At 37.8% G+C, this 72,089-nt stretch overlaps 1 long non-coding RNA gene across 1 annotated transcript; it reads left to right on the top strand.

The window, feature by feature from the left end:
• Positions 1–30,021: 30,021 nt before the first annotated feature.
• On the top strand, positions 30,022–41,526 carry LOC113942849. Its single transcript, XR_003526078.1, has 3 exons — positions 30,022–30,184; positions 31,845–31,928; positions 41,427–41,526. It is a non-coding gene; the product is annotated as an uncharacterized LOC113942849 (long non-coding RNA).
• The last annotated feature ends 30,563 nt before the right edge of the window (positions 41,527–72,089 follow it).

Here is a 72,089-nt window from a genome sequence, read left to right as displayed (position 1 = left end):
TAGAGCTATTGTATTACATAATAGTATATCATGTTTTAAATTATTTACTATCTCATCCCATTTCTAAACTGCTTCTCTTCCACTGATGCTTGTCAGCACTGAAATGCCTTCATATCATGGCATGCTAAACCCTCTTCCCACTGAAGTTAAAACTTCGGAAAAAATTTGGTGGTAGCCTTTCTCTGACCACTTCCCCTGTATGAAGCCAAAGCATTAATGTAGTCTGTCTCCTTTTACATTCCCACTTTTAGCCTGAAACAATTCTTCTGTAGACAATTTAAAAGTCTTGACAAAATGGAAGTATTCCTAAAAGTACCATCAATGAATCTGAGTAAAATGTATAATCACAGCTCCGAATGCAGTGCATTGTTCTTGGCTGTCTTCCTCTGCCACTGATGTCCTTTATTCCTGTTCTCCTTTGGAAGAACTGATCCCTTTTTGCTCTGGGCTAGTCACGTCTACAATATCTATATATGGCCATTTTTTTCTGTTGTATTGGCTTCTTACCCAACCATTGGTTTCTAAACAAATTTTAAAGGGCTTTATATATTCTGACAGATTGCATCATAAATATGAAATTAATATGAAATGAAAAGTGAGGTGGATGAAAGAATCAAACTAATAAATAGAAGTCACAAATCCATTGCACAGAGAAACTGAATGGCTTATTAAAATGGCAAGGGCTTTTGAGCTGACACTTTAAAGTCTCTGTTATGGCTACATGCAGTGTTATACTGGTAAAACTATTTCAAATATGATGTTAGAAAAGTATGAACCTTAGTGTAGATTTGGTCAGTTTTGGTAGAAATATTTGTATCTGTAGAGTATAAAAACGTGTACAATTTAGATGGGTAGCTTTTCTACGTCTCAGATATGAATAGATATAGTAATGGCATATAATGCTTTAACTGTTTCAGACTAGTTAAAACATTATTTTTCTGCGACTAAAAACATTCTGGTTGAGTATAATTATTCCAAGCTTGTGCTGTTCTTTTGTATCTAAAATACTGGTAATTAACTTTAAAATTCCTGTGTTTAAAAATGTTTATGTTTAAGAGAGCTGCAATTTCTTCTTCTTTCTATCTCCTTGTTTCCATCCCCTCATTCTGCTTGAGCAACAATTTGATTAAACATTAGAACAGCAAAATATTTACTTCCTGAGAAAGGTAATTTGAGGACAATCCTGTATCAATTTTGAACATAGCTGAGAACCTTAATTTCTTAGGCTAAATCTGAGCGTGGATACTTTATAGATAATTTATAATGAATTTAACCACACAGAAATCTGCACTGTTAAATAGTTTTGGCATCATAGTGCTTGATGCTGTAAGGGACCTTTGATGCACTTGGTATGTTGTTTGAAACAATTCAGTTCTGATGAACTGAAAGGAAATTTTAACAGTTTTCTCAGCATATCACCTTGACAAGAAAATCGTTGTATTTACTGGATCAGGAATGAAGGTTCTTTGCCCAAATGGCAATTACCTTTTCATAACAAGAAAAGAGTAGGAAGGGAAAGAAGAGAGAATGAAGTGAGGAAATGCATGGTCTGATTGTCAGGAATCGGTGATGCCTGCTGCTTCCATTGAGTTCAGCAGAATCTCAACATGCTTTACATTTCAAAAAAATCAGACCATTAAAAGCCAAAGGACTTCAGGCACTTTCCAATTCTGCCTATACTAATCAAAATGACCTTTCATAGTAGAGCTGAAGGGTCAGGCTTATCGCTTTTGCAGACTTGAATAAAATTTTCCTATTTGACAGGACAATTTGCTGAAAAATGCTGTCCTAAGAATTATGTCAATTCACCTTCCTATGCACAGTATACAGGACTTGATTGGAGGTCAAAGCTGAGGACAGCAGCTTATCACCCATTACATTTATTAAAGCAAACCTCCTAGAACATCTTCATTTATTGCTTTATTCTAAAATATATTTGGGGGAAAAAATAAGAACTCACATTTTATACCTTAAATAAATGCTTCAAGAAATAAAAAAGTTCTGGTGCCTACCTGCCTGAAGGTAAAACAAGGTGTGATAACATTTCTTCTGCTTCAGATCATGTATGTGAAGAAATAGAGGCAAATAAAATAATTTTTTTATTGTGGACAAAATATAAAGTTACAATTTTGTGCAAGCTAGACTGTATACATCTGTCTCAGAGTGGACTGTCATATGGGTTAAAGAGAAAGCTCCATGAGGAGTAACAGTGTAAGATTTTAGTACAATTTACCACCTGGTTCTGGGGACAACGAGGGATGATGTTCAAAACTGATTTCTCAGAATGCATTGAAGTTCAAGTCTTGAATGCAGAATTTTGGGACATCCAGTTAAGTTGTGGATTTTGGGTTGTCACTGGAGTCTGGTAGATGGGACAGCTTTTCTGATCCTAAAAGGCAAATGAACATATAGCATGGCCACACGGAATCACTACAAGGCTGAAGTGCTATTGTGTCCACGAACTTCTGCCTAGTGGGCAGAGCAATGGCTCAGAAGATGTCACACTTTTGTAATCAGGCAGCAAGAAGCAGATTGGGAAAATTTGGCATCTGCTCCCTCACATCATGGTGACCTTACATCATGTAGGTGATCAACTGCTGCATCTACAGGAATGGAATTCATCCTCACAACACAGGTTAGAGCTCATGGGCTAACACGAAAAACTTGTTTTCAGGTGACTTGTTTACTGGGAACCCCATTTATGCAGATGGCTGGTACCATAGTCTGACTATAACATATTGGAAACACGGCCATGCAGGTGTTAATGGTGGCAGCAGGTAAGTAGTCCTCAACTTTAGAACACCTTAAAGATGAAAAGTAGAACATTTGTGCTAAAAAAATGAACAAAAAATTACCTTTTCTTAATACTACAACAGCATGTAGATGTCCTGCTCCGTCTATCATGGTGGGTGCTGAGAATAGATCTAACAGTATATTCTTTTCCATGGGTTTTATAAAACAGTTTCCATGAACTGAATGATTTTTTTTTTTTTTTTGGTTTTGCTGTAATCCTTCCAGAATAATGCACCTTGCCTTGCATTTTACCATGAAATGATTCCACATCATTATTGCCTTATTTGTATAAAAACTGATAGTGATCTTTCTGTATAGAAAAAATAAGTCCTAGAGAGAATGTTTATCACTTTGCTATACAAAAATTGAAGGGAAAAAATTACTCAATCTGTCATGAAGAACATGTAGATTTCCTAATATGAAAAAGGTTTGTACCTCTAAAGCTGGTGAGAGGTTATAAAGGTTTTCTGGATAGACCAATAGATCTCTTGTATGTTGGATCTCTAAAGCAAGCTACTTAGTATCTGCCGTACATAGCTTAATTATAGTAATTTCTACTGTGTGTAAGAATGGGAAGTCAGTTAGGTGACTTCTTGTCCAAAAAAAAAAAAAAAAAAGAGAAAAAAGAGTGTTGCAAAGCAAGAAAAAAAGTCAAACTTTCATTCAAGTTGACTCACATATTAAAACAGCCAAATAGGAAGAGGGTAGATAGAATTTTTATCATTTTCATACACTTTTCACGGCCATTTTGGAACATGGTTTGCAGTGAAGAAATGCCAAATTGATGGGCTTTTGTCTTTCAGGCATCAACTGCAGTAAAGTGTTAAAAGAATAGTGATGAAAGAAAAAATTGACTAAAGAGAAATATTATCTGCTTAAATATTATCTTACATGTTAAGGGAATTTTAAGAGGTTTTTATTATTTTAGTACTCTCAAGAAATAAACATTGTTGCTTAATCAGTGAACTGTAAGCTAAATGAAGCAATAGCCTTAAAAATTAATTGGGGAAATTTTTTTAACATATATTCCTTGGAACCAAATTTATATTTCCCGAGTGTTGGGAAAAATCAGATATAAATTTACTACAGTATCTTAAAACAACTACTTGAATACAGTCCAATAAAATCACTCAATTCTGGAGACAAAGTAGGGACATATACAACAATATCAAACTTTATATGAAAGAGAAGCATACACTAAATATTTTATTTTCAGAAAAGCCTATGAGTGTACAGATATATTACAAGGAAAAAAGGGAATATTTGTCTTTATATTCTTGGTGGTTTATTTATTCATTTATCTTGTTGTTTTTGGAAATCCAATTTGCAACACTTTGAAAATTGCCCATATTTTCTCTGAGGATCATAGTTACCTGAGGCAATTCTAAACAGAATACTGAGTTATGTTTTGTCAGACTTGATGAATATAGGTTGAATTTTATAGTGAGTAGTTTAACAGGATCAGTTTCCTGAACAATATCCTAGAAGTACAGATGACATCCCAAAGCGATAACTAGATAATCTAAGTTGAGAAAACCTCCCATCATTTAATAAATTAAATTTTGATATATTTTAACTCAACTTGCTGTAGAATTTCTGGGAACTTAGATTTGGAAGGAAAAAAAAGTGGAGATGTTGTTCCTGTAGTTATAAGGTACATGTTAAAAGGCCTAGTAAGGAGGATATGGGTCTTGTGAGAGCAACATTGTTATTGTCTCATCTAATTTTAGCTATTTATTAAAACTACCCTGTTCCCTGCAAGGAGTACTGTACCTCTTGTGGGCACTTCTCTCCATATAAAAATTCTTCAGGCAGACAAGCTGCATCTAAGGAGAAACAGTGAATTTTCATATCTTGGAATACCAGGCGTCACAGTGATGCACTTGAACTATATGCTCAACTTTCAAGGCAGTTAAAGTAAAATTATATGAATTTACTCCTCAGTGACCTTAATTCAGCGCTATGTATCTTGCTATTACTGTTCCACAAAGCTTTATTCTGGTAGAAATTGTTTTTTAAAGAGTACAATAGCTGAAAGGAAGCATTATGTCCCTAATGTCTTGAAGATATGTAACCTACTGCAACTTGATTTTGCAAACTTCTTGAAAAAAAGGTACAGAAGTATAAGAACTTTTTTTTTTTCAATCAATAAAGAAAAAAACTCTTGATTATCAAAGGTCATGGTAAACTAATTTTGGAAGAGATGGATTTTGATTTTACCTACATATAATAAATATTCAAGAAGAAATAGAATTACAATAATTCTATATATTCGATGGTAATGGAATCTATTTAGGCTGATTTTTCTGGTCAGGAATTATGACTTTCTGAAAACACTTTTGGCTTCATATTTAATATTTTTATGATCTAAGTACAAGAGGAAATAGGAATTAAAGTCTGAGTGGGAGGTGAAAAGTTGTCACAAATAGAAAGTCATTTGTGAGAAATGAATGGAGGTAGAATGAACGGAAGAGGGAGGCTCAAGTATACAAAGATTATTAAGGATTAAATAAGAAATAGCAGAAGAAGAGGATAGCAAAGCTCAGGGAGAGGAGAACTGAGAAGAGCTGCACATGAAGAAAAAGTTAGGGAGATTATAAAACATGAAAGAAAGGAAGGTGAGAAAAATAAACAGAAACCTTTATTAGGTAGGTAACGTATCTGAGGCAGGTAGGTGCCAGAAAATAAGATAACAGAATTAGCAAAACCATAAAAGGCAGAAGAAGTGGCTTTTTTGTTTTCCTGCAACAACAGTGGATTGGACTTGATGGTCTGTCATAGAATCATAGAAGCATAAAATGGTTCAGATTGGAAGGGACTTTAAAGATCATCTAGTTCTAATCCCCCTGCCATGGGCAGGGACAACTTCCACTAGACCAGGCTGCTCAGGGCCGCATCCAACCTGGCCTTGAACACTTCCAGAGATGGGGCATCCACAACTTCTCTGCATAACCAGCTTCAGTGTCCCACCGTCCTCACAGGAAAGAATTTCTTCCTAATATCTAATCTAAACCTATTCTCCTTCAGTTTGAAGACACTCCTACTTGTCCAGTTGCTACATGCCTTTATCAAAAGTCCCTCTCCAGTTCTCTTGTAGCCCCCCTTTTGGCACTGAAAGGCTGCTGTAAGGTCTTTCTGGAACCTTCTATTCTCCAGGCTGAATAACTCCAACTCTTTCAATCTGTCTTCATAGGAGATGTGTCAGCCCTCTGATCATCCTCCTGGCCCTCCTCTGGATTCACTTCAACAATTCCATGTCCTTCTTATTTTGGGGGCCCTAAAGCTGGACACAGTACCCCAGGTGGGGTGTCATGAGAGTGGAGTAGAGGGGAGAACCACCTCCCTTGAAATGATGGTCATGCTTCTTTTGATGCAGCCCAGGACATGGTTGGCTGTCCGGTCAGCATGTGCACAGTGCCATCTCATGTTGAGTTTCATCTCAACCAACATCCCAAAGTCTTTCTGCTCAAGGCTGGTCTCAATCGGTTCTCTGCTCAGCCTGTTCTTGTGTTTAGGATTGGTCTGACTCAGGTGCAGCACCTTACACTTGGTCTTGTTGAACTTCATGAGGTTCACACAGACCCACCTCTCAAGCTTGTCAAGGTCCCTCTGGATAACATTCCTTCCCTACAGAGTGTCGACTGTACCACGCAACTTGGTGTCATCAGCGAACTTGCTGAGGGTGCATGAAATCCCACTGTCCATGTCACCGACAAAGTTGGTAAACAGTGCCAGTAGGAATGCTGATGCCTGAGGAACACCACTTGCCATTGGTCTTTACCTGAACACCAAGTGATTGACCCCAACTCTGAGTGTGACCATCCAGCCAATTCCACATCCACTGAGTTATCTATCTGTTAAATTCATATCTCTTGAGTTTAGAGACAAGAATATCATGTGGGACAGTGCCAAATGCTTTGCACAAGTCCAGATAGATGACATCAGTTGTTCTTATCCACTAATGCTGTAAAATGCACTGTAGGAGGCAACTAAAAAATCTGGCACAATTTGCTCTTAGTAAAGCCATGTTCGATGTCAGCATCATGTTCTTATTTTTTATGTACCTTAGAATAATTTCTAGATTGATCTGCTCCATGATCTTACTGGGCTCCATAGTGAGACTCACTGGCCAGTAGTTACTGGAGTCTTCCCCTTTTCCCTTTTTATAAAATAGGTATTATGTTTCCCTTTTCCAGTCAGTGGAACTTCACTGGACTCCCATGACTTCTCAAATATCACTGTCAGTGGCTTAGCCACTTCATCTGCCATTTCCTTTATGCCCCGCAGATGCACCTAATCAGGTCCCATGGACTTGTGCACCTTTGGGTGCCTCAAGCGCTCTCAACCCTGATTTTCTCCTACAGCAGGCAGTTCTCCATTCTCCCAGTCCCTGATTTTGCTTTCTGTGACCCAGGTGATGTGACTGGAGCACTTGTGGGGCTAAGGCAAAAGAGACTGAGGCAAAAAAGTCATTGAGTACATCAATCTTCTCCATATCCCAGGTAACCAGGTTTGTCATTTCTTTCAGGGGGAGTGGGGACATTTTCCTGAGTCTTCGTTTCATGATCACCATACCTTTAGAATCTTTTCTTGCTGCCCTTGACATTCCTGGCCAGATTTAATGCTATCAGGCTTTAGCTTTCCCAATCTCACCCCTAGCTGATTAGATAATTTCTCTGAATTCCTCATGGGCTATGAATCCTTGTTTACACCCTCTGTGGGTTTCATTTTTGTGTTTGTCAGTTTGTTCAGGAGCTCCTTTATAAGGAGCTCCATATAAGCCTTGTGGTGGTTTTACCTGACTTCCTTATGGTTGGGATACATTGCTCTTGAGATTGGAGAAGGTGATCCTCAAATATTTACCAGCTTTCTTGGGTGCCTCATCTCACCAGGGGTTTATCACATGGCACTCTTCCAAGGACATCCTTCAACAGACCAAAGTCTGCTTTCCTGAATTCCAGAGCAGTAAGCTTGCTGTGCATCCTTCTCACTGCCTCAAGGATCTCAGACTCCATCATTTCATGGTCCCTGCAGCTCAGACTGCCCTTGGGATTTGCATTTCCCACCAGTCATTCCTTGTTGGTGAAAAAAAGTCCAACATAGCACCTTTCCTCATTGGCTCTTCTATCACTTGGAGAAGGAAGCTATAATCAACATATTTCACGAACCTCCTGGTTTGCTTATACCCTGCTGTGTTGTCTCTCTAATACATACTGGGGTGGTTGATATCTCCCATGAGGAAGAGGGTTTGTGCTCCTATCTGTCTATGGGTGATTTCATCTGTTCAGTCTTCTTGGTCGGGTAGCCTGTAATAGACCCCTACTATAATGTCATTTGTGCCAGTCCCTCCTTTTAATGCTGACACATAGGCCCTCAGTTGTCTCCTTATCCATCTTCAGGTAGAGCTCCATGCGGTCCAGCTGATCACTGATATAGAGGGCTTCACCACCTCATCTCCTCCCCTGGCTATCTTTCCTAAAGAGTCTGTACCCTTTCATCCCAGCACTCCAGTCATAGCAGCCATCCCATCACATCTCCATGATGCCAGTAAGGTGATAACCCTACAGGCATGTGCACGGCTCTAAATCCTCTTGGTTATTCCCTGTGCTGCATGTGTTTGCCCAGAGACATTTAAATTGGGTCCTTGAGCAGCTGGAATTCCTCTGTGCTGCTCTTCAGCCTACCAATATGATGCTGTCACTTCTCTTTCGCTGTACCTCCTTGAGTGAAAGTAAGAAACAGGCAAATGTCCTCTCCTCTGGATGCCGTAGGCCAAAGTAGCTAAGCTTATCTCTCTTGGCTCCTCTGGACTAAGGCCCAGAGCTCCTGCCTTCAGGAAACTGGGGCTTCCACACTTTTCTTTCTGTTTTAGCTGTTTACAGTTTATTTTCTATGTGGTGCCTTTTCACCACCATGCCTGGGACATCCTGGTGGTTTATAACCAATGACTTGAGTAGGTTAGGAAATAGGAGGCCAGGTTTCCAACACTGCCTTTTGTTTACAGAGCTATGATTTTCCCACCAACTGTGGCCTCATTTTCAAATGTCGTTATTTTTAAATATATTATAAAATAAATAACACTGAACTGTTATTGCTAGCTTTATTGTTCTGGGCAAAGTAGACCTACTAATCAGTGACAAAGGTAAAATCAGAAAGATAGCTTTTGTTTACAAGCACAGGAGAAAAACTTCTCTGAAGAGGAATTGGACTCAGAACATAAGCAAAGTAATTAATTCTAAATTAAAATAAATAACTGGTTTACCTAAGAAAGGGAGATATAAAACATAAAAAATTTGTTAGCAAATCTTTCTTAAGGGATTCTCAGTACAGATTATGTATAATTAAGAATGCTTTTTGTAGTGTAATGAGAGCTCAGAAGACAACTGATGATGATGTTTGGTTGTTTTGTCTCAGACATGCAATAATATTTTTTACTATAAGAAATTATCCAGTAAGTAATTATTCACAATTAGTTTGCTTTTGTCATGTGCAAAAAATTTTTAAACATTTTTCCTTAAATTCCTGAAGTCTGAACAAAGGGTCAAACTCACTATAAAAAAGCATACGCTTCCTAACTTTTTTTTGTTTGTTTAAAATTCCACATAAAGGATCTAATACAGAATCCACAAGAACAAATTTTTGTCTTCCTTCATTTTTTCATTTCCTGTTCTTGCTATTGCAAAAATAAAATTAAAAAAGAGGAGTAGTTGAGAATAAGAACTAAAAATGTACATTTCTCAGTTTGAATAAATAGCATGGAATATATTTATCTTGATGTGAAGTGTTTAAGCTGAAATATCAAGCCTACTATAGTTGCCTACCTGCCTTTTTGTAATCTTGGGATTATGAGACAGGGATATCTCTTGAGGGCAGTTTATACCTCCTAAAATATGTGTATTTTAGGTGTCTATTAGGTGTATGAGTTAGAATAGAATGCAGTGGAACAGAACAAAATAGAATAGAATTGAGTAGAGTAGAATAGAACAGAATAGAATAGAGTAGAGTAGAATAGAATAGAATAGAATAGAATAGAATAGAATAGAATAGAATAGAATAGAATAGTTCATTAGAAAGAATCTACACAATCATCTAGTCGAACTGTCTGGCCATTTCAAGGCTGACCAAATCAAGATTCTGGAGAGTCTTTTTCTTATCTCTGGGTACAGGGGGAAGATAATTAACAAGGAAGATCAAATTTCTACATAATGTTTATCACACACATTAGTGAGAAAATGTTACCTGTTTGCACGTTCTTTCTGGGGGTGGTAATCACTAAAACAAATACAACTAGGTCTAATAAATCAAGTTAATGGATTTTGTTACTTCTTTTTTTGGTTGGTTCTATGAAATATCACTCTCAAGTATTATGAGATTTCTTAGCATCTTGGGGGACATTATGTAAATACCAGGCTTAGGCATAGAAAGGCATCATTGTAGCTATAGAGGATTGTGACTAACTTAGTAACGAATGATTACTGGAAAATTGGAAAGCATGCTGGATTAACTCTTCCACCCCCCGCCCTCCTCCTCCAACCCAGCAAGCTCATCTGTGTGACAGTCACCTGCATTAAAGCAATCTCAAACACTGAACTTTCCCAGTATTAAAGGATCACTTTCCCATTAGGATCCGGATACGCTAAGTAGAACAGTTTCTTCATTGTGTCAAAACAGTTTCTATTAACATTAGGAGGACAAGTTTTTAAAATTCTAAGGCTTTGCAAAGTGTTTTATAGTCAGGACAGGTATTGCAGTAGCTCACAACAATGGAGCAAAGAATCCCATTTCAAAGCTGTCTCTTATGGGCTCCCTTTTTAGGATTATAGTGCAAGCGTAACTACTGACATTACAAAACCTATCTTTGGGGAATAAAAGCAGATTTTTGCATCAGGCAGTGATGAGCCTGCATCAGAATTTTCCTTATTCCAATTCCTTATTAGCTTGTGCAGTGCTACTCTCAGCGGGAAAAGATCAGCATCTTTACTATTTCAGACAGGTACTGTTAAAATTAGACAGTACTGCTTCCTCATGATAACCACTGGTCCACACCTCCTATTTTGAAGTATAAAACATACAATCCATGTTTTCATACCATATATGCTTATACACGTATAACAATTAATAAACTAGTCCCAAATCTTGATTCTCCACAGTTTAATGAAGAGGTGACTAGCACAGATAGGAAAAATATGTTAAATTATTGTTGAGATATTTTCTGGTCACTCCTACCCAAGAAAATTGAACTCAAGACTGAAGAGATTCCGAAAAGCAGTATTATATATACAAGGGAACAGTGACTAATTTTACCCAGGACAATGGGAAAGATTGGGTTATTCAGTCTTAGCAGCTCTCGATCAGCTGGAAGGCAGGAGGGCTCTGCAGAGGGACCTGGATAGGTTGGAGAGTTGGGCTGATTCCAACAAGATGAGGTTCAACAAGGCCAAGTGCCAGGTCCTGCACTTTGGCCACAACAACGCCCTGCAGCACTACAGGCTGGGCACAGAGTGGCTGGAGAGCAGCCAGGCAGAAAGGGACCTGGGAGTTTGGATTGACAGGAAGCTGAACATGAGCCAGCAGTGTGCCCAGGTGACCAAGAAGGCCAATGGCATCCTGACCTGGATCAGGAACAGTGTGGCCAACAGGTCCAGGGAAGTGATTCCTCCCCTGTACTCAGCGCTGGTGAGGACACACCTGGAATACTGTGTCCAGTTCTGGGCCTCTCAGTTCAGGAAGGATATTGAGGTCCTGGAGCAGGTCCAGAGGAGGGCAACAAGGCTGGGGAAGGGACTCAAGCACAAGTCCTATGAGGAGAGGCTGAGGGAGCTGGGGCTGTTCAGCCTGGAGAAGAGGAGGCTCAGAGGAGACCTCATCACTCTCTACAACTGCCTGAAAGGAGGTTGTAGCCAGGTGGGGGTTGGTCTCTTTTCCCAGACAACTATCAGCAAGACAAGAGGGTATGGTCTCAAGTTGTGCCAGGGGAGGTTTAGGTTAGATATTAGAAAGAATTTCTTTACAGAGAAGGTGATCAGACATTGGAATGGGCTGCCCAGGGAAGTGGTGGATTCTCCACCCCTGGAGATTTTTAAAAAGAGACTGGATGTGGCACTTAGTGCCATGGTCTAGTAACCGCAGCAGTAGTGGATCAAGGGTTGGACTTGATGATCTCGGAGGTCTTTTCCAACCCAGCTGGTTCTATGATTCTATGATTCTATGAAAAAGAAAACCAAGTGTGGAAACAGACATGAGATGCATATGTTTATGTAGAAATACTAAGGAAGGAGAAGAATTACTTAAGGTCTCATAGTAACATGCAAACAAATTGTAATAAACTGACATCAAATTTGTAGAAACTGGAAGTTAGAAAAAGCATTCTCCAGTTAGGAATTAACCTGGAAGAGAGGAGGGGAAGTGAATGAAGGAGCAGTAAAGGAGGATATGGATTGAGACAAGGCAATCAACTGCAAACTTTTTTTCTTACCTTGAAATATAGTGTTAATTTTGAAATATCTTTGACCCGAAAAAACCAAACAGAATCAGACATAGACTGTAGGTGACATTGAACCAAAGAATAAACTATTGGTTGGTGATTTTAAAAGAACTAAGCAAGATTATGTTAGTTTCTGGCCTCAATAAATATATATTCAACGAGTGAGAGCAGTTCACATTAACAAGGAGACTGATTTATGTATGTATCAGCCCAGGAACCTAAATGAATTTTTTTATTGCATTGTTGCATACGGATTCCTACTGACGCTCTGCACATCTGGGAGATACACAGTTAAGAGGAAGATGGAGAAACATCTCATTCATTAGCCAGGAATTCATGAATTAAAACACGGTGTCAGCAGAAGAGGGCATTCATTCTTTTAAATTGATAATTGGTAATCATATTTTCTTTGAGATGCTTTAAAAAGGAAACTTGGCAAATAGTAGCACAGAAGATATTATCAAATGAGTAGGACTTACACTGTTCACTGTTCCATAAGAACTGAACTGGCGCAAACACTGAAACATCTTCCTGACGTAAGAGCAAGGCTGCAAAAACAGTCTTCCCATCTCTGTTCTCCGCCTTTTCATCTCTACTCTCTTCCCTTGCTAATCAGTTCATTGAGCAAACTGTGTCGTGAGAGTAATGACATAGTGCCTGAGCTGCTCAGTACTTTTCTCCAAATTAAACAAACTAAAGGCTTGTTTAAAAAGAAAAACATGCTTGTTTTTCTTTTTAATTCCAAGTTAGTTAAGTGCATTATACAAGGTGATTCTCTCAGGATTTCCCACGACTCTTTGTTTTTATAGCAGAATCATTTTAAAAACAAAACACATATTCCATTACTGCTGACTCCTTAATGGAGAAGGAGGTGTTTTGCGTTCAATACTTGAAAAAACTCCAAACCAAATCACACTCAAAAATCCAATGAAAAATACCTCTGTGTGTCAGATCAGATGGGTAGTGATATGAAAATAAAGATTTCATTATGACCTTGGTAATTTTGAGAATACTCGTGCATATTATTAAAATAGAGACGAAAATTTGATGAACAGTCAACAAATCACATTTAATGACTGTTTTAACATTTGTCTCCTACACATCTAAGCTAATTAAATCCTACAAATAAAAGAGCAGATAATATCGGTTTAGGACTCTACTGTGAGATTAAGGGGTCTATTGTGTGTTGTCTAACCTTCAGATATTAAACTAGAGAAAACCTTTCAAAGAAATGCTGGTGATAAGCCTTCAAGTGAGTCAGACAATGCTGGAATAAAGATCAACATGCCCCAAAGGATCACGACAGTATATGGTGGCTGGAGGCCTAAAAGCTAATGAAACATAAACTCTCAGTGGAAGGCCTGTCAATGAAAGTAAAAGGTTTAAATAAAAAGTCAAGGTAGGAACAGTATGTATTCTGCAATAATAGTGAGGGAAAGAAAGATTGGAAGAATGAGGTTGTGAAATCCAGCCTGATCTTCTGACTTGTAAACATGTGTCTCCTGGAACCAGCTTTTAAAATCAAATAACTTTATTTCTGGTTTCCAGTGGATTATGGAAAGTCACCAAAAATAACTTTAATACTTTGCAATGTATTTCACAGACTGATAAGAAGTCATTTTTAACCACCACATGCATCACAGTATACTCCATTCTGAATTCAGAAGATCACAGCTGAGACTCAGGACTTTTGGCTTATACACCACATGCTACATTTAGGTGAGTGTTACCTGTGATCCACCTTGTCCCTGGTTCTCGCTCATTGACTCACCAAACTCCCTACAACAAAACAAACCAACAAACCAGACTTAAACAGTGGTATTTCTAATATATATTTTCATAGGGAGAAGGGCTTGAAAGACCTGAGGATATATTCTCCATTTTCCATCTAGAATGCTCATAGTCATTTTTTTTGCCATTTTACAGTATAATCACATGGCAAAAATGGAAAAAAAAAAAGGCAAAAACCCCCAGGAAGAACTAACCTCAATCGCATATTCCAAAGGCTCAGAAGAAAAAGGACCCTAATCTGGGCATTGTAGCATTACTGAATGTTCTCAGAAAATCCCCCAAGGTGAATGATATAACTAGCCCACACATTCAGAACTGCTGGCATATCCAAAATGTGTTCATGCCAAGATTTTCACAAGCATGCAAATACCACCACAGATACTCTGTGCTTAACAGAATTTTGAAAAATCAGCCTAAACAGCTAAATTTTTGCATTATTTTTTACTTGTGAATTCTATGTGAAATATACACTAAAATTCTATTAAATATAAGCAAGAATTACTGACTTGACTCATATATATCACCTCTTTAAAATGTGTATAAAAACAATCACTCTGTAATACATAAACTTTTCCATGCTCTGCTTTCTCCTGCTTTCTCCAGCAAACCAGACCAATTTTTTTTTTTTTTTTTTTTTTTTTTTTAAGGAAGGAAGATGATTCTCACCCTTAAGATTCTTAAATAAATATCTGGCAACTAGCAACCGATAAAATAAAAAGTTATTGTATAGCAGCAAAGCTAATTCAAAGATCTCTGTTGGGAAAAATATACCTTTCATCACTTCTATCCCCTGCAATTGATTCTGTTTCTCAGTTTGGTCAAAAATATATGGCTAGGAGGGTCAAAGCTTGCAATGAGATATTCCACTGCTTCTAAGCTAAATGGGACACAGCTTCAAAGGAAATAAAGCACTGTAATTAAACATTTGTCTCCTTGGTTCCTTTCTTCTATCACAGATACTATTTTTGTATTGGTGAAGAAAAAAAAAATTAAATAATGGCTTTTAACCCTGAGAAGTACAGATTTAGAGATCCTTCTCATCCACATCTTCAATACAAGTACCATTCCAACTGTACTTCACAGGACTCTCATGTTCTAATAGATCATTCCCATTTGGGTCAGGGATAAAAGATTGGAGCTGGAGATAAAAAGAGAAACTAACCAGCTCTAGTCTTAGCATTTACAGCACATACAGACTAAGACAAGGAAAACGGAATGTAATTTTTAGTTCTACTCTAATTTCATAGCCCTTTTTTTTGTGAAAGTATTTACTCTAAACCATATTTTCACAGTTTGGAAGACTGTGAAAAGGAAGATAATATAACTGCACTGTTTTTTATCCTTAACTGGTAATATATGTCCACTAGTTAAGAATTTTATTGTAAAAGTCAAATGTCAAAAGCATCAGTCAGTAGGAGACATTGTTACATAGATTTTGCTTTCTTTTTTTCCTACCCTTTGCTTGTTAAAAAGAACAACACTATAAGAATTCTAGGTGTTTCTTTAAAAGGTGATACAGAAGTTTCCAAGAATGACAGTAGTTTTGCAGAACAACAGAGAACAGAAAGAAGAATATTTGGAAGTTAAGTCTGTCTCTGTGGAGTAGGTGTGAGAGAAAACATGTTTGTGAAACATGAGGAGGAAAAACAGTAATCTCAAATTCTTTCCAATATCCTACAAACTTCACTTTTGAATGTGTCAGTGTAAATGGCATATCAGATAAAAGGGTATTTTGTTGGCAAAGTATCTTTTTGTTAAAAGACTAAGAAGCTAATATTTGTTTTACTCATTTATCTAAATTCTTAAGTGATATATCATTTCTAAAAAAATATTAGATTATTGTTCAAGTATTGTTCATTTTACAAATTATAGGTTAAATTTTCTCTCCGTTGTGTAGAGTAGCATCTCTGTTCCATGAATAATCCTGAATGCGGTGCTATGGATTACTGGGGAAACAAGGTAGCAACCAACACAATTGAGCAACACAGCTTCTGGATCAATGATTCAAGACATTTTCCAAAACAAAGCAAGTAACTCCTGACGTTCTACTCCTCTCTACTAAGTTAGAACTTGCTGTATTCCAGGGACAACTGTAGAAAACACATACCACCTTGGAATTATAAGAACAGTTCCCATCTGTGCTATGCCATGGAAGTGGTGAAATTCAGTAGGACACAACTGACTATCTGAGAAACTTGTTTTGAGGAAGAAGTGAATGAATATAAAGAAAGTATTATTTCTTTAGATCACAGGTTTTTAAAATTACAGTTTAAAAAGTTTGTCTAAATAGAGATAATTTGACAAATGAAAACAAATTTGTTGGACAGTAATGATCTCTGTCCATACTAAAGCAGCCCTAACATTTTTAGATAGAACTGCATCAAAAGTATATCTAAAATCATGACTGTAATTTTATACCACAATCATAGGCTTTGCAGAGAATACCTTAGCAGCCCCAAGTGCAGTCAACAGCATGCTAAGTGGTTATTTTTCAAAATGTCTAAACAAGAAATTATAGGGCAAAGAATGAGAAAATAAAGCTCTGTTTGGTAATGACAAAAACCTACATAAGACCCAAATAGAGATCTTAACTTTTCTACATCATGCACGGTGTTTGCATGCTATCTGTACTGTAGTTGTGACACACAAAAATTACAGTGAGCAAGGAAGGGCTTTGGTTATCTATAGCATTGGACAGATGAGCAGCTTGGAATGAGAGACCAGCTTTTTTTTGTAATATCCCTTGTAGTTTTTTCAGCAAATTATCTTTTTTCCACCACAGTGTGTTTCTTCTGGCCACAAAGTGCTGTGTAAGTGTGTAGGAATGGAAAATTCTTACTAAACCATGCTGAGCACTCATTAGAAAAACCCACATTTTCTTGCAGAAGTGAAGCTGGTATAGCTCAACCTTTATTTAACCCCCAACTCACACACACTCTCTCCCCCACACAAAGATATATAAGATTCAATTACATTTTTGCCTCCAGTTATGTCAAGTATAAAAAGGAAAATGAGATCTTAACAAGATTGGGTTTAGAATAGATGCAAGTCATAGCCTTTATATATTGGAACTTACTGCACAACGTTCCAGACATCTTAAGTGAATACTCCAAATGAGTCAATATTAGGAACATTTCCAATATAAACCTTCATTGCATTCTAGGTGAGATGATTTGCAATTAAACCCCAGAGGATGCTATTCAAATTTTAAAGGAGTCCCCTATTTTCTTTGGAATAGGATTGACATACTTGCTTAATAGTTTCCCAGTTTCAGTAATTGAATTGCCTCCTCTGCATTTTTCAAGTCTCAATCCATTATTTTAACGTCTTAATTTCTGAAAATCCTTTGCGTTTTCTCTTTTGGAAAATTTGGCAAAATAGAAGCCTTGGGAGTCTGCTGTGCTTTAATTCACTGTAATGCCCCAGTAATTTTTGTGGGATTTTTTTTTTGTTTGGTTTGGGGGTTTTTTTGGTTGTTGTTGTTTGTTGGGGTTTGGTTGGTTGGTTTTGGTGGTGGTTTGTTTTTACTAGTTTGAGGTTTTTTAATTTGCTTTTCTTTCTCCATTTGTCTAGAAGTAGATGGTTATATTCTTCAATACAAATGAAATTCAAGGCTAAGAATCATACAACGATGCCTTTTCACAATAATGTATTATACAAAATGCACAGAACCACTTGTTGTCTCTCTATTGCCAGGAAGAATATTGCTTCTGCATTGAATCTTAATTTCCTTCTTTTGCCAATTAGAAGTTGAACATCCCATAGGAAAAAAGAGTTCAATATTTTTAGACAAGCTCCCATAGCTTAAAAAAATACACTGACCTGGTTCAGTACTTCAAACGTTTATTATATTAACACCTATTTATGTGGCATTACTTACATGCCACAGTTATGGAACCTTGAGTCCACCTGCAGGAGCTCATAATACATGAGCAAGAAAAAAAGAGATCATGGAGCATTCTTAAAGGCAGCTTTTTACCCTAGAGTAGAAAAAGAGGATATCCTTAAACTCTTGAAAATGGGACATGTAAATGCAAGAAATGGTGTACAAGTTGACTTTGCTTTGACCTCTCGTACTTTCAGCAATAGCAAGAGCACTTGTATGATGAGGGAAGATGCGAGCCACATACATCTCCCAGTACCATATGCTCTAGGGACCCTGTACAGCTACTGACTCAATCTGGCATACTCACTATTCCCAGTAAAATGCTGTAGAGATAATAGCACCTGAATGGCAACAGCTAAATTCTTTTTTCAGGTTAAGTCTCACCTTATATGTTTAGGATTATCCAGTACTAATTTCTGGTTTTAGGACCAGGCCAATAACTGAATGACAAACATATCTGTTTCAAGTAATGCTAGCTTCAGCACGAGCAGCATAAATTTCTGTAAAATAGTCTGTTTAATTTGATAACATGGTGTACAGTAGCTCAGAATGTCTGAAATACACCACTGTCGATTAACTGCAGGTCATTCTTCAGCAAAGTTATTTAGAATCTACTTTAAATTATGCGGAATGGTTTGACAGTGCCAAAGCAAAACATCAAACAAGACAATACCACTGTTCAGTCCATTTCTGTAACTAGAACAGTATTTAAAATGAAGATTGGGAGTGTCCATCAACACCTAGCTAGGAAAAGAGGGGAACTGATTTCTAAGCACACTCCATCAAACACAAAGCTGATAATCAACAAGCAAAAACTCGTTATTAGACTTACCGTCATTATCTTCATGTCTAACCCAACAGAATTTTTATACTGATACAACAGAAGACAACTAGAGATGCAGTCATTCGTTTTGAGTTCTGCCATCAACAAAAACAAGATAAAAAGTCATTTTCCTGTTCTCTTCCCTATCATGTACACAGCAAAGGTATAACAAAATTAAAGCCATATCCAGCCTTATGATCCAATTCCCATTCATTAGATTTACTGTCAAGTATGGCTGTCAGGACTGTCTTTCTTGTTCATTGTGCATTAACTTTTTTCTTAAATCCACATTTCATCGTCATAGACTCACTATATTTTCTAATAACTGTAAGATTCAACTTGTTCTGCTCTACTGATGCTTCGTCAAAAATATAGTCATTGTGCAAATTTATATTTACTGTGCTATCACTGAATAATGTACTTAATAGTGGCTCAAAGCATAAACCAAACTCCTTAGCTAGAAATGTGCATTTTACTTTACAGGCACAAGTTGAAGTAAACCTTAGACAACATCCAGATCCCTGTTTTTTTAAATTTTTTTCTTTCAGTTTCCACTTGCCTTTCCCTAGAATGGAAATATGCTTCTGACTGCTAATTCTGCTCAGCATATTCTTGGATTCCTTGTATGACTCTTTTTTTTTGTTTACCAACTAGACTAATAAATTTGCTGCCATTTTTACAGAGATTATTGGAATACTGTGCAGAAGCTCCTCTGTGAGAAACATTATCAGAGAATGAGTGCTTGAAAGCTTGAAAATTAGCTTCATAGCATTAATGTGTAAGTTATGGAGAGTCATTAAGAACTAATACTTTATTTTATGAATAATAATTGTGTAATATACATCAAAGAGGTGCTCTGAATGTTTGTCTAATTAAGACAACAGTTTAAGGATTAGCGCCATTCACTGGTTTGTGAAGAAATGTGATCGTTGTGATCTGTCAGAAGATGATATATTCCATTAAAATAGTCCATATACTAACGTAAGTATTTATGCATCTGCTTAAAAAATTACACCCAAAACACAAAACTGAATTCATTAATTTCAAGAAGTACTTTACCGCTACCATTATTAGAGTGGAAAATGAAAGTAGACAAAAAAAATTCTTATCTTATGACAGCTAATAAATATAATGGTGCAGTCTGTTGACTGACTATGAAACCCCATGATTAGATGAGCAAGCAGAAAACCTAAGGGGTAAGAAAGAAATTGGTTGTTAACAAAAAGTGTTATCACTTTCTTATTGCTCCTGAAAAGAAGTCATTTGTCTTTGCAAACACAATCTCTATAAATAATGAAGGATGTTTTGTAATGGGGATAATAAACTGTCAGTTGCATTTCTATAGCAGCAAGGCATATCAGCATTTGCCTTGTGGAAATATAACTATGTAGATTAGCAATAAATATTGTTGCACAATTTTTTGTGATCTATTATTTTTCTTTTTAATTGCTACAAACAACTAAAACACAGAACAGAAGGAGAGCTTTGGCATTCAGAGGGTTTGGGAGCCCTCTGTTCTTTTCAAGCTTTGGGTTGTAAGATTTTTACAGCCCTGTACAAAAGTGCTTTAGTTCATCCTCAGGGACTGATTTTCCAGGGAAGATGATTTTTTTGTCTCCCTGTCTATACAAGTACTACCCTGTAATATTTGTCAAGTACCGTTGCATTTTTTACAGTGGTGCCACATGAAGGCACTCATTCCCTGGCATATAGTTTTGCAACAAAAGAATATGCTTTCTCTACATAGGGATAAAACAGTTCAAAAAACTTTCTAAGTAGACTCCGAGACAGGATGCAGACTTTCTGAGCCAGTTGGTCCTTTCTCTTGACATAATTCAAATCTCCACAGTCCAAAAATGTAATTATCAATTCTATTGACTTCTGAAAGATCAGTCCCTAAAATAGAGTTAATGGTATTTAAGCATTGCGCGTGTGGCTACATATAAAGTGTAAATATAATTGTTTCCTCTCTTTCTTCAAATACACCTTCAGCAAGCTCATCAGGCAAACACAGACTACAAACTAGAAGCAGGTGTCTAAATTGCACCCATAGCACTGCAAGACAAAAAAGAGAAACATTTATCAGATATGGTTATCTGATAGGATGAAGAAGTAACAAGTAAGCTGAGAATATCTGAATGTCTTCCTTACATCTACCCTCTTTTATTTTAAAACTGTTGCCTACTCTGGTAACACACTAAAGGCTTTATGTCTCCCTCTCTGTATTGCTAATCAAAGAATTTGAGATGCTTCTAATTACAGACTTCTATAAAACTGAAAATTAACTATTGCTATAATTGATGGAATATTTTATCTCTCATCAGTGTGGGGTAATTTAAACCAGACTGTTATGTATATGTATTTCAGACAGTAATCAGTAAAAGCACCGATTTTAAGCATTTTATGTCAGCATGTATATTTAATACACATGAAAACATTGTATCTCCTCTAACTATTCCTAAGGAATCAGTCACTGTATTCTTCAGAATCTATTTCCTCTCTGCCAAACGAGATCTCCCTAGTGTGCCCTAAGTCAGTCACTGATGCTGCACCCTAACTCTAATAAATCCACTTCACCTTGCCCAAAGAACCTCAATTCTACATTTTACAGTAGGCATTGTGAAGAACATATATTCAGACCGCACCCCTGGGATAAAGTTGGGTTAAGCGGAGTGAAAAGGAAGCAGCAGTAGGGAAGCACAGTCTTTCTGATCCATCTGTTATATTTGAACCTTACTGTTGTACCAGAACATGATCTTGAGCTCATGATTCAGATTTTGCTGAACAAATGACTGGAACCAAAACTGCAGGGGTTCTCATTAAGGTATGGGAATTTTTCATGTGTATGATTTTTTTTCTCCTATTGGCATCATCAGACTAGCCTTGCTAGAGTCTAGGATTAAAATGAAGGACAGCTTGCACATAGTGGAGAAATACACTCTTATTTTAACTTGAGATGTATTGTTCTCAAAGATTGGGAGGGAAGGGTGCCTCTTAACAGAACAGACATCTTCAATGATGCCTAACCTGTCTCTCCATCCATTCAGCTTTTCCTTACAGATGCCATACTCTAATTTCACACGCTTGTCTGTGTTTCATTCAGACCTTTAGAACTAAGGGGAATATATGTCGTTTGCCTGTGGATGTTCCATCATGGCTGTATAAATTCCTGGGTTATAGAGGTATATAATTGTATTGATGGATTGGCAGATGGATCATGCTGCACCCAAGTGGGTACTGCAGCTTGGTAGTTGAAATTTCCACCTTTGCAAAGAAAAGAAAACCAAGTTTTTGAGAGCTATTAAGTAACAGATTTTTACAAAAATGAGGTCATGAGAAAACAGACTTTGGAGGTGGCTTTTTTTTTAAAGGTGAGTTCTATCAAGCCAGTGCTTCCACAAGAAATAGTGATACACAAGGAGTGGATGGACTCTGCTGAAAGACCAAACTAAAAGTAATTTCTTACTGACCTACTGCTAAAGGTGAGAGGGCAATACTGGGAAAGACTGGGAAAGACATTGTATGTTCTGCATTAAGGACACACTCATTTTCCTCTAGAGGCAAGTCTTCTTATCTGACCAACAGTATGTCTGTTATTTGATAAAATTCTGACCTGCTTTATAAAATGAATTTTCTAGGTAATCTTTTTTTTTTTCTGATATTAGTCAGTTTTTATTTTTAATAGTATTATAAACTACATCACAAATATGTCACTAATTTTCAATCCTGACACAAGTCTGTATGGTATAAGTTCTATACTCATACACATTACTTAAGAAAAGACATATCAGTGGAATGAGTTTTAAGGTTGCAAAATCAAGTGCCCAAATACTAGGAAATGCCAAAATTAGGGCTGCCTGACCAGCATTGCTTCCACTCACTTATATTTCTCTATAATTAAATTTCTCTATCACTGATCGTTGAACATGTGATGCAACATTCATTTTGTTAACAGAGATTCAGTATTTCTGCTTAGCAACATTGTTCAATAAGAGGCTTTATACATCTTTGTATATATCATTCAAATCACAAGCCAAAGACAACACAATTAATTTCTTTAAGGTTTTTCCTCAGGTAATGTTGTTATAACATTTTAATTCTTTCTACATATAGAAAAAAATCAATCTTCAGAACACTTCTGCAGGGTGAGATAAGGTGTGTTTTTCTTCTTAATAGATACTTGTTGAACTAACCAGAACTGCCCCTGAAACTTATTTGTCCTATGCAGATATGGCTCTTTCCTGTGGAGAGGGAAAAAAAACAACCAAAACCCACATGATTCTATAATTAATGTTAAGGGAATGAATAAGACTTGCATAGGCTATAGTCATAATGCTGGCATATCCTATTTTTTAAGAATATGATTTAATTAGACTAACACCTACTTTTGCAAGTAATTTTCTCCTTTTTCTTTTTAAATTAAAAATCTCAGAACTATGTCTTGTAAGGTTATATTTACTCATATATGAGTCATCTTCAGGGATGGGATCTTTTGATCGATAGCACAACACTATTTTAAAGTTAAAAAATTGAAAAATAGAGAAAGATTCCTTGCTGACAGCATTTTTTCTTTTGAACTATTTTTAAGTGAGGTGGACCTGTCACCAAGGCAGGTAGAGATACTTGCTTTATCAAAATTTTAACCATTTTCAAATAAAAACATTGAGACAAGATTCACAGTTTTCTTGGTAAAGTTTGTACAGAGGTATAGCTAAAAAAATTCTTTCAAGATTTTCTGGATGATTTTACTTTTCCCCCTAATAGAATTCCTAATAGTTCTGTGTGTGTCCCTGTGTGTTTACAAATAAATGTGTGGGGTTTTATTAAAAGATAATTTTGAAAGTGTGAGAAGCCCGTGGACTGGGATCCTGAGTCAGTGGCTCTGTGGTACTCCTAAAAACTTTTATTACTATTTCAAAGCTATCACTACCAGTGTAGCTGATGGCAAGTGGTCTCAAGACTTCCCAGTCGTATCAACCTTGAAATCTCTCTCCCTGTCTGAACTCAGCAGCATACTTCATCAAAGAAAGCCAAGGAGTAAGCATCAATAGGAAAAGTCTGTGTGGAATGCTTAGAAAGTGTGCGAATCCCACTGGTGTTCTGCAGGGTGGAGAGCACTCAAGCTTCAAGGTTATGTCAGGAGTCCTGTCAAGGATTGTATCCTGAAAAGAACTGTGTATTTATTTAACTCGATGCACTCTGAGTAGTTTCAGTTACTTAAAACAAAACATATGTACAAGGCCTCAGAAGTATACAGAGATCAGGCCTCAATCTGAAAACTGCAGAAAGCTAAAGGATGTTATGTAGTTGGTGCCCCTTATTAGAAAAACACTTTAAATTCCAAATTCAAACAGTGTTGTTCAAGATGATAGTCTTTCTGCCATGTCTCACTGGGAAAACAACCACTTGTGGAGTGGCAGTTTATACAGAAAAAAAATTAAATTACATTTTAATGGAAAGACCCAATTTCCTAGCTGCAGGAGATGTTGAGATGTGCAAACATTCTAATCTACTGGACATTAAGTAGTTTTAAAGCTTCACAGCTGCAGGAGTGTGAGGAAGAAACTTCCCAGTGAGCAAAAGAACAGTTTTCAAGACAGAAAAATAAAAAGCATGATTGTTTTCCACACTTATTTCTTTATTAAATAGGCAAACACAACAAATGAGCAATTATAGGACCAGACTCAAAATTAATTTCAAAGCAGTGTGTGACCACATATTAATCATAGTAGACCTTATATAAGTTTATGAAACAAATAGGTAGATCTACTAGCAGCAAATGCTGAAGGAAATCCAGCCTGTGCAAAACTGAAGACTCCAGAAGTGTGACTCTGGGTTAAAAGCCTGTTAGTGCTCATTTTTAGTGATGTGTGAGTGTTTCAGGCAGGTATAAAATTTAGGTTGGGCATGTTGCTGATTAGGAGATATAGCTGCACAAGTGCAAGTTGAGAAGAAAATGGACTGCGAGCAGCCCTGAGGAGAAGGACTTGGAGGTGTTGGTTAGTGAGAAGCTCAACATTGACCAGCAATATGCACTTGCAGCCCAGAAAGCCAACCATGTCCAGGGCTGCATCAAAAGAAACATGGCCAACAGGTCAAGGGAGGTGATTCTCCCCTCTACCCCACCCTCATGACACCACACCTGGGATACTGCGTCCACCTCTGGGACCCCCAACACAAGAAAGATGTAGAACTGTTGGAGTTGTCCAGAGTTGGGGTTATTCAGCCTGGAGAAGAGAAGGCTCTGGAGAAACCTTATAACAGCCTTTCAATACCAAAAGGGAGTCTACAAGAGAGCTGGAGAGGGACTTCTGACAAGGGCATGAAGTAACAGGACGAGGGACAATCTCTTCAAACTGAAAGAGAGTAGGTTTAGATTAGATATTAGGAAGAAATTCTTTCCTAATATGGTGGAACATTAGTGTGGTGGGACACTGGAACAGGTAATCTAGACGACTGGGTGGACTCCCCATCCGTAGAAGTGTTCAAGGCCAGGTTGGATGGGGCTTTGAGCAACCTAGTCCAATGGAAGATGTCCCTGTCCATGGCAGAGGGATTGGAACTAGATGACCTTTAATGTCCCTTTCAACCCAAACCATTCTAGGATTCTATAACTTTATTTCTGAAGGTGCAAAAGAAAGCAGTTTACTGCCATAGAAGAAGTTGTATAGTTCTTACATTGGTGTAATGAAACCTTTCAAACCAAGAAGCACTTACAGGCCCCAGTCGGAATAAATAAAGCAAGCCAAATTACTTGTCATATTCTATTTCACATTGCTAGACTATGGCATTTACTCAATGCTAGGCATTTACTCAAACACATGTTTTTTATAATGGAAGTATTTTACTCCAGAACTAAAGTTTTCATCTTTCCATATGGTCACTAAAAAAATAATATCTAATCTTTTGCTGTGACTACAAGAATACAATCACACATATCCATTGATATCTGTGCTTTTCTACACAGAAATTCACAGCTCAGGAAAAATAAACTGAAAGGAGAATGAAGAACTCCAACTGTATGGAAAAGAACATATAAAGAACACTGATGACTTAGAGAGATCATTAGAGAAGCAACAGTGTAAAAAAAAAATAATTCTTCTAACATGCATATTTAATTAACAAAGTGATATTGTACCTTAGTCACAATAAACTAAGTGATTTGTCATGTTTGCCTAAGCACTATCCCGGGCATAATTTTACCCATGGAACAACTGTAGGTTCAGCTATGAAACAATGTAAATCGAGAGTATCTCCAAGGATGAGATTTCAAATTGTTAATACTGAAAAATGCATTGCTACCACTAGTACATATTTTACAAAGCCTTAAACAACAACTTAATAAAAGGGTTTTCACCACTTAATTAGGATAGTTTTATGATCCAAGTCCCAATGAGTTTTCAATGTTTCTGAACAAAAATAGACAAAATGCTTTCCATTTTTAAAGTCCATAGCACAGACTAAAATCAGAGAGATCTAAATTTGAGAGACTTCTGTGATACTTTGCATTACAAAAGAAAGCAGTGAAGACATTTCCTTATATATTAAGTCACAGTGTCACTAACATTCAAGTCTCAAACTCTGTTGAGTATGATTCCAGTATAAATGCCCAGATACCACACACAGGTTTGAGATTAATCTCTTGGAATTTCCATTTGTTATTTGTCTTTGAACCTAAAACGCAAAAGCCTTTCTTTCAAACATTGTTTTTATGGATTTATTTTGCAATTGTTTCTTACAGGTCAATGGAAATTTTAATTATTACATTGATATGATAAGCACATTTTATCTAAAAATATGTCATCCAGTATCAGAGAATTGGTTAGTCATATTGTTGTGAGGGTAGGACAGTTGTGAGCTATTTCATTCCTTTAAAAAGTTAAAGGATTAACAAGTGTGAGCTCACAAAGTCTTGGCAAGGATTCTCTCTAACCTAAGTTAGAGCCATTTTGGCACTGAACGCAGCGTGGACTTGCCCAGGGCCATCAAACCCTGGAGGAAATATGAGCACATGTATGTGTGGAAAAAATGACAATATAAAAATGTTAGGGGCTGCAACTGGAAATGTAAAAGCTGGTAAAGGTGATTACAACATGAACATTAAATACTACAGCACAGTATGGATTTTTTTATTGAGACTACACATACTTCTTCCTTGTTTACTCTGTTACTGCAAGAATATGATAATTATGGGGAATTTTTTTCAATTTTTTAATAAGAAGAGGATTTTGTATGGTTAGTTTTTAGATTATTGTCACTGTACACAAATGTTGATACTTTTTGTTCTGTGGAATTTAGGAATCTTTTACGAAAAACATGTTTAGGAAGTCTTTCTACTATTTACAAGAGTACTTGAGGAACACTACATTGGTGACTGATGAGCAGAATATGAAAAGTTAACTCAGTTGCAGAGATGTAGTGGGATAGTAGAAGGCAGAAAATGGCAGCTGAAATAATAGATTCACAGTGTTCAATGCTGGCTATGAATATAAAATAATAACTATATTATAAATAAAATGATATGACTATAAAATAATTCATTCTGAACCTCTGGGTGTCATAAATAATTTATTTGCACCAAGTCACCCTTCAGTAGCTCAGTTATTGGTGCTTAATAAAGAATTAGATGCCTTTGACTAAAGCACAGTTTCTGACATTCACCCAGTTTTGAACTGGAGAAATGAGAAATGGGACTCTGATGTCTTTTGACTTTTCTTTTTTTCTTTTACTATTGATCTAGTCCATCTAGTTGTTAAAAATGGTTTTTTTCCAACCTTTTGAATTTGTCTGACTCCAGTTTCTAGACATCGTTTCTATTTTTTTTATCCCCTAGATTAAAGAACTCTTTCCTGATGAGAAAATGGCTAGAGAGAAGAATCTAGCAGAGCTGAACATTGTAAAACACTTTCTCTATTATATTCACAGCATAGAAAAAATGTGTTTCGGAGAGGCAATTGTGTGAGCTGGCACAGGCAGGACACAGGAACAGCCACAAAACCACAGATGAAGAGTAATTTTATTTTCATTACCTCGCCAGCTGAGGGGTCCCCACATGGGCAGAGGAACGCAAACAGTAATGCTGGCACCACAGAGCTCAGTCCATGCTAGAGAATCATTAAACCTGCTGGTTTTGCCAATATATCAGGGATTCATTCAAGCACAGTTTACCACAATGCTTTGATTTTTCCAGGAAACTTAAGCATATTTTATAGGGTGTCTCTACATCTATCACAGGTCTATATTATCTAAATATAGATGCACTACTTGTCCAGCATACAAGGCTAAAGAACAATTAGAATGATATATGGGGTTTCCTACATCCCAGTTGCATGTCACTTGACCATGTTTACAATCCTCCTAGCCAATTTTCCATTACCTTCCCAAAGTAATAAAAATTTTCACATCAACAGGGCAACTCTGCATGGAGACACTGCTTAAAACCAGCACCTTTTTATTGTATTCATATTTGTCTGCACTTTGATAATTAACAACTGTAATCAAGCAATGAAGAGTTTCAAGTATCTCATTGAAGTATTCTTCAACTCTTTCATAAATGCCACAATTTTATTATAGTATTTACTTTCCTTTCGAAAACTTTGGGTCCCTACATTTTATAAAAAAATTTACTAATGACTTCACAATGTCTCATACTGAATGAAACCACCTTGTATTCCTGCTTTCATTGTTGCATAATAATTTATGTCTTATCTGTGGTTCCCTAATAACACATTCAGGGTTCATGCTTTACCTAGTATTAAGATATTCTTCTTTTCAAAGTCCCTGATACTAAGACAAACACCAATTTTTTCAAGTTGTGGAATGGATATCTTGTTTCTAGGTATATACATTTACTTTAAACTGCAGAAAGAAGTCTAATATTCAAAAGGACCTGAACTAGCAATCAATCAGGAGGACTCTATGACCCATCCGCATTGTTCATTTGCCACTATAGTCACGTTAGTGTCATCTTGCAAATTTGTTTTGATTTCGTATTTCTTCTAGATCATTGATCAAAATGTTGAGTTGCATCAGACCTGATATTATATATAGTGCATATAGAAACCAAATAACTTTGTTGTATTATAACTCTTTATTAGTTTTTGTGATATATCCACCTGCTCTATTAAATCCTAATTAATACTCCATATAGTTCTGAATGATAATGCTACATAGTTGGGGTTTTTTTCCAGATGATAAATGACATGAGGCATATTTTAGTCATGGAAAGTCTCCCTGCTGCTTAATTTTTAATTTGGCACCCATTGCCCATCCAGGTCCTTTGCACAAAATGCTTTTCAATTGGTTACCAAGCTACACTGGTAAATGGCAATGTTCTCACTTTACACTTCTCTCTCCTGAAATGCATCACATTTCTCTTAGTCCAGACTTTTTTTCCTCTGGATGTGATGTTTACCGCTCAGTATGCCAACTGCTTCCACTAAGTTAATCTAAATCTGGCACACTCCAACTTCTGCTCTGAAGCTGAAATTATTCAATAGTCTTTTATATTTTTAGACTTTACAAGAAATATATTGTTATAAAGTCGAGGTTTGGGAATTATTTTTGTTTATCTTATTTACTAAACTTAACTATAATCCTGAGATAAAGCCTTAGGGAAAAAAAAAGAAAGTATTCAAAATGTAAATTTTTAGGTAACCACACTTGAGTAAACTTGGGGAAATTATTTTCATAGGGTCCAAAGTGAGTAGTACAGCTTCGTAAGCAATTTTTTGTGTGTATGCACAGCTGTAAAAGAGCAGGTTTAGATTAGAAGTTAGGAAGAAATTATTTACTCTGAGGGTGGTGAAGCATGGGAACAAGTTGCCCAGAAAAGCCGTGGAGGCCCCATCCCTGGAAGCGTTCAAGGCCAATTTGGATGGAGTTCTGAGGAACCTGGTCTAGTGAAAGGTGGCACTGTCCACAGCAGTGGGGTTAGAACTAGATGATCTTTAAGGTTCCTTCCAACCCAGGCCATTCTATGATTCTCTGTTATGAAAACATATATGAAAATGAGTAATTCAGGTATCATTGAACTTTTCCAGTCAAAACATAATTTAAATTTGTTATTTCATACCTTCTTGATGAAAACTATAGTCTTCATTTACAGCCGAAGGTAGAAGTGAATTTCCTGAGCTATCCCTTTTTATGAGGTTCTTTGGACCTTTCTGACTATCCAAGAGAAAACTGTCCTAAAAATCATACTGTTTTGAAATTAATTGTGGTTTTTTCTATTCTTTTAGCTACAGTGAATGTGATTTACCACATCTTCCAAAATTCACCACAGCAATGGAATTTCCTTCCTTTAAATGTTTCTGAACTTGAAAAGGATGGTAGATGAGAGCAATCCTATTGAACTCAATCTGAACTAACCTCATTCCATTCTAACAGCCTGTAGAAATAAGCGCTGGTACAGTGAATTAAAATAGCTTTCTATTTTTAGAGTTCCCATCCAGCAAAACATACCAGTATGCAGTGAACATTAAACACATGTTTCTATACCTCCACAGCCATATAAACATTTAAGAATGTGCTTGGTTTAAGTACTACTTAAATCAGACTGACAACAATTTGACTTAAGCATATGCTTAACTGCTGTGCTGGAATGGGATAACTAACATGTTTAAGACTGGAATTGACCTGCATGGAGAGTGAATATAACGTGATACTATCATAGAGAATTTTGGATCTGACCACACTCCACTAGGTGTTTCCTTTTATTCACCAGCATTGTCAGAAACATTCCAGTTCACCACAGCATCTGGGCAAATGAATTGCTATAAAGCAGATGGTCCAGAGAGGGAACAGGTTACATACCTTCCGTACTGCTTCAAAAGCAGGGTAATGGTGAACTGAGGTCTTAACTCAGTCTCAAAATCTCAGTCCTGAGAGGACGATTCCATAGATATGTGTTCTTCGAGAAAGTATAGAAAACAGTTAACTCAGTAAAACTGGTCAAAACTCAGCATGTTCATCCCACATAGAGTTCTATTTTGGCTACTAAATCTAGTTTTTGGTCCAAATGATAATTCCTGCTGGAATACAACTGAGAAACTTAATTATAATTTTTAAGAATTAGGACTTCTTTAATTTTTTTTATAAGGCTTAAACTAATTACTTGGCTACCTCATATTTTAAAGATCTAAGAGTCCTTTACAGCAAAATAGAAGGCAGAAGAGAGCTTTTAGGACTGTGAAACTCTATACCACTTAAATAGAAAATGACTTCAAGAACAGCTCTTCCCATGTGTTCTCAGATCAACTGGGAACCCAGAAAGAAACTCACAGGTACAAACAAGAATATTGCTACAGAACTTATTGCTTTCCGACAAACCAACATATTTCATAGAAAAAGAAAATGTTGTAAGGCTTCCAGTAATCTCTAATTCTCAGGAGAAAACCTTTGTTACTCTCTTTACCAGTGGCAGCTGTCCGAGAGGAGAACAAGAAGTACCTGTTTGCAATGGGTTGAGATACAGTCACTAAAGTATAGAAGTAATTCAGGGAATAAAACACTGGCAATATGCAGCCCTGAATTACATCATCTTTAACCTAAACCAAAAGTGTTTGCAATGAGTAAAGGAGAGACTGTTTCCACTTCTTATTCCTGAATGAAAAGTCACCATGGTCCTGTCTGTCACACCAACCACTTGAACTCCTCTGCCTTCTCTGAAGAGAATTATGGTTACAGTCCAGCTGCCTGCACCAGCACCATAAATTCTGACAAGGTCATGCACATCAGTAAATACTGTTTCTCACAGTGTGGGTAGACAGAGAGTGCCTGAAATCTTTTGCTTCAAAAAGCACTCTGTACAACAAAGAATTCAAGATAAAACACTCTCATAAAATACAGTGAAATAGTAGAAACTCTGTCTAACAAGGCAAATTTAAGGGGCAATGGGTACTTGATAATTTAATGTTAACCTTCTGCTTTTAGCTACCCTTTACAGAAGGTATTCTGCTGTGTATGCCCCACCATTTGCTCAACAGCGCTGGCACTACTTCTGCCCTGGAAATATACTTTGAATTATATTACTGTTTTAAATCTAACCTTCACCATGTCTCCTGCAGGGATTAATATGAGAATGTCACAGAAAGATCATCAACAACCCTTGCTTTCATGCTGGAAGCAAACACCTATATCAGCTGCTGCTGGTAAGTGAACAAATACATTGCAAGGTCTACACGGCTTCAGGGTTGATAAAAGTTTATAGAGCCAGGGGTTGCAAGAAAATGTTTTACTACCATTGGATGGTAGTAAATCAGATGGAAACATTTACTTTTTTTTAGCTCTTGGAGAACTAGTCAAGAGCTTTGACTGCAGTGGTAGTGAAGCCATCTCCTGCTCCATCCTCCCTTTCAGCGATAAAAATAGCCAGGCACCTGTCCACTACTGAGGTAGCCCTGGCAAAGGACACAGTCAGAGTTGGGCAGCGAGGTAGGAGAGCTGTCAGTGCACCATGGTCACCACAGAAGTGCAGGACTAACAGGACGCAAGGACTAACACAGGGAGATCAGCCAGCTATGCAGGCAGAGCACCTCAGCACAGGGCTCAGGAGCACAGTGGCTGGTCAACATCGCATTCAGTCAAACAAAAAGGGTGCCCTGACTCCAGTGTGGTTTCTAACCCTGAGTCATATCTGAAATCAGTGACCTGATCTCAAATCAGATCAGATAGAAACCACCTCTGTGTCACTGCTGCAGCTGCCTCTGCCCTCACTGTGCTCCTGGCTGCCCCTCCACAGTCTCTGGTAGATTTGCAGCTGCCTGAAAGCAAACACACCTCCTACTTGGGGATCCTCACCAGTCACAGGGAGTAGCACCCCAAAAACAGCTCACAGTTTAATATCACTCAAAGTGGAGTGCCTTTTTCCTCTGCTTACCACCATTAGCACTGAAAAGTGCACACCATTCCCTATTCAGCTCACAAACCATGCAACACCTTTCAGGACTTTTTCTGTTGATTGCAACTGAGTAGAGTGTGAAGATTAGACACCTTTTAATCTTTCACTAGTCATGATTACCATCAGTGGAGTAAAAAAGCAATTGTCTGGCAGCGCAAGTGGTAGACTAATAAAAACTTTTCAGAGCAGAAATTAGTCATACATCAAGTTAAGCTTCCACTTTTCAAGTCCACAGTGCCTTCCTTTGAAAACTGTAGAACTTAATGACTGTTTCTTGAAGGATTTTTTCATGGTCCTTTATGACAAAGGCTCATATTTCTCATTAATAACATTCCTACACAAAAAAAAAAAAAAAAAAGAAAAAAAGTCAAACCTGAACATAATTCTTTTTGTCTTAAATATTTCAATATTTCTACTTATCTGGAAGACTTTAGTTTGTATTTGAACATACTATGAATGAAGAACAAATAATTTCCAGAAAACTGGAACATCTCACTAGTATTCATCTGGTACCTGCAACACTTTGAGCATTGGGAATGCTCCTATAGAGACACTTTTGCAACTCTGACAGTATGCGAGCAAAGATTATTTTGATTTAAGAATAGCAAAGGAATTCCTTTCCCCATTACGTTGTCATCAGTAATACTAATAACACTAATGTCACAGCTCTGTTCAGACTGAAATTAGGCATATAATTTCAGATCATGGAATTTTGGTTAATATCAACTCCTAGACCAGTTGCCATGGCACAGGTTTCTCTGTACATAAGTCCTTGCAGGTGTACCCCACATCTCTGTATGGTCTTCATCACAAAAGTAGCTGTCATGTGTGTCTTCAGTGCTCTTGATATGTACAATTACTGAACTAAAACATCTCAAGCGTGGTTTCACATCTTCACTCCAACCTCTCTGACACAGCATGAGCATCACCGTCAAGACTGAAGAATAATAAGTGTTTTGAACAGATGTGTATAGATACCAAAATCTGATTTACAATGTAACTTAACCCATTAGCAAAAGGTAACCACTGAGAAAAAATGACATAGGTAATATTCAAGGAGGTGAAGTCTGGGTTAAAGTTTTAATTATCTCATTGACATGCTCTGAGTTATCCACTTCTTTCTCAGTCTTATGGGAGACATTATGTGAGTTAAACTCAAAATGCTTTTTGAAGCAAACAGACCTGAAGTGATGTGGATTTGAAGTTTCTTTTTTATATTGAAGTTTCTTATATTTATACTGAAGTTTCTTTTTTATTCAAGTATTCACTAGAAGCGCCTTGCACATTTAGATGGACACTTGTCACATTATAAACCTAAATAAACACAACAATCTCTAGTATAAAAAGAAAAATGGAGCTATTAATCTCAAAAGTAAATGTGACTAGAGAATTTTTATCCAGCAGTCAAGAAACATGGGTAGTAGAGAATAACTCTTTGAGGCAGAGACATCACCAGAGGAGAATGAACAACCTGACCTTAGATCTGGAATAGCGACATCATATAGTAGAAAAGTCTTAAAATTAAATTCACTTATAAATTCTCTCCTATTAATTCTGAATAATCCTTGTTCACACAGATTTAAGGAGGGAGATGACATCATATCATTGGTGACATCCTTTCTCTAGTTTCTGAAATTTGAAATAAAGGAAACTGAAAGGAAAAAGAAAATATAAAATAGCTAAATCATTCACAATATGGAAAAGGAACAGGAAAGGAACAGGAAAGGCAAGACTATTCACAAGAGCATATAATGACAGAATAAGGGGGAATGTGTTCAAATTGAAAGAGAGTAGGTTTAGATCATGTATTAGGAGAAGATTCTTTACTCTGAGGGTAGTGAAGCACTGGAACAGGTTGCCCAGGAAAGTTTTGAATTCCCCATTCCTGGAGGTATTCATGGCCAGGTTGGATGAGGTTCTGGTAGAGTTGAAGGTGTCTGTGTGGGAGGGTTGGAACTAGATGATCTTCAAGGTCCCCTTCCAACTCAAACCATTCTATGACTCTGCTCCAGTTTCTTCGAGTACCAGTTTCTTTCCCAGCTACAAATTACTTTTGGAGCATCTTGGAATGTTCCTCAAAGAAAAAGATTAGTTAACTGTTTGGGGTTTTTTTACAGTGAACACATCTGGATAAACTTAGTAATAAGCGTATTTGAAAACTACAGTTTCATTTGTATAATATAAGCTCCATGCACCATACAAATGGGACTTGCAGTACTTGGTGAATTCTCCAACATTTTGAATGATTTAGTACAGTGACAGCACACTCTCTGTAAAAGCATCAGACTGACTTTCTATTTATACACAGGACTGAAGGACAACAGTAACCACATCAGACACAATGTCAAAAAAGCACTAACTGAAAGTTATCTCTTTGACTTTTCGGATATATAATGATATCTATATACCTCCTAAAGCAAGTGTAACCACATACAACCACTCTTTAAATGATAAAAATATGTGAATATACTGCCATATGATCTCAGCACCTTGGAGTAAAGAGAAGCACAGAAGCTTTTGCTGTAACCAGAGTGCTTCCTTCTTCTATGCTACTTGCCATCTCCAAAATTTTGATGATATTATGGACTTATAAAGGACATCTACTCAATCTGTCAATCAAACTGGATGAATTAGGTAGCTGAGGATAGACTACCACATGCCATCCCGGGTCAATTTTACAGTCCAACAGACGGGTTACATCTTTTTCATAGTTTTCTCAAGGTGTGATTTTCAGTGTATTCCTCTGGTTTTTAATTTCCATCTGCTCAGATCAGCTGCTTGTGTAACAGCAGGTCCATGAGGGAAGTCTCCAGTGTAAATGCCTATATAATTGCCATTCCTAGCAGTTACTTTATGCAACTGTTTATCCATCTATCTATCTGATAAATCCACAAACATAAAGATATAAGTCAAAATAAAGGAAAAATTACTCCAATTAGAAAAAAATTATAAGAAAAAAAGTATAGCAAAAAAATTAATCATCAAATTCACAGTATGTTCTGCTTTATTAATTTCTATTTTTTTATGGCATGAAACTCACTTAGCAGAACCACAGTCTGTCTCTTCTCAAGGTGCAGTTTTACAGATCTAGAGGTGTCCAGTTTAGACCCTTGGCAATAAATATGAGGCAAAACCTTCTTCTGTCTCCAGCAATGGTGGTGTGAGAAAGCAGACTGTCGATAAGTTCAAGCTGCAAGGATGGTTTGTTGAGTAACAACCAAACAACATCATAAATAACCCTTTTTCTATGTCCAGCTATCAATGAAGAACATATTGGACCAAATTAATTTTTAGGAAGTCTAACTAGAGGTAAATATATATACTATATATATGACTATTTTTCCTATACCACAGGTGCAGATGTATATTAACATAAGGATGAGATAATGCAAGTGTGAAATAAAATCTCAAAATGCACAACTGAACACGACATTTGCAACTAGAAATGAGAGGGAAGACAGCTAAACCCAACAATTAAATAGTCTGGATGTTTTCCTAAAACACAGATTCTGGTCAAATACTCTCAATCATGTGGGCATTTATGTATCTAGATTGATGGGTTTTCAGCATTCAAATCAGCCTGACTGCACAAGGTTTGTAGACATGGAAGAGCTGTAGGTCAAAAAAGAAATTATTATCTTTGGGATCTCTGGACAATAATCAAAAAAGCTCCTTTGCTCGGGAAGTTTATTCATGCTTATCCAGGAGCAGTCAACCTGATCTATAGCTGAAAGGGTGAACTCAATGTTATTTGATATCAAACCATTATCTGAAAGCTCTGCAGGTTTCCTGAAATGGGTATTTCAAGAAAAGTACTGACTGTGCTATGCCTCTGTCAGCAGAGTATGTATATTTAATTTTATTTTCCAGCAGTTGCTGGCAGATGTAACAATCATAGAGTGTCCCTACACTTCCCTGCAAGTCTGCTTTTCCAGGACCCACTCCAGTGCCTTTTGAAACTACTCAGAGAGGTCCTCTTGCAACCCACAGATGGCAAATCAGACCCTTGAACTGAAGCTAGCTGAACATTGTCTTTAGAGTTCGTTCTTCACCACAAAAGAAAAGCATTTTTCCAGGCATTTCTGCTTCCAAATGCTTTTGCAGTGCATTCAATATCAACAGCTTGGACTCTCACCATCCATCAGGTGGAGAGATATTCCTTGAAGTGACTTTCCTAACTGTCCTACATATATTTTTGAGAAAAATCCAGAGAGAGAGGTAATATGTTTCTGTCCTGGAATCACATTTCAAAGTTCAAGGAAACTCAATGCAGCATTTAATAAAACAAACAGTTGCTTGTGTCCATACTAGTATACTCTCTTATATGGTTCTGAATCATGGGTCGTCTAGAGCCACCACCTGCGACTCCTAGAACATTTCCATCAACGTTACCTCCATACAATCCTAAACATCCACTGGTCAGATTATGTGACCAATACATCTGTTCTAGAACAAGCAGCTGTCACAAGTATTGAGGCCATGTTAATGAGAACACAGCTGTGCTGGGCAGGACACATCTCAAGGATGAAGGACCACCTCCTCCCTAAGATCTTGGTTTATGGTGAACTTGCCACTGGTTGCCACAAGAGAGGAGCCCCAAAGAGAAGATACAAGGACTCCCTGAAACAATATCTCAGCCTTGGCCATATTGATCAACATAACTGGTCTACTCTGGCCTCCAATTGGGAGGTCTGGAGACACCCCATCTATAACGCTGCTGATGCCTTTGAGAACACACGCAGGATCACTCTCAAGGAGAAAAGACAACGCAGAAAGAATTGTGTCTTGAGAATATACCACTTAAGGAGTCTTTCTGCTGTGCCTTTTGCAACTGGACTTGTCTATCTCGCATTGGCCTTTTTAGCCACCAGCGTGCTTGTAACAAATCTTTGTTCGCAAAGCCTAACCATGAATATGCAATCGGTATAAAAGTGAAGTCAAAATAATTTTCATTAAAGTCCCTCCATTTATTACGTAGAAAATTTACTTCAGGAATACTTGAATTCTACTGATCTTCATGTTGTTGTTGGAATAGAAACTTTGGACATTGTAGGCAAGATGTACCAATGTAACCAACGTAATTAATGACAGGTGAAGAGTCCTTTTGAAAGTAATATCTTCCCTTTCACTGGGAGTCTTGAAAATAAGAAAAGAACATTTGTAGCATGAACATTATTTAAGGGGTTTTGTACAAGAACACCTCTGTGAAATCTATGGTTGATGTTATAGAGGAAGTAAAACTGGCTCTTACTGTCCTTAAAATGTGCAAAATCTCCAGGAATTTGCACCGGAGATTTTCCTTACAGTCATCAAGTTTTAACCCAATTGCCAGTTCTCCAGAAAGATTTCTTGACCTTCTGTTGAAAATCTCACCTTTGTGACAAGACTGACATTTAAATGTTCACCAAAAGAAAAGAGTAAGGACTTTTGTTTTCTGATGGATTGTGCTAGTTTTGAGGTCAGCTTTTCTGGTATTGTCTGCATTGTAAAGGAAAGATAAGTTCAGAAGAAGTTTTTAGTACAGCAAGACCATGATCCACGCACATTATATTTCTGTTTGCATCTACATTAGCAGTATATTTTGAATCAGAAGCATACTTTCAAAGTGACCCTCCCAACCATCCCCACTTACATACTTTGGCTCGCATCTCAGAGCAGTCTTTGACTGCATGAAGTAGATATTGTCTGGATGAAAATAAACTGAAACACACATTTCAGGAGTGCAAGTACTAACCAAGGACTTGACTAGAGTTGATGTAAAACCTGATGAAACACCATGCAGTGTATGTCAACTGGACTCCACAGATCCACCCCTACTGAGCTGTGGAGACAGGGTAATTCTTGGTACAAATCTGGTGACAGCCAGTCTGTAGGTCAGGAGCTTAGGAAGGCTACCTGTCAGACACAGGGTGATTCCCCTTCTCCCTTAAAGTACTTTGCTACTGCTAACATACAGGACCAAATTTTCAGGACCTATATTATACACCATCTGCCTAGATTACACTACTGAGTTACTGCATCAAATATCTTCTTGCTTGTCATCTTCAGTTACTCCCAAAACTCAGATCATGGCCTACTCTGGGGTCTCCTGGATGGACTGTGTAGATGGTACATGTAGTACAGTGCTACTTTGACAGATTTTGCTACAACTCTCAGAGCATGGACTGAATGGCAGTTTTCTAGACTCTGTTTATTTTTTTGATAATCTTTCTCGTGTTAGAGAGGAGCAACATCATAAATTTTATTAAATTTGATTGCAAATGGAAGGATAATTCATTCTTCATACATTAAATGGGAGAGCAAGAGATTTGTGCAGGCACCAAGAAAAAGCAACCATCAACTAGAACAATTTCCTTCTAAGAAAATTGTACTTTCAAAGTGCTAAGAGTAATGGAGAAGAAACAAGTGTATATACTATCCAGATGATAAAGAGAAGAGAAGTGCAGAGGCTGGCAGAAGAAAACTGTGATTTTTTTTTTAATGTTTGTTTGTTTTCAACTGCAATTAAACATTTATCATAAGTTTACTTATTTATCTGTATTGGACTCACCTATACTTTTATAACTCTAGGTGGGCAGTAGCAACCAGGCAGTATCACTTAGAAGTTTAGTCCTGTAATAACAGGATTTCTTTTAGGTTCACTTGTAATTGTACAGGGATATTCTAAAACCTTACCAATTTTTTATGCTATTATTGGACAGGAGAGAAGAAAACATTTTTTTTCTTTCTGTCTTTCCTAGTAGGACAGAGACAAATCAATGTCTTATAATGTATGAAACACCAGTCTGGCCTTACTCACATGCTCAGTCATGTGAAATATCTACTGATCTAATGCTAATCACTCCCTCAGATATTTAATCACAAAACTACAGAGTACTTCTAGTGCCTTTCTGGAAGACGAAGTTATTCTTTGCCTATGATTACACCTCCTTTTATACACACAATTCAGGTATAAGAAAATATTAATTTTCTTCATGAAAATCTAAAAGTGTACACAGTTTATCAGATAAATAAATCCTTTCCCTGTTTACCATTCTCCTCCCAAGCTAAAGTGCATACATACAACTCCGCTATTACAGAGGTACTGCGGCCCGGGTTCGATTCTCCGTCAGGGAAACTCCCCCGGGCAGATGGAGCTCGTCAGCCCTGTAAGGCCATCCATCTAAGAGAAGGTCACTCTAAACAAACCTATGTCCTGAGGACCTCACTGCCACTGTCCAAGCTCACTCGGCCCCGGCAGATGAACCTTAGGATTAAAGGGTGGGCTCAGTTCAGCGCGCACTGTGTCTCACCTAAAAAATGCACTGCGCAGGCTCGAAGGGTAATGACCTTTCCCAAATCTTCATTTGCGAAGACTGGCCATACTATATACAATTACAGAGGGTACATCCAACAACTTTTAACAGTATCTCTGTAATGTTTGAGGTGCTATGAATCTCCTCTGAAGGTCAGAAACTGAGGCAAGTTTCCAAGACTTTCTGCAACTGCTTCAGCTTTACTGTAGAAAACTTCAGCCCAGAGGTCATAATTATTAATCTGTCTGCCTGGGTTGACCAGGAAGTGGTAAGCCTGGACCTACCAATGCCTCATAGCAAGAGAGGAGAGGAGAATGTACTAAACAGCAAATACTATGGTCTGATGGAAGTCTAATATTTTCTAAACTCCAGTCCCAATGGCTACCAGTTAAAGCATCTTTTGTAGCTTTATTTAGCTCTTATTTTACACACGATCTGCTGATACTCTTGTTCCCTGGTGACACCAGCCAGACATTTTATTGTCTGCAGATCACCAATTGCAAGTTGACCCGCTGACTCTGACCTTCTCCCTCCCTGTGCACACATTTTCAAACACTTCTCTACTGCTGAGGTATTTATTAAAAACTTTTAAATATTTTTGTTTGTTTGTTTTATATCAGGACAGAATTTTGTGGAACATCATTCCTTCCCTCACATGCAAGCAGTTTCTTAAATGTCTTTATACACTTCAAATGGACACACCATCTTTTAATTTTCACATCAGCTTTTTGTAGAAAAGCCACTACACACTTCGTGCTTCATAAATAAACTAGGTGAAAAATGTCCCTAGGCATTTGAAAGTGAGGTGAAAAAATTAATTCCTACCCGTTCTGATTAACTTGTTTTGCAAAGCATTTTTAGCAGACATCCCCTCTGGAAAAATTTCTTAATTGCTTCCTGATGGCAGAATACCTGTGACTAGTTCTTGATATTATTAGGGAAATATTTTACTGTAATTTTTGGTGTTGTGTACACCAAAAGGGTATGTATTACTTAGAGAGAAACAAACCTCCATGCTCTTATTCATAATTTCACAAAATTTAATAATTAAGATGGAAAGAAGCAGTCAATTATCAATTAGCTGCATTTTCATAATGTTCTCAAATAACAAAAACTTGCATTCTGGTACATGTCAAAAAAACCCAACTATGTAGGTCTTCTATCCCCAGAAGAATGAGAGATGTTATGTTCCAGCAAATTCAGTTTTCATAGAAGCATGAGGAGATATATGTATGTCTAAATATAAATATATATTTGCATTTATATTTATGTATAGAAAGGCAGTGACTTAAAGACAATTTAAAAATCCTATGTGGAAGGTTGTCACATATTGCATGCTTAGGGAAAAAATGCCCCACCAACTGAAAGGAACTGCAAAATACCAAGAGATTTCTAAGTACGGAGAGCAAAGAGTGAAGTGTCAATAACAGGATTTGTCTTTCATAATTCTCTAGCACCTGACCTGCTTACTGGTCCTAACAAATGGCAAAGTCAACTCAAGAAAACAGACATCATCAGGTTTCTGTGAACTACTGGGCATATTACCTCTGCAGGTAGGAGCTAAAGAGCAAAACTCTGCACTTCACTGATCAGCTTCTCAAGTAAGAATGAACTGCACCTGAGTTTACAGCAATTCTTTTTCTCTTTCTGCTTTAGAAACAGTTCATGTATTTTTTCCATCCATACAAGAACAAAATGGTAAATTACAACAACAACATCAACAAAACAAAAAAACCCAAACAAACAAAAAATTATCTTGGGATTTCTAATGTCAACAGTGTCTCCAGTTATCTATGTAGACGGTATCTAGACAGAAGGATATGCTGTGGTCTAGTGGTTATTTAAACTGTGATGAACTAAACCCACTGGATATAACCATATATATGTCAAGTGCAGTAAAACACTGTACTAATCATCAAATCATAGAATCATAAGAATGGTTTAGGTGGAAGGCACCTCAAAGATCATTTAGTTCTAATCTTCTATGACATGGACAGGTATATTTTTCACTAGACCAGGTTGCTCAGAGATGTATTACCTTGTATTGCACCTCTATGGGTTTTTTGCAAACATTTAAAGCAATGGCAACAAGTGTGTGCTGAGTGTGCCCAGATGGTCAAGAAGACCAAAGGCGTCCTGGCCTGTATCAGAAATAGCACAGCCAGAAGGACCAGGGAAGTGATTCTCCCTCTGTACTCAACACTGGTGAGGACGTGCCTTGAGTACTGCAACCAGTTCTGGGTCCCTCAATTCAGGATATTGAGGTGCTGTAGCATGTCCAGAGAAGGGCAGCAAAGCCAGTGAAGGGTCTGGAGCACAAGTCTTATAAGGAGTGGTCGAGAGAGCTGGGGTTGTTTAGCCTGGACAAGAGTAGGCTCAGGGGTGACCTCATTACTGTCTACAACTACTTTAAAGGGGGTTGTAGCCAGGTGGAGCTACAACCATGTAGTGTGCTGTATCTTTTCTCCCAGGCAACTAGCAACAGGATGAGAGGACATAGTCTCAAGCTGCACCAGGCTTTAGCTCAACATAAACCTTGGACATTAGGAGGAATTTCTTCACAGAAAATATGCTTAGACATTAGACTTTACTGGCTGGGGAAGTGGTGGACTCACTGTCCCTGGAGGTATTTAAAGAAAAACTGGATGTGGCACTTAGTGACATGGTGTAGTTGACACGGTGGTATTCAGTCAAAGGTTGGACTCAATGATCTCAGAGGTCTTTTCCAAACTAATTCATTCTGTGATTCTGTATTCTGGCCTCTCTCACACTCATAATGACCTATGCAGATTACAAGATGTTTTCACTCTTAAGGAAAAAACACAGATCTCCATCTGTGAAGATATGTCATCAAATCTTGTTTAAAGAGGTAACTGGTATGTCATGGGAAGACAGATCATCATTTATGATTTATCAAAATACAGAGAATACATGTACTCACTATCCCTCTTCTGCTCTGGTCCTTTCCACTTGATAAAACATTTTAATCCTCACCCTGCTGATTTTCATGTCCTACCACCTACTGTCACATGAAAACCACACCAGAAAAGAAGTGGATGGCCTGTGCTAGACACAAAGCAGAAAGTCACCACACAAGGGAAAAACTCATACGTCTTTGTGACAACCGGTGATAATGACAAAGATTAATTGGAGAGAAAGCTGATTCAGTTGGGCCCAAGGGCTTTGTTCGGTGAGACGAGAGGTTTTCAACTGTCGGGATTTAGCTCACTGCAGAACTTTTGTAGAGAGATTTTACAGACCTTTTTTATTTGGTTAGCCAACCACACTGTACCCATCAGTTTCATAGTAACAAGTGCTGCTCTAAAGACAGGGTGTGGGGTAAGCATCCCACTCTTGCTCTGTTTCAGCCGGGGGTTCAGCCAAAGGTTTAGGGTTCAGTAGAAACAGCCAGTTATAAAGTAGTTGAATGTGGAATTATATGCCTTATATTATAAGATCATCATTAGAAAAAACATCCAAGCTAAATAATTCATATTGCAGAAAGGAGCTAGCAACTCAACATTTTGTATCAGGTGTACATGTCAAGGTGTTGACTGGAGAGGGGAGCGTTGCAGGGCTGACCTCTGTGAGAAGATATCAGGAACTGCCCCCACAATGGACAGAGCCAGTTCCAGCTAGCCCCAAACTGGATCTACCACTGGCCAAGATGAGCCCATCTGGGATGCTGGTGGCACCTCTGTGATAACATGTTTAAGAAAGGGTAAAAGAACACTGTAGTGAGACTGTGAGACAGGAGTGAGAACATAGAGAAAAAGTTCTGCAGACACCAAGGTCAGTGAAGGAGGGGTAGAAGGTGCTCCATGTGCCACAGCAGGGATTCTCGTGCAGCCCTTGCAGAAGGCAACGAGGACTTGGGTTGTTCCCCTGCACCCCACAGAGAATCATGCTAAAGGAGAACTCTGCACTGCAGTGCATGGAGGACCCTGTATCAGAGCAGGTGTCCTGAAAGAAGTTGTAGACCATGGAGAGTCCATGCTGGAGTAGGGTCCTGGCAGGAACTCTGGCCCCTGGGGCACTCATACTGGAGCAGTTTTTTCCTGAAGGATGGTACCTTGTGGAAAGAACTCACACTGGAGCAGTTCTTGAAGAACTTCAGCCAATGGGAAGGACCCATACTGGAGCAGTTTGTGAAGGACTGTATCCCATGGGAGCAACCCCCACTGGAGTAGTGGAACAATGTGATAAGGAAGGAGCAGCAGAGAAGTTTTATGGACTGACCACATCATTTCTCATTCTCCTGACCTGCTGGTGGGTGGAGATAAAAGAAGAATCAGGAGTGAAGTTGAACCTGTGAAGAAGGGGAAAGAGAGGGAGAGGTGCTTTTAAGTTTTTGTTTTGTTTTTGTTTCTGTTTCTCACTATCTTACTTGTCAAGAGATCAAATAATCTTCCCCAAGACAAGTCTCTTTTGACTGTAATTGTCATTGTCGAGCAATTTACCTGTCCTTGTCTTTACCCATGAGCCTTTTCATATTGTTTTCTATACCTGTCCTGCTGAAGAGGGGGAGTGAGAGAGCACCTGTGTGGGTACCTGGCAGTCAGCAAAGGTTTAAACACTGCACATTGTTAATGTGGTTTCTAAGGGACTGTAGTACTAACACCCTTACTGAGAGTGACTACACTGCTTATGTCTGTTGTAGACAGAGCTCAGTACAATCATAATCCTGTCATTAGCCAAGCTAATATGACTAATGGACCATAACTGCAAAGAAGCAACTGTTTATATATATATTTCCAGGGGGTAAATTAGGAGATATATCCTTTCAATCCTTTTGTTAATAAATAAAAGAGAGAGGAGGTCTCATTTGGCACAGATCAAGGATACTTAATATTTTTACTTCTGTAAATTAGCAGTCATCAGTGCTCCCTCCCCTTGCTTTTCACTTTATTCCAGAGAGGTTTCTGTAGCAACTAGGTCATGTGCCCAGGTTAGTATTCAAAGCTGTAACATCACAATGGATTCTTTTTGTAAGTGAAACAAATAATAAAGGGCACTTTTTGTTTGGACCCCCCGAGATTTGATGATAATAGAGTTCTACAAAAGGATCTCTGGCAGTCAGGCATGTACAAGTCCACCTTTTTCTCGTGTGGTTAACAACTGGTTATCGACAGGAACATGAAGGCCTGCAAGCAACTCTCTTCTAGAATTTGTCCAGCACAAAAAGCAACACCACCCCAAACACATTTATGGAGGTAAACAGAAAACCTAACACTAGTCCTCCATAACCCCTTTCAACTTGGCAGTGCTCTCTTGTCACTGCTTATTTTTTTGAAAAGTGGGCTAATATAGTTGGAGAGCAAAGCAAGTATTATTTATATTTCAGCAGTGTGTTTGATCCGAAACATTTAGAGATGTGGAGGATAAGCAAGGTGAAAGGAGCTAAGCATTTTTCACTTTTAAGCACAAACTTAGACTACAAGAGACAGCTGGTTTTATGGGATTTACGGTCATAAAAGTTAATGTCTGAATACAAAATTGTCATGGTTTAACCCCAACTGGTAACTAAGTACCATACAGCTCCTTGCTCACACATTGCCCCAGTCCCCTCCAGTGAGATGGGGAATAGAAGTGGAAAAATGTAGAATATGTGGGTTGAGATAAGAACAGCTTGATAATTGAAACAAAGAAAATACAATATAATAATAATAGTGATAACATTGACAATTATAATGGTGATAATAATAATAGTAATAGCAATATAGTAATGAAAAGCAAAAAGAAAGAGAGAAATAAAACCTGAGAGAAACAAGCGATCCACAATCAAGTTGTTCACCACGCACTGACCAATGCCCAGCCCATCCCCAAGCAGCAATAGGCCTCTCCTGGCCTATATTCCCCAGTTTACATACTGAGCATGATGTTCTGTTGTAATGGAATATCCTTTTGCCCAGTTCAGGTCAGCTGTCGTGGTCATGCTCCCTCTCAGCTTCTTGTGCATCTGCTCACTAGCAGAGTTTGGGAAAAGTCCTTGACGTAAGGTAAGCGTTACTTGGGAACAACTATGTTATCAACATTATTCTCATACTAAATCAAAAACACCACACTATACCAGTGCCTAAGAAGAAAATTAGTTCTACCCCAGCTGAAACCAAGACATTTCTAACATGAGTTTCATATGGCAATGGAAACAATGAGGAAACTGATTCAAATGAGCTCACTCTCTCCTATGCTACTCCTATGCAATGCAATAACACCATATCAAAATCCAGAAAATTACCATCTTATTCTCTTAAGCAGTCCAGCTTACATCGTATGAAGCCCCATCATCCTAGAGCACCTCCTTCCAGCACTAGCAAGGCAAAAAACTAAGCAAGAACTCTGGTTTTCTGCAGATTTCCCTCTCATATTCCTCATCTTTTGAAGAACCCCATGTTCTGTTTGCTTGCTTGCTTGCACCGCTTACCTCCCATCTGAAAATAACGTTCCATATTCTTTAGGTAAAGAATATAAAGAACTCAACCATAGGGATTCTCTACTTGATTTCAAGGAGTAGGTGTTATGGAAGTAATAAAACAGCCTAAAATATTGCTAAGTAAATGGATAATTGAACAGTGTTTTGTTTTACAGAGAACTTTCATTCTACTTAGTTGGACAATTTCCAGTAACCAAAGCTCGAGATTAAATGTCCCATTTCTGAAAATATTACAATCAGATGTGAGTCCTTGTACCTGGATTTCTATAAAAAAATTCAGAACTGAGGTATCATAAAATATTAGTAACAGTTTAAAACACTGGTTGTGCAATCATGATTCTGTGGGAGACTGAACTAATTAAACATGACATCAGTCCAGTGCCTAATTAAAGTGAAATATTAAATTCATCTTTCATTTTAAGAAGATGAGAAAGTGAAATAAGTTTAATGAACAAGAAGAATTCTAAGAAATGCAAACATCTACAAAATTGGTGTAACCTCTGTTAAGAACATGGAGTGAGAGAGCCCACTTCTAGCATATGCTCTCATTTAATGTTTGTTACCTAATACTGCAGTGTATGTTGGCCTTTGGGAAACCCAGCTTCCAGTTTTCTGTACATCATATTCAGGATCACATAGGAAAACTCTAAAAGCAGAAAACTTTATTTAAGTACATAAACACTAATCATGAGTCCTCTGTGTTATCTTTTAGCAATCCAAATCCTATCATGGTCTAGATTGTGGACTCCATTTGTTTCAAGAAATACTTTTTATCCATTCTGTTTGTAACTAATTCTTACATGACTGACAAATTAAATGCCAGCTTTGAATTTCTAATCAAGTTTTTTTCACCTTTTCACTATTATCACAGGATGTCTCTGGCTCTTTAATGAAGGAAAACAAACAAAAGACAACCAAAACTCTGATGTAATCTCACTCCACTCCTTCTTCCCTTTGCCTTCCACCCCCCTTCTTTTTGTTCCTTATCCTTTGCCACCTGCGTAGACTTGAAATTCTCTTGCTTTTCAACTCTTCTTATCCGGCTGAATTTTCCCCTCATAATATATCCCTCACATGCCTTTACTTTTCCACTTTCCCTTACCCTTTCTTTTACAGCATAAACATAAACATATTCCACTCATCAGTAAAAAATTGATTCCTGATAGTCCTTACTAGATTCAGTTGTCATTGTGATGAACATGCCACCATCAAGTTGATGTCTTTAGTTCCTCCACACTGTTTTACTGATTACATGTGTTCCCCTCCACATGTTAAAACTGATCTGTCTTAAACAATGCCACACAGGAAACCTACTAAAATAATGTATTCCTCCCACAGCCTCCTTCCTTGAGATCCCACCCTGTGATTGATGTGCATCTGTCTGGTACAACTAATTGTGTCAGATGAGAGGACACACATAGTCAAGTCACTTCTTACCAGCTGTATTCCAAGGATAAGCCTTATATTGGGTCATGTGAAAGAGGTATATCTAGACTGATTGCAGAAAAAATATACATATATGTAATTTCTCATGAAAAGACCAGTAAAGTACATAGGGGGTTAAAGCACTGGCACCAAACAAAGTGGATGGAAACTAGAAGAATTGGCAAATTTAGTAAAAGATGTGTGACAGATTGCACCATTCCTTTAAAACTAGAGGGAGACTTCATGGGAACATTTTGACAGCATAAAGCAAGGAAGATGCCAGAGGTGGGGTCTTCCTTGAACTACTAAAGGTCCTTGATCATTACTACGGATAGCAGTAGCTCTTTCTGGAGCTCTTTAGCATTGCCACTGAAAAGGAAATGGAAGTGACAAAAGAAGATCAAACAGGGTGGAGAGAGAGAAGACATGGAAATAGCATTTAAAATAATAGAAATTATGAAAAGGAAGCATGATAAGATAAGAACAAAATATCATATCATATCATGGCTAGGCTTTGCAAATGAAGATTTGGGAAGGGCTCTACCCATGTTTGTTACAAGTGTGTTGGTGGCTAAAAAGGCCAATACAAGATAGGCACATCCGGTTTCAAAAGGTACAGCAGAAAGACTCCTTAGGTGGTAGATTCTGCAAGGCACAATTCTTTCTGCTTTGCCTTTTATCCTCAAGAGTGATCCTGCGTGCTTTCTCAAAGGCATCAGCAGCGTTATAGATGGGGTGCCTCCAGGTCTCCCGATTGGAGGCCAGAGTAGACCAGTTATGTTGATCAATATGGCCAAGGTTGAGATATTGTTTCAGGGAGTCCTTGTATCTTTTCTTCGGGGCTCCTCTCTTGCGGCAGCCAGTGGCAAGTTCACCATAAAGCAAGATCTTAGGGAGGAGGTGGTCCTTCATCCTTGAGACATGTCCTACCCAACGCAGCTGTGTTCTCATTAACATGGCCTCAATACTTGTGACAGCTGCTTGTTCTAGAACAGATGTATTGGTCACATAATCTGACCAGTGGATGTTTAGGATTGTACAGAGGCAGCGTTGATGGAAGCTTTCTAGGAGACGCAGGTGGTGGCGGTAGATGACCCATGATTCAGATCCATATAAGAGAGTAGACAGCACAATGGCTCTGTAAACACTGATCTTTGTACTTTTCTTCAAGTGTTTATTTTGCCAAACTCTTTTATGAAGCTTTCCAAAGGCACTATATTCCTTTGCTAACCTGTTGTCTATCTCCCTGTCAATCTTACCATCCGAGGAGATGAGGCTACCTTGGTAATTAAACTGCTGGACTGACTTGAGCTCTCATTGGCCAGTGGTGAAATGGGGATGTTGGAAGACTTCCTAAGGTGTGGGTTTATAGAGAACTTCTGTTTTCTTTAAACTGACTTCCAGCCCAAAGAGCTCAGCAGCGTCTGCAAAGCAGGATGCTAAACGCTGCACAGCTGCTTCTGTGTGGGCGACAGGGCAGCGTCATCAGCATAAAGCAGCTCCTGGACAAGATGGTTTAAGGTCTTAGTGTGGGCCTTCAGCCACCTTAGGTTGAATAGGCTTCCATCAGTACCGTATCAGATTAGATACCATCCTGATCCTCAAGGTCTGCCATGGCCCTTTGGAGCATCATGTTGAAAAAGACTGTGAATAGGGTTGGTGCAAGAACACGGCCTTGTTTCACACCATTAGCTATTAGAAAGGGCTCAGAAAGTGCATTGCCATATCTGACTTGGCCGTGTTAATCCTCATGGAGTGAGATGATCATTTTAAGGAACTTGGGGGGACAACCTAAGCGTTCCAAAATCTACCATAGACCTTTTCTGCTCACAGTATCGAAAGCCTTGGTGAGGTCAACAATGGTTCCATAGAGACCTTTGTTCTGTTTCCTACACTTCTCTTGCAGTTGTCTGAAAACAAATACCATGTCTGTGGTACTCCTGTTGGCTCTGAAACCACACTGACTTTCAGGTAGAATTCCTTCTGCTATAACAGGTATTAGTCTGTTCAAGAGTATTCTTGCCAGGATTTTGCCAGCAATGGAGAGCAAAGTAATACCACAGTAAACAGTCTGATTTAACTCCTTTCTTCTTATACAAAGTGATGATGACTGCATCATGAAGGTCTGATGGTAGCTTGCCCAGTTCCCAACAGCGCACCACAAACTTGTGAAATTTAGCATGGAGCACATGGCCCCATGTTTCCAGACTTCAGGTGGAATTCCATCAACCTTGCCAATTTTCACCTTCTGTATGGCCTTGAGGGTCTCTCCTAAAGTAGGGGCAGTATCCAAATCATACTTCACTGGTTGTTGTGTGATTGACTGAATGGCTGAGTCTTGGACTACATGGTTGGTACTGAAAAGAGTCTGAAAGCGTTCAGACCATCGATTCAGAATGGAGGTTTTATCTGTCAGAAGCGTTTGAGCATCAGCGCTGAGTAGAGGGTTTTGGACTTGGTACGTAGGCCCGTATGTTGTTTTCAGGGCCTCATAGAATCCTCTGTGATCACCTGTATCTGTGCATAATTCAGTTTTTTCAGCTAGATCGATCCACCACTTGTTCTGTATGTCACAAAGTTTCTGTTGGAGCTTGCTGCATGCAAGACGAAAGGCTGTTTTTCTTACATGACAGGATGGCAGTGCAAGGTGTGCTTGGTGAGCAGTTCTTTTCTTCCTCAACAATTCCTGGATCTCTTGATTGTTTTCATCAAACCAGTCCTTGTTCTTCTTGAAGGAGAACCCTAAGGATTCTTCAGAGGACTGCAGGATGCTGTTTTTAATATGGTGCCAAAGTGTTTCAGGAGAGGTATTTGTGGAATCTATGGAGTGGTTTCCGAGCCTAGTTTGAAGATTTGTCTGGAATCTGTCTCTCACTGTGGCTGATTGGAGATTGTTAATTTGGAGTCTCCTCCTTGGGATACTGCCCCTTTTAGGTTTGAATTTAAGTTTGAAGTTAAATTTACAGAGCACAAGGTCATGATCTGTTTGACATTCTGCACTGGGCATCACGCAGGTATGGTGGACATCGTGGGCGTCTCTCTGTCGCACCAAGACATAATCAGTGAGGTACCAGTACTTAGACCTAGGATGCATCCAGGTTGTTTTCAGACTGTTTTTCTGCTGAAAGGTAGTATCAGTGATGGTGAGCTGTTGCTCCACACAGAATTCTAGCAGAAGTCGACCATTTCAGGAATTCTGCAACTGTATGACAGAAGTTTGGCAATGAAGTGTGGAGGAAGACCTTTGTGGTTCCACAGGATTCACACAGTCTGTTACTAACAGTCACTGCTGAACTAATTAATGTGGGCACAAAGTTCTGGTAAAAATAAAGGGGAATAATCACAGTCAGTGTCGAAAAGAACAGAATTCCCTTTCTCCTGATGAAGATGAGCATCACATTATTACAAAACCAGTTGAGATAAAGAGGAGCATTGTTTAATTCCACTCGAGCTGTTGAAGAACCTTATAATGGAAAATTTCTCAAGAGTCTTTCCTTTTGTTGGCCTACAGATAGTGTGTTGAAATTTTCTTCTTAATCTCTAATAAAAATATGACATTTAAGAAGTTCAGGGTCTCTTTTGAATGAGATTCTGGTGTAAACAGGTGTAAACAACATTTTTGACAATATGCCTATATCCTGTACATAGCTGTCAAAAACTGGAGGCCATGGAAAAGAAGCAGTTCCTATGACACTCATTCAGAACCACAGAAACTCAGTACAGAAGCAGAAATTTCTCAAATTGTGAGCAAACTGAGGCAATTCTATAACAGACAGAGTTAGGGAAGTTACTTTGGACATTATGGTTTACAGGAGAAAGGCTCTTTCCAGTATCTCATTCTCTGGAGTTTTCTCAGCAGCTGTTTTTTTATATGTTTTCCACACTTCTTTACACAGAAGAATTCAATTGAAAGAGGGTTTACTTTCATTTCCTACCAGGGACGTTAGATAACCTCCATACCGAATTCTAACTGAGTTTGACACATGAAATTACAGGTCTGAACTTGCATTGTATGATTGGAAAATACCAAACCTACTAATATTTGAAGGGAAGGACATGGAAAGTGGATATTAATGTAACTTCATAAAGAGTATAAATGATTTAGAAATTAAAAAGTAAACACAAAGGACAAGGAAGAAGCAAGATATAATGAATATATGTTCATCTAAGTTATAGAATGCCAGATCAGCCTGATATCTGTAATAACAATCTTTTTTTGGAGTAGATGAAGTTTGGAAAGAGTGTATAAACTGGATTTTATTAAGCTATTTAGTTATGGGTTAATTTGAGAAATTATTTAATTAAGAGCAGTGGAATTTGCAAAAGGGTTGTAAAACAAATAATAAACTGATAGGTGGGTGGATAGCTCTTCTTAGACATTAAGACCTTGAAAATGAAAGAGAGAGGTAACTCATGGAGTTTTTTAGGTATCACTGAAGGAATTGATTTACTTTTCTATTTTCATGGGTTGGAACAAAAAGTAGGAGGGTGTTGCTGGTAGTGGAAAGTTAATAGATCCAGTTGATGAAAAGGATTGGCTTGTTGAACAGGAAGAAATGGTTGAAGCACTGCAAACACTAGAATTCAATAGCGCAAAATGCAAGTCATGTCCTTCAGGACTTAAGGCAAGAACTTCTACTAGAATACATGAGTTTGTAAGCTGGAAATGACCAAGAAAAGGAAAGACTGCTGCACTGACTAATTGTAGAGTGAATACCAGCAACACTACAAGACATTTTTGATAAGATATCTTTTTTCATGGAACAGATTTTCTGTTTTCTGGAAGCTCTAATAACAGTGTGAAATTTACGTGAGGACTCAGGACTTTGCATGAAATATCATACTCTCAAAAGATAGGCTATGCAGAGTCTGATAAATACTGCTTTGAAGTATTCCATTATGACAAAGTTCCAGTGTGATCCGTGATAGGATGTTGGTATCTTTGCCTTTTTTTTTTTTTAACCTTTTGTAAAGCTTCCTGACTTACAGTTTCACAGTGAGCCTGTCACTTTAGCAGAGCAAATCACAAGGTACAAGACACTCATAAAGAACATCTCTAGTGCTAGATGCAAAGTCTTCTGAAGTAAATTGAAAGATTCACATTAAATTCAGTGTACTTTAGTTACAAAATATAAAATCTAAAGGTCATTTTAATACATATTTTCTGCACATAATTAGGTGTTTTGATGGAAATTTAAGAGAGAAAGAGCTGTGAGGGACAAAGGGAGTATTTAGGTAGCTGTAATGCAGGCATCCTGATAATCTAACCATGCAGCAAATTACTGAGCTAGATACACTAGCCAGTGCTAGTCCAAAAGATTACTAAGTCTCTGGGTAAAATTCATTAACCTTTAAGTACCACTGAACTAAATCCTTCTTTACAAGAGACTACTTCACTGTGACAGCTTTAAGCTGTTTACAGTCCTAAGAGGGGGGAAGAGAGAGAGAACTGAAAGCCTAATATGCCTCTCTCTACTGATAAAATATATGCTGTATGTTTATTAACTTGCAAATTCTGACAATAAAAAAAAGTGGAGGTCATTAAAAGGTGTTTTTGTACTTTTGCTATAATTTTCTACCCTACAACAGTGTTTTTGCAAACAAAAGATGGGTTGCAATAGTTACCTATTCATATATCTCCATTTTACAGAGAAAATGCCATTTTTATTTCTTACGGTTGATTTTTTTTGGAAAAATTGTATTTGAAAAAATCTGAAAATTCTGCTTGAATATAAAAGCTTATGTTGGGAGTAGGAAGTGTGATTTTGGAGAGGAAAACCTGGCTGAGGGCAAATGCTCACTTGGCTCTGAATGGAAGAAATAATGAAGTTTCAGAAAGGAAAGTGACTGAAGCTGAAAAGCTGAAGACAAATGGAGGCCAGTCAAAACAAGTTGGAAAACAGAATAGGCACAAAGATTAAGGCAACGTCCACCATATTCATAGGACCTTCTTCTGCAGAGGACTGCAACAGGGTCAACCTGGAATGGTAAAATGCACCGAAGAGCTAGAGCCCTAAATCTTATCCAGAAGACAAGGGAAATCAGGAAAGATGTGTTTCTTTGTAATTTGCTAAATGATTGCTACAGTATTGAAACATTGCACTAGTAGGATGTTTCTGTGTCATTCAGACAACCTATGAAAAATTAGGTACTATTTTAGGAAGTAGAGGCAAATATTATTCAAATGGTTTGTAGGAGATTGCCAGCACCTTTGTAATTTTTCAAGTAAATCTCAAACAGATAAGAATAAGTAAGGATTTTATTAAAAAGATGAACAAATACTCAAATTAGCACAATCCAAACCACTGCATGGGTTCTAGAAGCAAACTAAAGAAAGAACTCTTTTGTTTTCCATAGCAGAAAGCAAGGTCATAAGCAGAGACATGATGAATATGTCCAAGGTATCAAAACAATAGATATTCAAAGCAGATAATCAAACTAATCAAACTGAACTATGGTTGAGAAAATTACTTTGTCACTTTAAGTCAGGAAAATTTACAGAATAGTCAGATTTTTCCTGTTTGAGATACTTAGCCAATGTTTAAAAAATATAGTGCTTTTTCTTTATGCTGAGGACAAAATGATCTGTAGGATAAGATTGTCTGTGGGAGAGAATCTACTTTAATCTCAGATTCCTGCAAGAATAAATTGACCAAACATACAGTCACTGTATCTTGGCTTTCCTTCAGAAAGTATAGCAATACTTTTAAAAAATCTGATTTATCATGTTCTCCTCCAGTTTCTTATTACTACAATTTATTTTGTCTCATCCCTTCTGATAATAATACACAAAATTTTCAAGGACTTTGTGTAAAGGTGGGACAGTTAAAACTTACACACCATCAACTTCTGAACAACACCAATTTTAACTCCAAACAATTTACAGACTAATAACAGGGAAACTGGGATGTCCTACTAGAAGAATAATAAAAATTAGCAGTTCCCATACCAACATGATGCACATATGCAAAATCACAATTGAAGGAGATCATCACCTTTTTGGGAAGGGCTGACAAGTAGTGTCGAAAGAACCTCTATCAAAGCATTTATCGGTCGAGTGTGAGACAAAAGTCTTGTTTATTTACCGTCTTTGGTAATTAACACAGTAAAAATAAGAAAATTGTATGTGGCCACTTGTTCCCCTGACCATTACTGGATCCTCTAGGGTAAGCACACTGCAGCCAGAAAACATGTCAGAAGAGCTCAGTAACATTGGGACAGAGAAAACAGGGGAGTAAGCATGGGTGCGTTCCGCGGTCTCGCTTGATCTCTTCAATGTACTACAACAATTTAAAGAACAGGCGTAAAAAGACCTGTCTTGGAGAGTTCCCTAATAGCTGTGAGGAATTGGTGTCCTCATCCCACAGAGATAGACGCAGGGCTCTTTGGGAACAGCAGATCCACTGAGTGGATGTCTTTATGCCTTACCAGGGAGAAAGGGAGCAGCACGGGGCAGTCATGTCAGGGAAGCACAATTAACTGTTCAGCCAGTTCTTGGACCTTGCCCTCATTCTGGTAGGAAAATTTTAAAAAGGTCATTTGTTAGCAGCACTGCATTTTATGTTGTTCACAGAAACTGAATGCTCACTTTGGGGGATTTTTACATATACTTCACACATTATTTTGGGTGCTGTGGCAATTACCATCTGATTTACCATGCTGGATCTTAAACTGTGTTTTGGCAGGACATAGCAAGACAAAATCTGTGACAATTAAATGAGATGGCTTTTGGCTTCTGCACAAAGGCAGAAAACAAGCCAAATGCACACCAGTTCCAAGCTGTGAGCTCCTGTCTAAGCTGTTAATGTCTCAAGGACATTATGTATACAAAACATACATGCTGTATCAGGAAGTCCAGTTTTAAAGAAACCCTCCCTCACAGAACAAGAATCTCAATTCCTACCCTGTATCCTCCATCCTATTCTCATTGGGAGTCCAAGAAAACCTTCAAGGCTGTGCTGGATTCCCAGCCTCAGGGAACCCTTACTGTCCCTTATCTATGCCTAGGTTTTCTACAGACCCTAAATCCTCTGAGATTTAAGCACATCCTCTCTTCCTTGCATTTAGACCATTTGCCCTGTAACAGAATGATTACTCATGTGCATGCAGAATTCACACCTGCTGTATGTCCAGACATCTGAACTCTCCAGGAGTAAATCTCCCATGCGCAAATGCCCCCTGAGTTACCCCATGGCAGGTGTGCCAGACTGCCTCAGGCTGTCAGTAGCAGCAGTTCTGACAGGAAAAGCAGAAAAAGCAATAAATATTCGGGCACAGATGGAATGTCAACAAAACCTGAGTCCAATGTTAATATGAAGGAGTAGAGGAATAACAAAAGAATGAGTCAACCTAATTACAGAAACTGTATGATGACCTTATAGAGGAGATGGAAATTGCTTGGTAATGATGGAAGGAAAGATGCCACGGGAACTCTGTCAGAGAGGTAAAAATGATCCACAAAGTAGATTTCTCATTTTAGCACAGCAATAAAGAACAAAATGTTGAAAGTTAGTTTGCAGTTACCTATGCTTGACCCCCCCCCCCCCCCCAAAAAAAAAGGGATTGAAGAAGTAGGTCTCAAGATTGTGCTTTTCAGTAACTAGGGAAAGTATGTCACCCAGGACTGTGATCAACACCAGGAACTGTCCCTTTTCAAATGAGCCAGAATTTGCTTTATCTAAATTACTGTGCCTCTTAGTGAGCCAAAGCTCAGCCAAGTGAAAGAGACTGATAGATACATATGCTTTAACTAAACGACTATAACATTAAGCAAGCAAAGACTAGCAGGTGAAAGGAGCAGATAGAGGCAATACCAATAAAACTTTCCTAAAAGTCTTTTATTATTACTCCATAAAATAGCTTTTCTAAAATGTGCAAAATAAACAAAAATCCTGAGTTGTTTGCTGTAGTAGATGCGTTTATTTTATATGTTTAGGACAAGCAGAATAATTCATTCATGGCTTTACTTTCTGTGGATCAGCCAGATGTTCTCTGCTTGAGCCAACAAAAATGTTGCTCACATGTCCAAGAAAAGCAGCAAATGCAATATGAAAAACCATTCAAAACAAGTACCTACTAAAAGTACATTTCTTAGTCTCTTGGAAATTGTATTAAATAGTGATTTGAATCAGTCAGGTTAGTAAAGATATACAAATTCATATCTGCATTTTAACTGAAAACCTCAGCATTTTTTGACATTTAAAGCACAACAGATTATACTTGTATGTATTCTGGTAGATGAAGTTGTAGCCACAAGGAAAATTTCTGGGACAGAAAAAGCCCTTACTGATTAGTTTATGACTCAAAGATACATATTTCACATTTTATCATCATAAAGTCTACCACAGCATTTGGAAATCATCTGTCAGCATAAAACTTAATGACAAAACAAATTTAATTCCTTTTACTGTTTATTTTTTCTTCCAACTGCACAAATCACAAATAACCATCAAGAAAAGATCCCCATTAGCTGCTAAGTCAGTGTTGGCTTTAGTTGTCCTAAACTTTCTGTGATTGCTATTCAGCCATGTCACTTTAAAAGAGCTTGATGAAAGATTACACAAGGTTCCAGCTCTTGCAGTGATAGAATCAAAGAGCTTCTGGAGGAGAGTTCAGCATCCTGAGGAACCCTAGAACAGCTACCTGTTAAAGGAACAGCATGCACATTAAGGGTACATTCAAGGTCTCCCCTCCTTTTTACCAATATTAACAGCAATCTAGGTTTCCCCATTGACATCTGCTATTTTTACTTGAAGAAATTGCATATAAGTGCTTCAGCTACCATGCTGAAGTTCTTTCCCCTCTGCCAACTATTTAGTATGTACTTGGTCATCTATGTTTCTGGTTGCAGGGAAGCACCTCAATAAGCTTCTTCAATTTCCTGTCTGTATTTTTTTTTTTTTATTATCGCCTTGCCCTTCTTTGCCAAAGATAGCTATGGATAGTAAAATGAGAGATTATTGGGACCCAACCTTGGATCTTTCTTCTTTGATTGTACCAGATCTCCAGCTGTAACTTCTTTCTCTTGTATACACACCATAAACTATGTGGACACGAATATTTTACAGCCTTTTCAGAGGTTCACCTACATCTCCAAGTCCCCTCTGTAGCTTCCCAGACCATAAGACATGTAGTTACTACCTCAATTTCTTACAGTGAAAGGGACTGGGCTCATTTCAGAATTAACCTGGATATTTTCCCAAGTGGAAATCATGAGTTATATACCTCTTCAAAACATTAACAAATAAATCCACTCTCAAAATAAAAGATTAATGCTGTCACTAGAATGAAAGGTATCAAATAACCAAAGAAGATTCAAAGTATATCCAGAGCTGTTAAAAACAGATACATTAGATGCAAACATCAAAAATTCCTCTTGGGATATTCAAAAGCCCCCTAAAATAGCAATTATCCTTTCATCCTCTTTTAAAAGACTATATTTTTGTAACTGATGGTTTCAGATGTTTTGAAATGCGACTTCATCTGTCGGACAGAACATCATCTCTCTCCCTGATTCCTGGATTAAAATATCTGAAATATATGCTCGGTGTTGCAGTAACACTGAGCATCTTAGTTTTCTTCTGTGAAAAAAAGCACTCTTCTGCTGTGTAAATATGCACTCCAGATTATATCTCCATTGTAAAACTTTTTGAAAATATGAATTTCTCTCTTGTGCGTTTGAAATGTGTTTTGTTCCATCAGAATGGGGAGCCAAGTACTTTCCCTGTCCTATTTTCAAAATGTGTTTAATATAATATACCAAAGCTGAAAAAAATATTTCAGTGAGGTAAAAAGGAAGTTTTCTGGATGATAAATTGTAAAAAATATTGAAAATTTTGGTATTTTCCTGATAAATATTTTTATTTTACCACATCAATATTTTGTACGGAAACATTATTCACTTGGACCATGACAGTCTATTCGTCAAAATTATTTTGATAGATACTTTAGTTTATTGAAACATCTTATAAAGAAATTCTGCGCTACAACATGTATTATATTATGATTCAGCATATCTGATTTTATCTCTGATCAGCAGTGTATGTCACTGAAGTTCATACATGAGTGTGCTTTTTATCTGATCATCTTTCATTACTGCCTTTGTATCTGTAGGTATAAAATAAGTAAAGAGATACAATGAAGATAGCCCCACTTGTAATTATCCACACCTAATTAGTGAAAAACCTTTACAGAAACATAATAGAGGTAAAGTATTCACGCTCGTGAGTCTTATAAGAAAATGTAAAATTTTGTGTTGTGTTTATATTATACTCATCCTAAACTTTCAGAATTAACTTCTCCTGTTCAAAGTAATTACAAGGAGTAAGGTAATATAGCGTGCTTTGTAAATTGTGGACAGTTTTTCTACTGGCTATAGCTTCACATCAGGGTAACTCAATGAACTGACTTAGAGTTACTCTTGACACACTTCTGCAAGCAAAGAAAGAGTTGAATATTGAGTGCCTAAACAAGGGAAGAGCTGTGGATGTCATCTACTTGGACTTCTTTACGGACTTTCACTCAGAGTCCCATAATATTCTTACCACTAAATTGAAGAGATATGGATTTGATGGATAGACTGTAGATGGATAAAGAATTATCTGGTCGACCACCTCTAAAGAGCTTTCGTTCATGACTCAATGTCCAAGTGAAAAGCAATAATGAGAGTTGTCCCTCAAGGATACCTATGAAGGCCAGGAATTCACCCTCTGCAAGTTTGCAGATAATACCAAGCTGACTGATGCAGTTGATATACTTGAGAGAAGGGGTGACATCCAGAGGGAACTCAACAGGCTTGAGGAGTGGGCCCATGAACTTTGAGGTCAAGTACAGGGCACTGCACCTAGGTCAGGGTAATCCCTGATATCAATGCATACTGGGGGATCAATGATTTGAGAGCAGTCAGAGATGGACTTGGGGATACTGGTGGATGAAAAATCAGATATGAGCTGGCAATGGGCACTCGCATCCCAGAAGGCCTATTGCATCCTTACCTGCCTCAAAAGAAGCATGACCAGCAGGTCAAAGGAGGTGGTTCTGCTCCACTGCTCCACTCTGGTGAGACCTGGAGTGCTGCATCCAGCTCTGGGATCTAGAGTACAATAAAGATGTATATCTGTTAGAGTGGGTCCAGAGGAGGGTCACAGAAAGGGTCAAAGTTGTGGCATCCCTCCTGTGAGGAAAGACTGAGAGATACAGTTCTTCAGCCTGGAGAAGAAAATCACAGAGTGGGTGAGGTTGGAAGGGACCACAGTGGGTTATCTGGTCCAATCTCCCCGCTCAAGTAGGATCATCCTAGAGCACATGGCACAAGGTTGCATCCAGGCAGTTCTTGCATATCTCGATGAAGGAGACTCCACAACCTCTCTGGGTAATCTGTTCCAAAACATGTAAAGAAATTCTTCCAACTGAACTCTGTGCCACTGATTATGACTCTGGGATATACTATTTATCCAATTCTCAATCCATGGAGAAGGTTCTAGGGAGACCTTATTACAACCTTACAACATATAAAGAGGGCTTATTAGTTGGAGAGAGACTTTTTACTAAGGTTTGTAGTGACAGGACAAGTGGCAATGATTTTAAACTGCGAGAGGGTAGATTTAGATCAGATGTTAGGAAGAAATTATTTCTTGTGAGGGTGGTGAGACACTGGAATACATTGCCAAGAGGTGATGTAGATTTCCCACCACTGGAAATATTAAAAGTCAGGTTGGATGGTGCTTAAAACAATCTGATCTGGTGAAAGGTGTCCTTGCCCCTGAACTAGATGATCTTTGAGGATCAATTCCAACCCAAATCATTTGGGGATTATATGGTTTCATTAATAAGTTCATTGATAATTATTTTTTAACATTAACAATTAAGTAGTTGTCATGGTTTGAGAGCTCCAAAATTCAATTCCCTAGTCCAAGCCTCGCTCCCGCATCTCAACCTAGTGTGATATGGGTTTTCCAGACACCACACGAGATTCAAAATGGGGGAAAGGAATATATTACAATGACTGTACAAATAAATACTACAATACATTATATACAATCTTAACTACCTCTAACCATGACAAAACAGTATTTACAATGGATCAAATCTCTTCTCCCCTCCAAATAAAAGTCCAGGAGGGAAGAAGGAAAGATCCTTTCTACTCTCAGAGCAGCATTCTCATCAGAGTAGCAGTCTATCTCTCTCTTCCATGCAGCAGTTATAGCTGAATCTCTGCCAGTACACACGAGGGGGTATCCAAGCCTTCTCGGCCACTCATTTTCAAGCGAGGGTCTTATCTTCTGTAGACTGTGTTCACTGGGACAAGGGTCACTTCACTATGTCATATCACGAAGCTCAGGGGTCTTCGTGACGGTCCCTATCTTCAGGGGATTCAAGTTCCCCTACAGAGCTTTTGGGCTCTGATCTCAGGCTGCTAGCTTAGCTTAGCAGCAGCAGCGAGGGGGGGGTCAAGGTCACCCCCTCTGCATGCCTTTGGTCGTCCTGGTCTAGCTTTCCAGGACACTGAGCTTTTCAGCTCCTCTCTGCCGTGCTACTGCACTTCACTCCTCCCTTCTAGGAGGGGTTTCCAAGGAGTTTGGGGGTTTTTGGGTTCTCAAGACTACTATCCATTTTTCTTGTTAAAAATAATAATAATTAGGAACAAATTCTGAACAGATTGGAAATGTTTGAAAAAAAATTATATTCAAAGATATAAATAAGGACTGTTAAAGAGTGGTAGAGGTGAAAATGTGAGTGTAACTGAAAGTAAATATATCAAAATAACACAATTTTAATGCAGCTAGGTATTAAAGCAAGAAAGAGAAAGAAATTAAAGGTCACACTGGTGCCACACTGGTGACACACTGAAAAAAGGGAAGCTTATTCTGCATGCAATAAACATTGATGTAGCATTCAGATGTTTGAACAGAAGAGATAGAAAAGCTGAAAAGAAGTAATTCATCTCAGCTAAAAAAGCAATAAATATGACTGGAATTTGTAGATACAAAGATCCTTCACCACCTTTACAAAAAAAAATAAATTGGTGACTTACCTCGACAATTCTTGTAATTGTTTCATTTATGTCTACCCAAGAACAAAAGATACAGCTAATATTCAATTATAGTTAACCATACTCATTCTGAAAATCACTGGACTCTTTTAAGACATTTCTGATGTGTTAATTTTTACAGTCTTTATTTTCTTTTCTATCTCTACTTTTCCTATTTTATTTCAATCTACTGGGGAAAAAATGATGCACTGCTGACTTGGCTTCTGAAGAAGGAGATCCCATACATCTTGTGTCTAAATGACTCTAACTGAAGGATATCAGCTGAAAAAGCTGTTGCAGAAAATGGAAAACTGGATATTGATTATGACATTCATGAAAAATGTTGATATGTAGTATGCAAAAAAAGGAGTATAAATTAACATCTGCCTGTCGTGAAGATGACAGATATCTGTTATAAAATACCTGTACAGTCTTTTGTTTCGTGGTCATCAACCTGCTCAAATGTCATTCAATTAAAAAGAAAGAAAAAAAAGTTAGCAGAAAAATGACAGGTTTTTTCATCTACCCAATCATATGCTATAAATTTGTCAGCATGGAGCATTCAGACACAAAGGTAAAGGGAGACAGGTGATTAAAGAAGGTTTGCTTACACAAATACATCCCATATTTGGAGTCAAGAGGAATTTTTCTTCCAAAGACTGATGGAGACCATAAAAGTCTTTGCTTTCCTCTGGAGAAAACAACTGAGTGTGGTCAGACTGAAGACCCCAAACTTAGCCCATCCTCAGCATCATGACTTTCAGATGACCAAGTGGTCTTGGGTGGTGAATTCTGTGACCACTGTTGGCTAACTGGTACTGTTATAACTGCTTACTAAGTCATCACCACTAAGCTATGGATAATTCCTCAATTTAGGCAAAGTAGTTACAGACAAAGAAGAGTGGAGGGACACAGAGGGGCAGCATTTGGTCAAACTTAAGAAAACCAGACTGGCCATTTCTGCTGTTATGAGAGAAGGGAGGTAGAAAAGGTACCATTATGCTCCTCTTTCCCTTGCAGCGCCTGATAGAACAAGCTCACCTCCTTGCAGCTCTCCCCAGTTAGACAAATTTAATGATGCAGGTTGTGAAGAAACCAACAGGATTGTCAAATTGCATGTCCAGTAATCAGAGGGAAACAGAAAGGTCTGTAGAATATTTTCATCTCACAGCCCGAATGCACTGAGGATCACACATGCTTGCCACCAGCCTAGGAGAAATTCATAAGCAGAATCCTCAGTTTTAATGTGCTGCAAGACATGACTATAGATATTGAGATCAGTGTCACGGAGTCCCAATAGTGGAGATTTGCTGAGTGAAACTCCTCGACAGTTGTAGGAAGTGGTTCCCACTCTGCACACTAGAGATTAGCACCCCCAATGATTTTGAGTTAAAATTGAGGGGTTAATAACATTTTTGGTTTTTTTTCTCTTGACTGAAGAGAAAACAACATAGTTAAATTACAAACACAAGGATTATTTTCTCTGATAAGTATTGAATGGATAATGCCTAGCATGGTTTTCCATGATGTATAAATGTGTGTTTTTCAGATATGCAAAAGGATGCTCAGATTCCCAGGTTGCATGGGCTCATGAGAATCCATGAAAGCTTGAGTCAGTCAAACTCAGTACTTTGAGCATCCTCAGGCTTCATACTGTTGGCACTATAATTCTCAAAGTTCCCCCTAGAACACACCTAATGGGAAAAAAAAACCTGTACAGAGCTCACACTGACAGATGCAGAGGGGTTACTTGTTTTTTCTGGACATATGTTTGATTATTGCTTTGGCCATGAAACTATAAACCTCAATTACCACTCAAGAGAGATGTCTCTTCTAATCAAATCATCTCTTAAAGAGCCTGGACCCATTCCAGTCACAGTCACTTTTTTTTTTCCTTTTGTGGGATGACTAAGTTGTTCTTCCAAGTTTTCCACCTTACCTTTAAATCGAAAACAAGTACTTACATAGCACAAGCAGATCTAGCCAAAAGAAAGTTTTCAGACTTCACTAAGTCCTAAAATATATTCTCAGAGTTAGTCATAATACAAATTCTAAACAAGAAGACTTTGAGGACAACTTTGAATTCTAATTGAATCACTGTGTTTAAACTCTCCCTTGATTAGAAAAAAAAAAAGAGCACAAGAGTGATCCCTTTAAGATTTATCTTGAAAAAGCTTCTCTGTTTATATATACAACCACATCCTTTAGACTGCATATAAGTGTATAAAAATACATCAAGAAGCTTACTTTCCATCTCAAAAAAAATTCCATTACTTCCTTTAACAGAAACTGGTTCATGAAATTAGGTGGACACTGCTGTCACAAAAGATTTTAACTAGTTGTCTTTGTAGAAAAAGGCCTTAGGGAGTTCAATTAGGACATTGAAGAGAGTGGAATACATGCATAAAAATCTACATCTGAATTAATCACTCCAGGCTCCCTTTACTGCCAATTGAGAAAAATAGGTAGATCTGGGTCATAATTGATCTGTCATTGGAGTTGGTGGCTCAAATAGACTGAATGAATGGTGCCTTAAAAGTATCTATATCCCTTAATCAAATCTAAACAAAGCCTGGGGTCACCAACTCAGAGGTAAATTTCTACACTGTAGATAACAAAATCAGATGAGCAGGAGTGCACCCCACATGTAGAAGGGAAGTTAAACTGAAATCTAACTGTTCTGTTCCTTTTTTTTCAAAGCCGATCTCAACAGCCAGACATCCTTTTTGCAATGAAATAAAGATGTTGTATCTGGGGTATGAATGTGGCTGTACTGTTTGTACCAGAAGGTAGAGTTTCGTGACTGTTACATTGCCTTCATAACTTGACCGTGTGGTGTGCCTTCCGTTGCTCAGTCCATCTGCTGTGGCACTCATGATTCAGATGTCCAGGTAGAGCCATGTCCTTGTGTTATGCACATTCTGTTCATCACTGCTCTGTTACCACTGGAAGTAAATCATGTTTGTCCACTTGGAACATTTTTTTTTTTCCTCATGAGAACAGTATTTGGAATCAGATATTTAGGATCAATTGTCTGATAAAGACTTCTGGGTTTGTTTTCGTCTAAGGCTAATAATTTCAGTGGGCTGCAAGGTTTAAAGTTTAATCCACACTTACTGCCATGCTTGTAAATAGAAGATATGCACATAGACTCATTTCCTTTGAAAAACCTCAGGGTGACCAGATTAATGAATTAAGATAGACAGTGTAATATCAGGAAATTATAAAAGTTCCCACTAAATTTGTTTTGCGTTCCCTTAATTAACATTCCCTTGCAGAGGAAATTTAAGGTTTAAATTATGAGTTAATAGCATATTTACAGCTCTAATACTTCCTGTTATTTTTTTATTCTAAAGAAACTAGTAAGAGGGAGGAGTATATTTGCAAGTACTTTTCTTAAAAAATTTTCTTCGGAATAATATTACACTCAGTATGATATTTTTCTGGAGTTGCCTTAATATTTTAGTTTCAAAGTTTAGTGAGATCTCATGAAACACCTTGACTAGACTTTGAATAAGACCTTCAGTACACAATGTGGCAGCAATAATTAGAGCTGACCATAAGAGTAAAAAAGTAGGATGCTATTTTCATCTGAAACAAAAGAACTAAACCCAACGACCAGAAATCGTTGGATCAGACATCTCTTTAATATGCCAGCTGGGTGTTCATGGGGAATTGATTCACCATACATGAACCGAAGAATCACCACAAACTTTGGAATATAAATACAGTGATACCTGAAAGACACCCCCTTTCACACCCAACCCTTGATTATGTCATGATTTTGGGGTCAAATATCATCTTGGAGTTCATTGGTGGAGCAGGATTGCCATCTAGCATCCATTTCTTCTGGTCGTTTTTGCAGAGTCTTTTTTCTAGCTTGGCAGGCCTCCTAGCATCTATGATTGATCCAGTTGACCTCTAACTCCTAAAGTAATTGTTCTACGACTAGCTAAGACACATATATTCATCATTGATTAAAGATAACTAGAATTTCCCATTAGCTTAAACAATCTTCAATTGAATTTACTTCTTAACAGAACAATCTCTTATTGATCAAGTTTTCTGAGGCATGTAAGCAGATTTCTTTCAGGTGGACAACGGTATACTCTCTATTAGTTCCCATGTTTCATCTACATTCTACATCCTGAAAGTAATTGTAGTCCTAAAAGAAAAGACAACTACTATGCCAAGAAAGCAAATCCCTTAGTTGATTAAAATATAATTTTTGTCTAAGCTAAAACTTCTGATTTCCTAAGTCATTTAGAAGGGAGACCCTCTCTCATTTTACAACATACTCAAGAAAATCTCTCCAGTTTTACACAGGAGATTTTCCTGAATCAGCCAGAGGGTTCCAAAGACACTTCTTACTACATTTTTCATATATATGAAAACAAAAGAGACATTTCAGTCTTTAACTACCCTGCTTACAAATAGGTTGGTTCTGCTATATGCTAAAATCATGTTAAATTTCTAGGATCCTCTTTTCAGTTCCCATTTACACTGTGAGAGAAGTAAAACCCTTGAGTAAACAATTAGGTATAGTTTTTATGAACACATTGATCTACAGTTTTGGGTCTTTTTGAACATTAGTGCTCTACGTACTATCAGCAAATTCTTTTGTTAGCAATTGATACATGACATTCACAATTCTATGTCATGTTAGTGGAATGCGGTTGATTTTCTGCTTTGTGTTTCTCTCCTCTTAAACAAGGAGTGAGGAAAAGGACAGGAAGAAGCATTTGAACTTTGGATTTCTGAAGTAGAGGTAAAGGAGCAATATATATCATATAAGAAACTGGTGGTTCTTTCACCATCTGAACTCTCTGGGATAATATGGCTTTAGATATGTCTTAAAATTTCTTGACTGGATGTGGCTCCTAAATTTAATCTTCCCTTATTGTAGCCAGGAAAAATGCATGCACGCTGTAACACCCCCTTTAAGGAACACAGGCAGTTATTCATCTTGGCCTTTCTGCATTTGGATATGTTCAGAAATGCAAGAAGCATTAACCTCCAGTGAGTGATATTGTTTCCTACCCATTGAAAATTGAGAGCAGACAAAGTAAGCTTCCTTCATTCATATGAAGGTTCCTCCCGACCTCAATTATGCAGTGACTGAATCTGAATTACACAAATGTTCTAAAAAAAAAAAAAAAAAAAGAAAAAGAAACCCATGGGAAACCCATTTCGTTGTTCATTTACATTAAAGTAAATATTTTTAAAATTTGTCTTTGGATGCGGCATGTGTCCAGAGCTAAATCCAGTAATGTATCTGGTAGGGAAAGCTAAACCAGCTGTTATGAGAGTACACATATCTCATCAGTCACATCAACCCTTCTCCACTGTCACTCTCAAAATAAAAATATCTGCTCTGAAAAATTCAGTAGTTTAGCTATCTAAGCAAGGCTGCTTATACTCCGGATGAAGACCCAAACACTTCAGGTTTCAGGACAAAACTTTGCTGGATACCCAAGGATGTGCTATTACATACATATACTGTTTGTCAAGCTGGGCACCAATTTTGTTCTCAATGGTTTTTAAAATGAAAAAAACCAGCATCACAATTGAATTTATCCAGTAGTAAATTGTGGATAAATTGTAAAAATGTACATAAAAATGTAAGATTTTATCCTCATATGCGCTCAGAAGACACCTAATTTTTTGAAAAAGCAGAATTTGAAAAGAATGGGCTTGAGAGAGTGATGACACTTTACTTGATTTTGAGTAAAAGCTCATTGTTTACAAAACTAGTTTCTCACCAGCCCTCAGTTGCCTCCTGTAAGTTGACAACTTGATATAAGGCAAGTAAACTCTACAAGGATCTGGATTCTTGGCAATTCAGTGAGTTAGAAAATATATGAATATAGTTCAAGGGAGTAAAGCAGATTTACTGAGAAGGCAGATTTCAGAGGATCTCCTGGTATTAAACAATACTGATGAAATTCCATTCAAATCAGTATAGACAAAATGCCATTCAATGTTGATAAAAGAACTTGAATGAGGAATAAACAGATTTAACCATCTGAACATGATTGTAGTCATGAAATTACCTCTCATTATTAAGGAAGAGATTTTCGAGCCACTGAAGATAGTTCTCTGAAAATATAATATTTTTATCTGTGGTGACAAGAATAAATGGAACTATAGAAATTACCAGGACAGAAAGAGAGGACAAAGTAAATATTAGGTGTTACTATGCTATTAGTGAAATATCTGTGTCTTGATTCTTATGCAGAGTTCTGGTCACCTCTTTTAAGAGGGATGCAATACAACTAAGAAAGGTACAGAAAAAGAATAAAAGATTTGATCAAAGGTATGGTATGATGTATGATGAGAGATTAAATTAGCTAGAATTTTTGAGGTGGTAAAAGAAAGATCCACAGGTGGGAATACAGTGGAGGTATTATAACATAATGAGTAGACGAAGAAGAAATTTTATTCAGATCATCATAATGTCAGAAAAAAGGGATATCAAATTAAATTATCACACTGTCCATGGCAGGGGGATTGGAACAAGAAGATATTTAAGGTCCCTTTCAACAGAAACCATTCTGTGACTCTGTAATTACAGGCTTTAAGCTGAGCTTGCTTAAACTACAGAACCATGTGTTGTAGAACGCTGTGGAGACCAGAATTCTAAATAGGATCAAAATGTAACTATATCTAGAGAAGAAAAGCTAAGGGTTATGAAATGGAAAATACTACCAAGAGTTGCAATGTGTGAGTGACCAGAATCAGAGATCCCTTGCTCTGAGTTTGCTGTCTGGCCCAGGCACTTGTTGCAACTCATGGTTTTAGAAACCTTCCTGAAACTAGGTGACATTATAGCTGTTTTACAAATTAAGATTAGTTGGGGAGGTTTTCTTGCCATAGTTTTTTTCTATGGAAAGCCTATAAATCTACTTCTTACTTTTTCTGTGAGTGCATTAAACCCTGGGCTGTATAGAAGATTCTAAGGACAAGCATTTATTTCATTAACATATTCTTCTGTTTTTGTAAAGTTACATAGGAAGAAAAGCTACAAACATACTCCTCCCCTTAGTGTTTCAGTGCAGGTGTCATTGCATTCAGCATGTCATTGTGATACTTAGTACTAGTTTCTTACTTTTCCCGTAATAGCATAATGCCATCTTTTTGTTCCTAAATCAGACTCATGAATTCTGCTCCCAGAACAGCACCTACTCTTAAGACTGCTGGACCCTAAAACACCCAAAAGTGCTTGGTAAATACAGAATAGAGCTTCTTCATTGTGACTCCCAAACACTCATTTTCAGTAGGTTATAGACAGTACAAGCAGGGTGAGGGACCTGTGACAGATCAGAGGGCGCAAAGTGAAACCCCAGGCCAAGCAGCACTTCTTTTTGCAATAATTGTCGCATGATCTACTTGAGCAGCTCTGATCCTATCTTGTCAAAGTGTCTGGGACTAGAGAGGGGAAAAATATAGGAGAATTCCTAAGAGCAAAATAGTGGAAGCAGGATGGCACAAAAGGGTCTGAAGAAACATGAAACAAGTGCAGTCATCAATGAACGAAAAAGCAAGAGCTCCAATTTCAGCACAGCCTTACTGTGAAAGGAGCCCTGAAATAGGCCATATTTAGAAAAACAGAACTGGGTTAAGAATTCTGTTCCAAGTCTGAGAGGCTACCTGCTGTGAGCAGGAGCTGGCTGTCTCTGCCATTTCCACAAGCTTTTGAACAAGAAAAAAGAAGACAGAAAAGGAAGTCAAAAGCAGAGACTATGACTGGTGCCTGCTTCTGCTGCTACTATCTTTGCCTCATTCCAAGTTACTTATGCACACAAGTACATGAACACTCTTAGAGAAGCTGAAAAATCTGATCTGCATGGAAGTTCACGTCAGAATATTATAAAGAACAGGGTTATAAGGTAGAAAAACAAATCTTGCATGTAGTTTCACAAAGAAACAGTTACCTCATTACCTCTGCTGAGTAGAAACAGCAGTTATCGCATATCCTTTGCTATTTCAGACTCCTGGAGACTAGAAGTCTGTTTTTTCTTCACTGATACAGTCTTTAGATACCTATGTGTCCTGAACACCCAACAATGTCATTAAGGCGATGGTTAAGCTGATGGAGAAGGTTGACTAAATAAACACTGGTGCCTGTATCCAACACTTGCAATATTAACATAGTTATAAAATAATATAGTCCCTATAGACCCTTGGGGACAAGAACAAGGTAAGGATATTTGGTCACAAGACCAACAGATTCATACTAGTTTGTTCCTTGCTCCCCTTACACTGCGCTCCCAGCAGTGGTAATGGAAGCAGCTGTTCCTAACACTCTGTTTCACAGCCATTCATAACCTTAGAGGAAAACTTAGTCAGATTGCCTTTCCAGGAACTCCAGAGCAATCAGTTTATCTGTATGCTCAGTATATTAACCTCAATTTTTGTGATTTCTGCCCATATGCTAGAAAATACCACTGAGTTGATTTTACAAAGCACAGTTCTAGCCCTCTCAAACTGTTGTTTGCTAAAAAAGTAGAAAGAGGAGAATGGAAACTCCTCCTGGATGTATAAGGGTGTCAATGCAATAAACTTGACTGAATGGAATCATTGATTGCCAGAGCTGTATGCAAACATTTGCTACTTCAGTCCACTCAATTTCTACTTCTGCTACTCAAAATGCAGAGCTACACATTTGCCTGCACAGCAGGGCATGGAGAGACTGTTTTGTGAGTGCATGCCTACAGGCAGCAATGCTGACTGTGCTGGCAGTGGGGCAGCTACAAACCACCTGGTCTGGCAGCCAGGCTCCACCAAGTGTCATTGGCACGAAATAGGAACCCACACAGCCAGAAAACAGCATTACTGAATTACGAATGTATCAGGACTATGTGGGAACAGAGGAAAGAGAGAGAAATAAAAAAAAAACAAACCCACAAACAAAACTGATACAAAAATAAAGCAAAAGATTTCATTTGGACTCAGCTGGAGTACCTTTTGGGATCCACCTTGCACGTTCCCTTTAGCCAGGAAGCAGAGAAAACACAGGGAGATATATTTACAGAGTACTAGGAAGTAAGTCCAGAAAAAAAACCATACAGCACTAAAGGTATCTGGGAAAAAGAAACAGAAAATAATATTTCTATTTTTTTTCCCTTCAACAAGACTGTCTGACAAACAGTTACACACTATGATTTAAAAAAAACCAATGTCGAAATATCCTGGATGCCCTAATGTAGAATAGAAAATTCAAAATAACATATCATAAAACTCAGAAAGTAGGACACGAGTTCAAGCATTTGTATCTCTGAATCAAAAGCAAAGGCTTAAGCCTTGCTTCCCCGTAATCCAGGTAGATCCTATCTTTGGGATCAATTTCTAAACTGCATGCAGGAAAGATATCACCACTGATCATGGAGACCTTTATACAACCATTCACAATTACACTAGCCACTTTGCATGTGATGGAAAGCCATACAACAGTATACCACGTGTGTAGGACATTTGATCCTGTTGCCAAGAAATAGTCAGTCCTAAGAATGGTTTGATTTTCCTTACTGGATTATTCAAATCTTTTGTATGCATGGTAAATGTCAGCTTGTTAAAAAAGAAAGCTAAGACTGTTTTCCAAAAGCATGCATGCACTCACCTCACAAAAGTGGTCTCTGACTTCCTTTATAGTTGCAGAGGTTTCATTTGTTCAAATATTGAAAACATCCGCCTCTCGCTCTAAATATGCCATTAGCATAGTATGTATTAAAAACATTTATAATTATACTCTGGATTTCTAGTTTTGTATCCAACAGAGAGATTAGGCTGTGTCAGAACAGACAGGGAAGAATTAAAAATTGCCCAGGCAAAATCAGGACCTGAAACAGACACAACAGACAATAAGTTAAACATTACATACACCTTACTCAATCAATAGAAATTAATTCCAGCTAACAGAGCAAACATAACCTTTTTGTTTCATATTGTACATGAAGTGATTTCAACTGGGCTATCTGACTTAGAGTAAAGGGTAACTGAATCATGTATGCCAAAATAAAATTTACTATGTTATCCATTGAAGCAATATTCATGAATGAAAATAAATCATCTTTGCATTCATTGCAGGTCTTGCTGAAGTATTGCTCAGCTCATATAAAGATTTTGCTGAAGTGCTGAGTAATGTGCACCTGAAAGGAGATATTTACCACACAATATCCATCAATGTCAATGAGCTCAAATGTAAAAGGAGAATAGTGGTATATGCCGAGC

Source organism: Corapipo altera, unplaced genomic scaffold (assembly GCF_003945725.1).
Source record: "Corapipo altera isolate COAL_440 unplaced genomic scaffold, ASM394572v1 2b, whole genome shotgun sequence".
Lineage (NCBI taxonomy): Eukaryota > Metazoa > Chordata > Aves > Passeriformes > Pipridae > Corapipo > Corapipo altera.
Note: the sequence above shows the minus strand (reverse complement) of the source record. Positions and strands in the feature narration are given on the sequence as shown.